Source organism: Thamnophis elegans, chromosome 5 (assembly GCF_009769535.1).
Source record: "Thamnophis elegans isolate rThaEle1 chromosome 5, rThaEle1.pri, whole genome shotgun sequence".
NCBI lineage: Eukaryota > Metazoa > Chordata > Lepidosauria > Squamata > Colubridae > Thamnophis > Thamnophis elegans.
Window position 1 is genome coordinate 62,034,576 of NC_045545.1, and position 72,089 is coordinate 62,106,664.

A 72,089-nucleotide genomic window follows, 5' to 3' on the forward strand; every position below is an offset into this window, starting at 1 on the left:
CCTTCTTCTTTGTGGCAACCCCTGAGATATTGGAACACTGCTATCATGTCTCCCCTAGTCCTTCTTTTCATTAAACTAGACATATCCAGGTCCTGCAACCGTTCTCATATGTTTAGTCTCCAGTCCCCTAATCATCTTTGTTGCTTTTCTCTGCACTCTTTCTAGAGTCTCCATATCTTTTCTACATTGTGGCGACCAAAACTGAATGCAGTATTCCAAGGCATTATAAAGTGGTATTAACACTTCACGTGATCTTGATTCTATCCCTCTGTTTATGCAGCGTAGAAATGTTTTGGCTTTTTTGGCAGCTGCTGTACACGGTTGGCTCATATTTAAATGGTTGTCCACTAGGACTCCAAGATCCCTTTCACAGTTACTACTGTTGAGCAATACTGTATCTATACTGTACCTGTGCATTTCATTTTTGTTGCCTAAATGTAGAACCTTACTCTTTTCACCACTGAATTTCATTTATTATATAGTGCCCAATGTTCAGGTTTGTCAAGATCCTTCTGTATCTTAAGCCTATCTTCTGGAATGTTGGCTATTCCTTGCAGCTTGGTGTTACCTGCAAATTTGATATGTTCCCCATTTATTCCCTCATCCAAATCATTGATGAAGATGTTGAAGAGTATTGGGCCTAAAACAAAGTCTTGGGGTACTCCACTGCATACTTCCCTCCGTGTAGATGCAGTTCCATTGAGGACTACACGTTGAGTGCGGTTGATCAGCCAGTTACGAATCCATCTGGTGGTGATACTATCTAACCCACAATCTTCTACTTTATCTAGTAGTAGGTTATGGTCTACCTTATCAAATGCCTTACTGAAGTCCAAGTAAACTATTTCGACGGCATTCCTCTGGTCCACTAATTTTGTCACTTTGTCAAAGAATGCAATGATTAGTCTGGCATGATCTGTTTTTGACAAACCCATGTTGGCTTCTGACTATTACTTTGTTTACTTCTATGTGTTTGCTAATTCGTTGCTTGATTATTTTTTCCAGAATCTTTCCTGGTATTGAGGTCAAGCTGATAGGTCTATAGTTTCCTGGATCTATTTTTTTCCTTTTTTGAAGATGGGAACCACATCAGTTCTTTTCCAGTCCTCTGGCAGTTCCCCGGTGCTCCAGAATCTCTGAAAGATATAGTTCAGTGGTTCTGAGATCTCATCTGCCAGTTCCTTCAGAACCCTGGGGTGTAATCCATCCGGTCCTGGTGATTTGAACTTGTCTAGGGTAGACAGGTGCTGACCTACCATTTTCTTCCCTATTTCAAATTGTGTTCCTAATCTGATTTTTGTGGTGCTGTTTTTGATAGGTTAGATCAGTAGTAGTCAACCTAGTCCCTACCGCCCACTAGTGGGTGTTCCAGCTTTCATGGTGGGTGGTAGGGGTTTGCTGTAACTGTGCTTTATAAATTTTATAAAGTTACTTCCCTACTTTATAAATCACCATTACTGTGGAACCGGTGGGCGGTTAGAAAATTTTACTACTAAAAGAGATACAAAAGTGGGCGGTAGGTATAAAAAGGTTGACTACCCCTGGGTTAGACTGTTTTATCCCTTTATGTAAAGACAGATGCAAAAAATGAGTTAAATAATTCTACCTTCTCCCTGTTGCTGATCACCTACTTGCAATGGACCAATTATTTCCTTAACTTTTTCTTGTTTTAAACATGTTTCAAGAAGCTTTTTTTTTTGTTATTTTTTACTTTGTGGCAAGCCTTTCTTCATTGTGAGCCTTAGCTTTCCTCATTTCATCTTTACAGGCTCAGGCTATTTGCTGACATTTTGCTTTAGTTATGTACCCCTCTTTTCACTTTTTATACTTATCTTTTTTGTCTTTCAATTTGTCAGAGAATTCTTTATGCAGCCATGCTGGTTTCTTTTGGAAGTTGTTATTTTTCTTCTTCATTGGTATTGTGTGAGACTGGGCTTTTGTAATCTCATTTTACAAAATTCCTAAGCTTCTGAATTGTTTTCCCCTTGAGTATTCTCATCCATGGAATTCTTCCCAAGCTCTCTCTAAGTTATTGAAATTAGCTCTCTTAAAGTCCAAGACTCTAGTTTGACTTTGTTCTACTACTTGTGTTTGCATAATGTTGAATTCCATATTGCATGGTCACTTGCCCCCAGGGTTTCTGTGGCTTCAACACCTATCATTTCCACTCTGTTAGTTAGAATTAAGTCCAATATGGCTGATCCATTGTTCCCCTCTGTACGTTTTGGGAAAACAAAGTTGTCTGCTAGGTTGTTAGGAACCTGTTGGATCTTCCACTTGGTGCAGAGTTTGTTTCCCAGTTGATGTCAGGGTAGTTAAAATCCTCCATTACTATTGTGGTGTGCTTCCTACATACCTTAGTTAGCTGAGTAGCAAAATGTTTATCTACTTCCTCTGCTTGGTTGGGTGGGCTGTAGTATAGACCTATGGCTATGTCACCCTCCCCCATCCTTTAATATTGACCCCAAATGCATTCAAGATAGTTCTTATCATTGTTGTGCTCTATTTCTGTAGAGATGTAATGCAACTCCACCTCCTCCTTTTGATGAATCTATCTATCTGGAACATTACATTTGATGCATTGTTGGGAGTTCCAGACCTATTGAAGCTACTATTATGACTAGTCTGAATATCACTAGGTCTTTTTTCCCCAGACAGATAGTTTCTAACGCTTCCAACCGAAAATCATCTATTCCGTCTTCAACAAGTTAATTTGATGAAAAGTTGTTTGAAAAGAAATAAGTAGAAGAAGAAATAAAAGAAGGATTAAAAGTGGGGATATTATTTTTGGAACTGTATAAAAGAAAAATACACCATACTAAATGATCTTGAAGATGTTTAAGTTTGATTTAAACGTGGTAAGTTAGTGTGTAGTGGGAAGTAGCCATCTGTGGCTTATAACCAAACCATGTTTAGCAAATATGTATAAGGCAAATCTATGAATGGGACAGACAATTATAAAAAGAGCATGGCAGGTATAAGTATTTTGTTATCTATTTATTACTTTTTAATCCTCTGTTCATTATTAACAAACGTATGGTCCTACCCACCTCCTTCAACTCTGAATGATAACAATAATTAGCCCAATGTTATCTGAGTAGAAGTCAGAATCCTGCCTTCTCTATTTCTAGTCTTAAATTCTGCTCACTACATTGCATTCTGCTTGCTGTTTGTCTTTCCATGAGAAGGTGCAGACAGTCTGTGCTGGTACATACTATGTTAACAGTGTGAAGCAATCAAAATGAGCATATGTCAAACTCTGAATCAGGACAACCAAAAAGTTGAGAGAGCTGGCTCCAGAGATTGCTGGGAAAATGTGACGTGTAGATCCTGATGGCCTCTGTCCCTGATGATTCAGTTATTGTTTGATTTATGTGATCTTGCAGCTGCCCTTGCTTTGACCCTGGGGATGGCTGTGTGGGAAGCTTGTGTCTCTAAGATAGAGTGAAGTGCCGCTCTGTAATGCATTTGGAGCCAAAGTGAGTGCAAAGAAACAGATAAATACAGAAAACCCTCTTTGCTCCAGATGGACTGAAAAGAAGAACTATAAGAGGACTGAAAAGAGGGCCTATAAGAGGACAGTTCCCTGGAACGAAGTGGTGTAAGTAATTTTATTCAATTTTGCCTGAAAATTGTCAAAATCTTTTTAAAAAATGCTATACTTTAGAGTCATTATGTAAAGTTTGTCATGTGACTTTCAAAATCCAGAACTTAGTTATAATGAAAGAGTCAGCTATTCATTCACTTTCTTTTCATTTTAATTATTTTCTTGGTTAGAAATAGTGTAGGAATGTGAGAATCTATGTCTGTCTGTCTGCCTAGCTGCCTGCCTGCCTGCCTGCCTGCCTGCCTGCCTGCCTGCCTGCCTACCTACCTACCTACCTACCTACCTACAGAATCAGAGCTTTCAACTTTACTTAATGGGCACATCATCTATGTTGTCTTTTAATGAAAAGACTGTTGGAACATATTTAATTCTCACCCACATATGAATTACTTGCCTTGAGTCCTATTATTTGAGAATTGGATATTGGGGTATATTACATTGATGCAATGAACATTCTAATCTTTTAAAGATAAGATATTCAGTTGCTTTTTAAGTTACTCTGCTTGTCCTGTTCCATTTTTTGGAACAGAGTGAAGTAATCATACTAATATTATGTTTAACAATAAATTCATTAAACGTAGTGAAAAGAAAAATGGTGCATCTTTCCATTCTAAACCAATAATGAAATACACAAAGTAATCTTGGTAAATAGAATTATTAGATACAAACATGGGACTACAACATGTAGACATTCATTTTGTGATATTAAATAAAATGGTAACAATATTTATATTTCTATTTTAAATAGAACTATATTTGCCTTTATAAAACATCAGAATCTGTTACAATGGGAATGTTTTTGTGATATTCTTCCTAATGTATATCTAAACTAAATTATGACTGGAATGTCCAAATATAATAACACCCATTTATTTTCACTGGAACATTTCACTTTCATTTGCTTACACTTTCCATCTCTAAAGGTAACTTTTGATAATTGTTTTCTCCACGGTGACAATGCTTAAAAAATATTTTAAAAAGTACCTATATGGAAATTTGTCATTATAATGATCATATTAATCGCTGTGGTTTTGATAGTATCAGTGAGCAGAAGATATATATATATATATATATATATATATATATATATATATATATATATATATATATATATATATATATATATATATATATATATATATATATAACATATATATATGTTATATTTATGCTGATAAATAAATAAAGGGTATATACTTTAAGTATATATATATATATATATATATATATATATAGATAGATAGATAGATAGATAGATAGATAGATAGATAGATAGATAGATAGATAGATATCCTATTGATTGCGGGAGTCAGAGAAATATATTTCTCAGCATGTTCAATACCAATAAAACCTTCTGCTGGGAAGCGTCCTTTCAGTATATAAAATGGATGCAATAATGTTTCTATTTTACTAAAACTACTGGGGAATTATTTAGATGGAGAGAAAGCAAGAGAAAACTCACATATGACATGTATTGCAGTACAGTCATGAATGCAAACAGTTGTGGATGTGTTCAGTTAATTTATTCCTTATTGTTAACATATTTACTTTAAAATAAAGCTTGCTGAAGGCTCTTAAACATATTCAAAAGTTTGAGAAAATGTGTATGCTGATGTTTGCATGTAAGCAATGTTTATAACTACAAACCATTACATACAATAAATATATGTGTGCGTATGTGTATGAGAAAAAAATTGCCATGCATGGCAGGTGATATAGATTTATTTTATTTCTACAGATAATTTTCTATGTAGATCTTCATTTCAAATGACTCAAATCTTCAGAGGAATTCATTTCCAAATATGCGTCTTTATAACAGCAGTCTTAATTTTAGTCATATTTTAAAGTTTTAAAAGTCTTAGTCACATGTAAAGGAAAATATAGCAAAGTAATTAAACAACACAAAATAATAACAAGTTTCTGAAACATTATTGATGACATATTTATCAATTCTTCATATTTCTATTGTCATTGTTAAGCATTAACGCTAAAGCACTGAAAAACTTTAAATTCCATTAGAAATAATCAAAGCTGCCTGTGTAAAATTAAAATTTTATATGCCAGCAATAGATTCAGTTATTTTTGTATAAGGGTGTGAAGAAAGAGTTAGGACAAGATCCAAATCAAGATTCGAAACTTTTGCCCAAATCTGATGGTTTTGCAACCTTATATATTTTTCCCAGGAAATAAGTGCACTACAAAAATTGCAGGAAGACTTTCAGCTTAAATTCCTAAAATTCTCTCTGGGCAAGAAATTTCCCTTTTGACACTACTGTCAAAATATTTACGATAGATGTTAATGTACTGTCAATTCAACATTCTGAAATGCTCCCTGGGGGTCTCCTGTGAGGCCTATGCTCTACATTGTGCAATAAAGCAAGCATTACATTTTTATTGCCATTTATAATAGTTAACAGCTGCACAGTATCTTTGCAAAAAATAAATAATTTTTGTCATGAGATTTTTAGTAACATTCGTTACTTTTGAAAGCTAAAATATTAGTATAGAATAAGCAGTTCTTTGTTTTGCCTCTTTTGTATGAAAACGAATTCTGCTATTTAACCTGTAGGAGACTTTAATTTGTAAGCTTCTTATATGAATATGGCCAATTGCACCCTTATTGCAACTATATCCACCTTTACCTAAAGCAAATTTAAAGCCATTGTTTTGTGAAGCTTTCTTCTATATACAGAAATCCCAATAAATGTTTCCTTTGATGACAGAGAGAGATAACTTTTCACAATTTTCGCCTTCCAACTTTAGTTTCCTATACCAGCTTCTCCATTCTGTTCTAGTATTGATTTCTGGAGCTTATATTACAGAGGAATAAAAGGTAGAATAGAAAGAGATATTCTGTGGCATTGTTCTCCTCAGAGGATTTAACAAAGAAAACTCCAGCATGAGATCTCTCCATCTAGTTCACTGGATTTGGTGGTAGCTTTCATTGCCTTTAAATCAAAAGTAAGATCTTTCATGTACGCCTCAGAAACATTGGAGGAAAGTTAGATGTGTTTATGAAAAGATTATGTGGAATGGAAATATTACTTGGAAAGTCAGCTTCCAAAAAAATAGCTATTTTTTGTTTGGGCAGCAGGAAGTGTCAGGTATGCAGTTCCTGCTTGTGTGATGGGTATAGTTCACAGAGCAACAATCAAGAATTATACAGGCTTTATAACACCATGGATCTAGTGGTCTCATGTATGACAGTTAGACTCATGAAAAAAGAAAAGCCCCCAACAGGCAGTTTGTACAGTAAGCAGTACTGTCTGAGGGAATTGTTCCTGAACATCAGATAACTTCTTTCCATTTCAGACAGTGCCATGGTGCCTTGCAATTTGCTTTCTTTCAGAGTGTTTTTCAAGATGACAGTTGAGTTTTTTTTTTTTTTTTTTTTTTTTTTTGCTTTCCTAGCTTTTTCCCCACTCTTTTCTCTTGCCTACTCCTTCCAGAACTTGAAACCATAATGGTAGAAAAAGAAGTGGGGGAAAAGTTGAATCTCCCCAGTCAGCAATTCCATGGTCCATGAGAGTTGGGTGACACAGATAACCCAGTGCTAATTACTGGGAAATTGTTTATCTCTTGATCCATTGGACTGAATAAATTGAAGTTGCCCAATACTCTAGACTCTTCAGGTGATGTATGGGGTAGGCAGTGGCTTTGGTAAAGAATTTGTCCTATTTGCCCTATCAATTCCATGGATCAGAAATTGACATCGAGTTAAAGCCATGAGTTGAACAATCTATCAAAACTCACCTCCTATCTCAGATTAAGCCCAGCATCAGAGACAGCTGTAGGGCAATGCTTTTTTCTACTGATAGGAAATAAACAAATTGCTCTGACTTGTTTTACTTTAAATTTGTAAGAGGATCATGCACCACTCATTGGCCTTGTTATTCAGCAAGATTAGAGCTCAGCTGTTGTAATAGAGTAAATTATTGTAGCGTACTTTTATGCTGCTTCATGGACCAAAAGAAACTATTTTAAAATAGTTGTTAATTTATACAGCCTCAAATATGCCAACTATTCAAATTGCCATTACAAACACAGCATAAATTTGTAAATTGGTAAAATATTGATCTAAAATTCTATATTTTTAAGGCTGCCCCTGCTACTTATGCAAACTATCTGGATTATGAAAGAATTACAAAGCCCATTGTGCTCATTACTTTCCACTGATCTATTCTGCTCCCAGGATATTCAGAAAAAGGATACTTATATTTACTTCAATTTTGCCACAAATGGATAGGCAAGACTGGTAATTAAACACAAATTTTAAAACAATAATCCCTGAATTTTAATAAAATGGCCAGTTTCCACTCACTGGAAACCGGCTCAAGCTGTTCATCTGCCTCACTGATGTCTGACTCTGAAGGCAGCTGATAACTGGCATACAGCTCTGGCCTCCTCTCTGCCTCTGACACAGAGCCCCTATCAGAACCTTCCCCAGACTCCAGGACTGGCCCATGTTCCTCCCCAATCTCCTCACTGTCCAAATCTGCTGCCAGCTCTGCTGGCTGCTGGCAGGCCACAACACACAATTTGTCCAGACTTGTATGTATGAAAGTTTGTTGATAATGAAAACAAGATTCTGGCCTTCTTTTTAATGTCATGATGAAGCAAGACAGAAAATTTCTGTCCACTCCTTTTTCCTCCCTTTTAGTCTGAAAATAAAAGTGGCCTTTGAGTAATATTTCAAGCTACACATTTCAAAAAATATATGGGCCCATTAAAATAAACTGAGCCAGGTTAAAACCTAAATCTGATTCTATTTATAAATAATTAAAAATCTAATTGCATTAATTAACTATGCCTACTCTGATTAATCTCTGCATATTTATGTATTTTCCTCCACTCACATTAAAGGTATAGTTTATGGCAGCTATTGGAGAGTCTTTGGCATTTGCACTGAAGATAGTGATCACATCTAATCTCTGAGTCACAATTCATGAATCCTACAGTAGAAAAATCTTACAGAGGAAAGAATTGATTGATTTGAAGACATAATTATTCCCTTTGTATCTCTGCATTAGTGAGATGAGTTGTTTAGAGAAAGCATAATTTTTTTCAGTTACTCTAATTTGAGACAAAAATCACACAATGTTAAAACAGGTTGACTGGTTCATGATCAGTTTATCTATGATAAAGTTTTCAGGATTCATCTAGTTGCCTCTATTTCAAACAAATATTTACAAATAGATAACAAGTCGCAGCATTCCAACCATGCCATGTCTTTTCACTTTTTGCTACCTTGTACTGGAAGAGGGGAATAGATGGCTGTGGAAGCAAGGCTTACAAATTAGAAATATCTTCCAAGAATCTGTAAACAAGTGTTTCAGGTGCCATGGAACTGTTTTTCAACCTTTTTAACTCTTAAGAAATCCAAAGTTAAACATGCCAATCCAATTGCAATTTTGTTAAAACTAAAAGCCTAGAAGCAAATAATTGCTTGGTTAATTCAAAGTCATTAAATGAAATTCAGCTTTAGGTATGTTTTTAATCAGGGTTTTTTTTGTTTTTGTTCACTAGAAATAAAGGAAGAAGCACAGCTATTACTGTGCTTCTGTGATTTGAATCTAACTTTTTGGAACTGATACAATATCATAAATGATTCATGTCTTTATTAAAATAAAAATCAGCCTAGTTAATTTTCATTCTTGTTTTCTCTATAAAGGGTTCATAAATAATGATTTAACAGTTTATTTATATATTTAAATTTGAGAATTAACAATTATTTATTTATCCCAATTATCTATGTACAGTCATTAGTGAAACCAAGCATCATCTCCTCCTCCTTCTCCTTTCAATTTACCTGTTGGTATATTTTTCAATATTCTAAAACTGCAGTTTGGTGTACTACTTGAATACCACCTAGCTTCTTCCTCTTTTCTATTTGCTTGAGGGAAAAAAGACTCAGGTAAAAAACTGATATTTTGTAAATTTTCAATTGAATCTTTGAAAAAAGATAGCCAAAGTAACATCATTTAATCTATTTTAAAGACAATTAAAATAAGATTTTGTGATCCAAAACAATAAAAATATACCAGCATTCATCTCCTTTTTCATAGCCTCTCCTGATTTAAGCTGTGAAGTTGTTCTTATTATTACCTAAGGGTCTCTTTTTTAAATCTCTATCTATTCCCAACTTTTACATTACTCTCTGCCCTTTGGGCCTTTTTTACCGTTTCCCTAAGATAAAAATTCCCAATTCTTCAGTTTTGTTCCTTTAATTTCCATCAAACATATAAGTCTTCCTTTCTTACAAAAACCCAGACTACAGTTTAGAATTATTTGAACAGTTATATTGAAATATATTATTTGTTCGCCCACATTAATTTAGCAAATCAGAGTCGCGTTAAGTCTTGATCATAGGTGCTGCAAGCTTTCCTGGACAGTGATGTACAAATACAGTAATCAATACTCTGTTAATGGCAAATTCAACTGCTGCAATTGCTTTATGTGGTTTGCCCTTGAAGACAACTTGAAATCTGATTCTGGTATAGCATGTCTACTTTCTGGAACATTGTAGACAGTGGTGGGTTTCAAATTTTTTTAGAACCTCTTCTGTAGGTGTGGCCTGCTTTGTGGGAGTGGCTTGCTGGCCATGTGACCGGGTGGGAGTGGCTTGCCAGTCATGTGGCTGAGTGGGAGTGGCTTGACAGTCATGTGACTGGGTAGAATGTGGTGAAACTCACTTAACAACGCTCTTGCTTAGCAACCAAAATGTTGACTCAGAAACTCTGGCATTTAAAGCATGCAAGTCTTAAAGCTGTCAAGTTACAAGACCCTTGCACCCCTAACCCTTTAGAACCCCCCCGGGGTGTTCAAACTTGACAGCTTTAAGACTTGTGACTTCAACTCCCAGAATTCCTCCTCCAATCATGTTGCTCAGGAACTCTGGCATTGAAGTGTGCAAGTCTTAAAGCTGTCAAGTTACAAGACCCTTGCACCCATAATCCTTTAGAAAAAAAACCCCAGGGATGTTCAAACTTGACAGTTTTAAGACTTTAAGGTTTAGATAGGACTCTTAGAGGCGGGTGGGGCGATTGGTGAGCCAGCCAATCAGTGAGCGGTGGGCAGGGCAAGCGTGGTATGGACAGGTGGCGGGAGGGAGCTGGAACCGGTTCTAAATGACACGGTAGATTTGTGGAACCTCTTCTATAGAAGAGGTTAGAACTGGCAGGAACCCACCCCTGATTGTAGAGGTCCTAAAATGTATATTGCTGTATGTATAATGATTATAGTTGCTTCAAACTTTTAAAGTGTTATTTATTTGTTTATTTTATTTGTTTTCTATGTATCTTGAACTGTAACCAATGATGAAATATTGTTGATAATGATCAAATCATAATATTTTAATAGAAAGAATTAGTAAGCAAATAAAGAATTATATGCTACATTTAAAATCATACCCTCTATTTCCTAATAATCAGCAGAGGTCATATACTGAAACAAAACAACCCATCTCCTTTAATTTCACATCCTAATTTGGTCAGTTGAAATCTAACATTGTAGACCTTAATTATTACTTGAATAAAAAAATACAAAAGAATAAAATCCAAACTTTTGCTATAATTATTAATAATTAGATGTGGCAGATATTATGTATCATGTGATATAGTAAGTTTTAAATTATTTAGGACTTGGTAGAGACATTTGGAGAATTTGAAAGTTTGAGAATTATCTTTCTTTGAAACAGAGAGAATCTACATTTAGTTATGCTGCCAGGAAATCTAATCTTCTACTCCTCAATCCTTCTCAACATTCCAAATTATTTTCAAGGAGTTCTGATCCTTTATCAGTTTTTTTCTATTCGGTATATATAATTAGCATTTTTGTTTGTTTCAGGCTTTATGTTGATATTTTTTCTAAGTATAGGAATGTTAATCAGGATATTTTTTGGATTTTCAGATTGGTTTTTTCCATTTCCTATGGCAGATTTAAAAACTATTGTGACCAGAGTGTTTAATTCTCTCTCTTTTTCTTTCTCTCTGGTAGCTAATATCAGGCAACTAAAGATAAGATAACATCACTAGAGTGGGAGGAGATAGAATTGTTCATCTGCTACTACTGTCATGGGTGGTCTGTTGTTTTTGTTTTTTTAAGGAAACAAGGCACATTACACTATAAAATATCAATTCCATTCGAGATCCTTATGACTCATGTCAGCATTAGTAAGAAGTTTATTACCAAATTTTAGCAGCAGAATCTCTGAGGCAGAGGTTTCCAAGAATCATAAAATACCAAACCCATAATCATAAAATACCAAGCTTATAAGCATGACTTGAGAAGAGAATTTATTAGAAAGGGATTGTGTGGAAAGGAGATCTTCTTTAGGAACAAAAATAAGTTACACTACATAATTTATATTTCCAACATACTTAGTTAAAACTTTTACAGACATTATATAACAAAACAACATGTGTTATCTATATGCTTTGCAATGAAATGATGGTGTCTTCATAGTTCATCTACACAAAACAAACCTACACAGAATAATAGTTTTCAATGGAAGCCTCATAAAGATTTTAACCAAATGAATTTGATTGATTAAATTATACTTTAGAGACCTTCATAGGATTTTTTTTCTATTTTTATTTTCAGCATTTTTGTCTTTATAAATTGCTTCTTAAAATCTTCCATTTTGGCAGCAAAACCTTGGCTCTTGAACTTTAAAATAATTAAATGCAATCCCTTTCTTCAGGTCTGATTTTTTTTTAAAGGACAACTATATCTGTATTGAATGAAGCAGTGGAACTGGAACAGAGCATGGCAAATACCTTTGTAACAGTATCTGATGGATATTGCCTTAGTGAGCCAATACAGTATTATGGTGAGTAAAACAGAGAAATTACCAATAAAATATGTTTGTTTGTAAAACAAGAATTTCTGGAATTGTTAAATACATGTTCTGGATCATATATGAAAAATATTGAAAGGTTATTTGGAATGCATTTTATATTTGAGGGAATCAAAAATAAGCCCCCCAACACCATTCAATTCAAAGAAAGATTCAAAGATAATGAAGATGAATTTTAAGGCATTAATCCTTCTTAAAATTTTATGAATGTCATTTTTTGTACTTAATAAAATGCTACATTGTTATTCAGATGTTTAGTCTTGATAGACAATGTTTAGGTCCTTCCTGGATTATATTTTTAAATCACTGGGGATTGAATCTCCTTCAAGTATAGGACACATTTAAACATAAGATTCTTCTCCCATAGGCCTTCAATAGAACAGTGTTCCTGGGAAAATTGATTACATGACCACAAGAACAGTTACTAAGGGGCAAATGTTTCAAAGTAAATACATTAATGGTTGTATTGTAAAATTCAGTGTAGTATAATTCTACAAAAACGAAGATGAATTCTTCAGAAAAGGATGTATTGTCTACAGGAATTCCTAAAAGCAGATTCCAAAACTGAAAATAATTCTAGCAATATGCTTAATTTCCAGTTGGTCATTATAAAATGACAATGTCATTCACTCTGTTTCTTACTTTTTTTTAACTTTCCTCTTGGGATGTTTTTATGTATTGTTAATCTCAACTATTAGAATCATTGGATACAAGATGGGTGGCAAATATGTAACTCGGATGTGGAGGTTGTTTTTTTAAAAAAATCAAGTAGCAAAGATTTAGTTAGATGTAGAAATATTAGTTTACAATTAAACTTGTCAAATTCTAAATTGTGATTTTTTCCCAAAACAATCCAGATATCTTACCAGAACATATCAGTTATCCGGTGCAAGACCTTGACTTCCAAGCTGCTCCTTACTGCCAATATTCAACTGTTCAGTTCCCTCCAGTATTACAGACACCATCTCCTCAGACTCATTACAATTCGTATAGCTTGGACTCTCAATTCAATGATGGTCAATACATCATCAATAATGTGAACTCAGTAAACCCACCTGCATGGGTGCCCATCATGATGGGGGAGCATACCTTGGACAGAAACGACCGAGGCTTAATCATTCTGCCTTACGAATAAAAGGGCAAGAAGAACTCTGTGTAGTCTGTGGAGACAAGGCTTCAGGATATCATTACAATGCGCTCACCTGTGAAGGCTGTAAAGGTAGTAAGAAAAGAATATTGTATCTTAAATGGGACTGGCATATGAAAGATTAGGAATGAAGTGCCAAATATTGATTATTCAAAATACCAGTAGAAGAGTTAAAAAGATAATGAGATTGGTGCTGGAAATTGTAGGATTGTAATGTCTAAGCAAGTTATAGGAAGCAAATTATGTTCTGTTCAATTGCAAATGACATTTAGTAAAAGTCAGTGGACTTTGGATAGTTTGATGGTATTAGAGTTGCAGGAGTAAAGATCAAAAGCAGGAAGTTCAGGGCTATTCATAAAATAATAATACTGAAGATGAACAAACTTAATCTGGAGATTGTCTGATATTTCCCCTCAATATAGTCTTCAGCAATCTGATCCCTGCCAATTGCGCTGATCAGGCAGAGCACTGATATGCAAGTGTTCAAATTTTCATTACCCTTGAATTTCAATAAACAAATTTTCTTATTGAACTTCAATGGGTTGTTTTTTTTTGAAAATTTCTATTGAGATAAAAATGTCAGATAATCTGCAGATTAAGTTTGTAATGAACATTCTCAGAAATTCAACCTAATCTACTCATGAGGTGATGGTGAGGGGAAAGGAAGGCCTTTTGAAACTGTTTAAAATGTCTAACTTCTTATAAATCATTGTAAGCTATAAAAATAATTGCAAATATTTACTTAATAACAATCTTATCTTATCTTATAACATCCATGTACTTCAGAAGTAAGAGCCCTTGAGTTCAATGGAGCTCATTTCCTTCTAAGAAATTCTATTTTAGATTTGTAATTTTTTTCTTATTTATTGACACCCTTTTTCTGAAATATATTACCTTAGTATATTGAACACTACAAATTAAAGTACAGTAAGTTGCTGATGTATAGTTTCTTTATTATTTGTCATAATCTGAAATAATCATTGCAAGGATTTTTTCGACGGAGCATCACCAAAAATGCAATATACAGATGCAAGAATGGAGGTCATTGTGAAATGGATATGTATATGAGAAGGAAGTGTCAGGAATGTCGCTTAAAGAAGTGTAAAGCTGTGGGAATGCTGGCTGAATGTGAGTGCCAAAACTACTTTTCTCTGGTTTCCGATGTGCAGTTTAGGAACATTTCTGATAAGTTTCATATCATGGAAGAATAATTAACCAAATATAGTAATTGTTAATACAATTTCAATTTCAACAATGCCACATATTTTACAATGTAAGTTAAATATCAACACAGTTCTTAAATATGCTTACGAATTTTGGTGTAAATTCTTATAGGTTTGTTAACTGAAGTCCAATGTAAATCAAAACGACTTAGAAAAAAAAGTAGTTTCCTTTGCAACATCAAAATGGAAGATGAAGGAATGGACAGCAAGCATGTATCGTCTACAACCAAACCTTTAAAAGTAGGGCCATCTTTCATGTTTTTATATTTTTTAATGTTTTATATTTTATATGTTTTAATTATATTTTATATGTATACAATGTAATATTACATATAATATAATATAATAATATAAATTATAAAAACATACTATAATTAAGTATTTGGCATTGAAGTAAAGTCTATCTTTTTTTCAAAGGTCCAGGAGAGAATGGAATTTACTCCTGCAGAACATGAACTCATTGATCATATTTTGGTTGCTCACCAAAAATGCACAATTCCAATCGAGGAAGCAAAAAAGTTTGTATGTACTCATACATTAATATTACCAAGATTTTTTTTTGAGAAGAGGCATTATAGCTCAGCAGTTAAAGAAACTGAGCTTGTCAGCTGGAAAGCTGACAGCCTGGTTCAAGACCCAAGTGCCATGCAGAATAGGGAACCCCAGCCCCAGCCCCAGCTCCTGTCTCCTTGCAGTTCGAAAGCATGCAAATGTAAGTCAATAAATAGGTACCATTTTGGTGGGAAAGTAAAGGTAACAGCGTTCCATGTGCCTTGGCCACATGACTATGCAAATGTCTTTTGACAATGCTGGCTCCCTCAGCTCTTAGTCAGACACTACTGGAAAGGGGAAACTTTTACCTTTATTTTTGAGAGATGTGCTATTTCAAGTTTCAAATGCCATATAGGCTCATTCTAAATATTTTTAATTAGTTACAGGAAAATACTAATCCTGAGGAGAATTTTCTACGTCTTTCGGAAACAGCAATGGTTCATGTGCATGTCCTAGTAGATTTTACAAGAACTCCCAGGTAATACTTTTTAATATAGTATTTACAAACTAGTTCTGATCAATCTTTTTAGCTGACTCAAAATATGTACTAACTTTGGGTATATGACTTTTAATTAATTTCCATGGCCCCAGCTGGCAGCACTTGGATAACTGGATTTGGAAGGTGAGCTATTACCAAAACATCCTAGAGCACAATGGCAAACTACAGGATTTCCTTGCCTCATGCAAAATTGTTTGGTTGTGTTTTCTGCCAGCATAAACAATTTGCATCAATTGGGAATATATAAAGACTTCTTTCCAAATCCACTTGAACATCTTCGTACCAAAACTCTTTCTCTCTCCTCACTTATGTGTTTATCATTGTTGATATTGATAAATATTCTAGCTGTTCATCCTATCTTCCATTTATTTCTGTTCCTGCAAATAGCCACTATTACTATGGAATTAAAATGTCTATCCACATCCTGTCTATTAGATCTTGAATTGACACTTATATCATCTACTGTAGTGGCATTCATAGTGGGTCAAAAAAGTCAAGATGCTTGTGGCAGTATAATCAAGGCCACACCCCTTTATATGTGTATGCAGTGTCAATGCTTTTTAAAAAGCTTCAGTTGTGCTGCTTTCTTAACTTATCTGCGCATGTGCGGGACCCGGATGGCTGCCTGGCTTCTCGTTCCACAGAAGCCGGTGCTAAATATTAAAGACTTCTAGAGCCTCCGGAGTCCACCAACAATACCAACAAAGCCCCCTGGAAGGGCTTGGTCCCAGGAATCCTGTAAGGGCCAGCATTCTATCAGCAGCTGCCTGTGGCCGTCCCTCGGAGCAGCGTAACTACGGCGGCTCGGATCAGCGATTTTCGGCGTGAGAGAGAAGATGGCGGTGCCACGCTGCCGATCTCAGCGTTTTGCAACTTTGTAACTTTTCGGCGCTCCCTCTCTCTGCCGGCTGTGACGGACTCGGAGTGGTGCGGTGAGCTCGGGGGGCTCAGTTTTTTCATCTGAACGGCAGGGGTTATTAGAACTTGTCGGAAATCATTTGGGAGCTGTGGGTTGGGCGGCTGGCTGTATTTGCCACCGCCGTAGCCCCCCCGGACATTTCCCACCCACCCCCCGTCCTACTCTGTTGCTCTATTGCCAGCTGCCTGCTTATCCTGTGGTCCTGTGGTCCTCCGGGCCGTTTGTCTGTTCGGCTGGGGACTGAATGGAGGATGGAAAACGGAGCCCTGAGTAGCTCTATATTATTCTATGCTTTCGATCTGAAGAGAAAAGGCTTGAACGCTCCTCCTCTCCCCCTCCTCTGGCCCCTTTATCATCACAGCTGCCTCAGACATTGCTCCTTTGTCGCTCCCCCGGTCATTGGGGAGCTTTTTTTGTCTTTCTACCATCTCATCGATTGCCTATTAGGAACAATAGATGATGGCAGCTATGGGGACAAGGCCTTGGCACCAAGAAAATTGGTGCTCTCTCCCCCTCTGCCTTGAGCAGCTGGGGCCAGCTTCAGACTTTGGCCCACTGGACTATGGACCTTATATAACCTCAGGAAAGAGACTGTCTTCTACGTGGTCTGCTGATCTCCTCTGGGACCTTAAGAGGAACAAGACTGGACAGACCCTGTTTACAAACATCAGGCATTTTTGCCTTGCCCCCCCCCACATGCGACTGCCTTGTATATCATTGACTTCTGGCCTTCCAGCTGTGGACTTTCCTCTGGGACATAGAAGAGGGAGAAGAGCGGAGCAGCTCCCTCCTCATTTTTTACATCACCGCCTGATAGCGCACTGTTGCAGTGCTCCGTAATTTTTTAATTTTTAATTTTTCACTGGTATGGTGAGTGCATGGGATTGCTAGTGATAGAATGAATGATCCCACTTTTATTATTCCATTTTGATGTATTTATGTGTTTTAATTACCACGTGGGGACTGACTGAGTGAGTACATGAGTGTGACTGATTCGGAGGGCCTGCCGGGGAATGCGGGAGCCATAGGGGGGTTGAGGGAACCACGGCCACGGGAGTGGGTCGGAGCATTACGGTCGTAACAGGGAGGGGCAGATATGGCGGGGACTTTAGGGCTGGCCATTACCGGGGAAGGAGGGTTCGCTACGTCACAGAGATCCCTCCTTCCGGCCCTATGAGTCCCACTCCGAGGCCAGATGGCGCGGGTAATCAGGACCCTGGTCTCAGGCTGTTGTCGCTAAATGCCAGTCTGTTGTTCACAAGGCTCCTGTCAGCTTCTGCTTTGCTGTTGCTTCAGCTGCCATGAAACGGGGAGGGGGGGCGTGTATGTGGGGGAGGTTTAATTGATGTGCTGGAGGAATGTTCTAGGATGTACCAGTCGTTGGGATTACGCATGCGTACGTGTTTCCCGCCTGCATCAACGGCCTACACATTCCATCTTCGGCCTGTCTTTTTGAAGTTATCTCACACCTGACATTTGAAGGACTTATGATTGGACTGGAGCTTTGATCCTAAGGGGGGGGAACGGGTTTTCCTATATATCAATTGCTTTCGCGCCATATTATTCAGATCTTGCTTCACTACTGCTCGCTTACCATTTATAATTAGTAAAAGTACTTTGGATTTCCAACCCATGGAGTCTCTTAGTCTTCTTTCCTAATTATGGAGTGGAGTGGGGCGTGACAAGAAGCAAGATCTGAATATATCCCTTTCCAGGAGATTTACGTCTACCGAGAAGGGAAAGAATGTCTTCTCCGACCAGAGAGGAGGAGGGCGCAGCTGGAGGGGATTCCAGTGAACTAGGACCTCCCGACCTTTCTTTACACCAGCCCAGCCCGTCTGACCGACCTTTGCACGAAGATTTATTTCAACTGCAAATTTCCAGTCAGCCTGAACCTTCCCCCCCACCCCGTTGGTCAATTTCAGCGGGGCAAAGAGAGATAGAGACAAGCTGGAATGCTGGGCTCACCCAAAGACCACCTCCACAAACTTCGCTGGAGCCAGGTGCTGTGAGAAAACTTCAGGCGAGTGAAGTCCCTGACTATTGGAGCCAAAGGTACTGTGGGGAAAGCAGAGGGGGCGATGAAGGAGAATGGAGAGGCTATCAGCACCGGGGCCCGATGAGAAAACCCCAGCGGAGTGAATTACCTGATTATTGGGGTCAAACATTTTTGGAAGAAGAAGGGGGGAGGAGGCAAGAGACTGGGGAAACTGGCAACGTTACCCACGCCAGGATTCTCCCCCACCCCCCCTTCGGCCCGTGTCTCCCCCTGCGGCTAGAGGTTTCGCTGATCAAAGGGACCTCCCCCCCAGCCTCCCCCAAGACATCGAATGGCTAAAATCCCTCCCTTGCCTGTACGTTTTAAGGGGGATTCTACTAGCCTTCCCTCCTTTCTTATGCAGGTATTTAACTACATGGAAATTTATGGCCGGGACTTTGAATCTGACACTTTAAGGGTCAGAATGATTCTTTTATCTTTGGATGGTGAGGCGGCTACATGGTCGACTGCTTTGCACATGTCTGGCTCTCCCCTCTTGGGGAATTTCAACCGTTTTATGGAGGCTTTCCGCCAACGTTTTGATGACCCATTAACTGAGAAGCGGAACAAATTGAAGTTTTTAACCTTCGACCAAGACGATAGACCTGTCGCCCAATACATCCAGGAATTTCAGTGTCTCTCACAATACATGAGAGGATGGGGGGAGGACGCCCTTCTGGACAGATTTGCTGAAGGGTTGAACGCAGACATTTATCAACAATGTGTCAATCGTAACCTGCCAAGACGCTTAATCACGTGGTTTGAGCATGCTGCAGACGCCGAGCTTGACTTAATCCGTCTGCGTTATGCCACAGAAGAAAGAAGGAAGCGGAAAGAGAGGGCTGCCAGGTCCCTCCCCCTCCTACTACGCAATCGTTTTCCAAACGACGAGGCGACGCGAGAGGGCCCCCTTCTGGCTCCTCCAGACCGTTAACATGCTTTCGTTGTGGCAAGCTTGGGCACACCGCCCCCGAATGTCGGGCTAAACTGCCTCTCTCTGCCCAACCCCCTCCCAGACGTGATGACAAGCCTGCCAGAGGCTCTGAAAAGAAGAAGGAGACAGCGTTCGCTGGGGAAACCAACCCCCCTCCTTTTGCCCAGCCATTAAAGGATGACGCAGATGCTAACTCCTCTTCTTCTGAGGACTCTGATGACGACACATCGCCTCACTGGGTGAGTTCAAACAAGGGGCCCCTTCTCATCCCTATTGAATTAAAAGTTCCTCCTGAGGGGACCCCTGCCACCCTCCTAGCTTACTTGATTCCGGCTGTTCCCGATCCATGATCAATCCCGCCATGGTAGAAAAATTGGGCATCAAATTGCGCACTTTGAAAACCCCGATTGTGTTTTGCCAAATAGATGGATCGATTGCGGGGGGGGGGCCGCCCATTTTTTTACTGAGCCTTTGGAAATGAGGATGGGTACGCATACTGAATTAATCTCTTTTGTGTCGCGCCTGGCATGGACAGGCCACTCATTTTGGGCATCCCATGGCTCCGAAAGTGGAACCCTCACATAAATTGGCGGACAGGCCGCTTGCGTGTTCGCTCGAAGGTGCCTCCAGTGGGGGAGGGCTCTCCGGACCGACCTGACGTCACTAACGTTCCTGAAGTAGCCGCTAGAGGGCAGGAGAGGATTGCAGGAGAGGACAAAATCCCGAAAGAATATTTGGATCTTAAGGATGTCTTCAGCGAGCAATCTTCGGACATTCTACCCCCCCACAGGCCTACTGATTGCTCCATTGACATTTTACCCGGGGTCAAACTCCCAAAACCCCGCATTTACTCCATGTCACCCAGGGAAATGGAGGAGATGCGTTCTTTCATTGACAAAAATTTGAAACGTGGGTTCATTGAACCGGCTCGACCCAAAGTGGCTGCCCCTGTACTATTTCGTGAAAAGAAAGATGGGTCTCTTCGTTTATGCTGGACTTTCGCAACCTTAACGCGATCTGTACTCAAAACCTCTACCCACTGCCATTGATGAAGGACTTGTTAGCGCAACTGGGGAAGGGCCGCATCTTCACAAAATTGGACCTGCGAGAAGCTTACTATAGAGTACGCATTAAGGAAGGGGACGAATGGAAGACCGCATTCAACTGCCCTCTTGGTTGTTTCCAGTTCCGAGTTATGCCTTTTGGCCTACAGGGGGCTCCTGCTGTGTTCATGCAATTTATTAATGAGATCCTGCACGATCATCTCTATAAGGGCGTTATCGTATATCTGGACGATATCCATTTATACTCGCTCTTACGACCACCACGTCAATCTGGTGCGCACTGTTTTGAAAAAACTCCGTGCTGCCAACCTGTATGCCAAATTGTCTAAGTGCGAGTTTCACCAAACGACTATTGACTATCTGGGCTACCGTATCTCCTCTGATGGCGTTGAAATGGACCCTGAAAAAGTGAAGGCGGTCACTGAGTGGGACGCACCCAAAACTCGTAAACAGTTACAAAATTTTTGGGTTTTGCTAATTTCTACCGTCAATTTATTCCCTCTTTTGCCAACATTGCTCTCCCTATTACTAATTTACTCAAGACTAAAGGCGACCCGAAGCCTAAACCCAATAAGCCTTTGGACTGGACCATGGAATGCCAGGCGGCCTTCGAAAAACTTAAACGCCTTTTGCCGCTGAACCGGTTCTTAAACATCCTGATCTCGACCAGCCTTTCGTCGTGCAGGCGGATGCCAGTGATGTCGCCATTGGGGCGTTCTGCTACAAGCCAATGACCAAGGTAAATTACAGCCTTGCGCGTACACCTCACGTAAAACTCACTGCCAAGAGCGGCGCTGGGCGGTTTGGGAGAAAGAGGCTTTTTGCGGTCCGTGGGCCCGCGCTACTTGGCGCCATTTCCTCGAAGGCTCTAAACACCCATTTGAGGGTGTGGACTGACCACAAGAACTTGGAAGCGTACGCACACCTCGTCGTCTCTCCCCCCAAACAGATGCGTTGGGCCCAATAATTTTAACCGTTCAATTCACTCTAAAGTATATCCCGGCGGAAAGAACTTCATGGCCGATGCTTTGTCCCGATTACCTCAGTATAATTGTTCCAAGCTGAGTATCGTCCAACCGCTCTTGGCAGCTCCGGTACTCACACGTCAACAGACCAAAGCTCAGGAGGCAGTGCCTCACGATTACTTTCTGCCTCAAAGCGGCTCTTCCTCAGACGACTGGTTCCTGACCCATCGGGACGAGTGCACATGAGGGACGATCTACCGTGGATAGGTGCTAAATTATACGTCCCCGCTTCCCTACGACTTGTCGTCCTTCGTCGCGCTCATGACTCCTGGATGGCGGGTCATTTTGGGTTCGTCAAGACTTTGCACCTCGTGAAGAGACAATTCTGGTGGCCTTCTTAAACAAGGACATTGAACTTTATGTGGCCAGTTGCCCAGTTGCGCTGCCGCCAAAAAGCCGCCGGGGGAAACCGCAGGGACTTCTACAGTCTGTCGCCCGCCCGGTTGCACCTTGGAAGGAGATTTCTATGGACTTTATTGTTGAGCTACCCGAGAGCCAGGGGCACACCGTCATCTGGGTGGTCACTGATTTGTTTTCCAAGCAAGTTCATTTCGTGCCTTGCCACAAAATTCCTTCCGCCAAGGCGTTGGCTAAATTATTTCTTTCCCACATCTACCGGTTACATGGGGTTCCCGACCGTATTATCTCCGATCGTGGAGTCCAATTCACATCTAAATTTTGGAAGGAGTCCTCGCACGCATTGGTTCCGCCCAAGGCCTTAGCTCCGCCTACCATCCTCAGACTAATGGCGGCTGTGAACGTACTAATTCCGTCCTTGAACAATATTTACGTTGTTTTATCAATTATCAACAGGACGATTGGGTTGACTTGTTACCACATGTGAAGTGGCCTATAACAATTCGGTTCACTCCAGTACGGGCTTCACCCCGTTCGGGTCGTTACGGCCAGGATTTTGTTCCTATTCCCGAACTGCCTACGGCCCAGCCTCAGGTTCCTTCCGTTGCAGACTGGAGGAACGTCTCAGTCGCCTTTGGGACACTGACTCTTTCCCTTGGACGCTGCCCATAAGGCTCATAAGAAGCAGGCTGATAAGAAACGCTCTCAGCCCTATGAGTACACGTTGGAGATTTAGTGTATTTGTCCACGAAATCTTGCATACTACACAAAATCGAAGAAATTGGGTCCCAAGTATGTTGGCCCTGTCCCAATTGTGAAAGTTATCAATCCTGTTTCTGTTCGTTTGCAATTGCCCAAGCATCTCAACGTATCCACCCAGTGTTCCACATTAACCTCATCAAACCAGTTCGGGTGTCCAACCTAAGGCCCACAGATGACCCTCCGCCTGCTCCGTTACTTGTGATGGGGAACATCATTTTGAAATTCGTGACATTCTTGATTCCGTCGGCACCGTAATCGCATCCAATACCTTGTGGCTTGGAAACATTTTCCCCCCTCCCACACGGAATGGGTTGATAAGTCCCACGTTCGTGCGCCCCGCTTACTCCAGAAATTTTATGCTTCTATCCCGACAAGCCTTGACTTCTCTCCCCTCCCTTTTCATTTGTTTTGTTATTTGTCTGTTTTGTTTGTTTTTTCTTCCAGGCCTGACAGCCTTTTTCCGGGGGACGGCCGGATGTCAGCTTCTGCTTTGCTGTTGCTTCAGCTGCCATGAAACGGGGAGGGGGGGCGTGTATGTGGGAGGGATTTAATTGATGTGCTGGAGGAATGTTCTAGGATGTACCAGTCGTTGGGATTACGCATGCGTACGTGTTTCCCGCCTGCATCAACGGCCTACACATTCCATCTTCGGCCTGTCTTTTTGAAGTTATCTCACACCTGACATTTGAAGGACTTATGATTGGACTGGAGCTTTGATCCTAAGGGGGGGGAACGGGTTTTCCTATATATCAATTGCTTTCACGCCATATTATTCAGATCTTGCTTCACTACTGCTCGCTTACCATTTATAATTAGTAAAGTACTTTGGATTTCCAACCCATGGAGTCTCTTAGTCTTCTTTCCTAATTATGGAGTGGAGTGGGGCGTGACAGCTCCCCTCGTCCGGGACTTAATTTTAGACGAGAGGGCAGACCTGGCATGTATTACTGAAACCTGTCTGGGCCGGAGGGAGAAGTCCCCCTCGTAGAGATGTGCCCAGACGGATTTCAGGTGCTTCATCAGCCTGAGAGCACAGGGAAGGGGTGGAGGTGTGGCTGTTGTTATCCGGGAGTCTTTAGCACCTCGTAGGATCCCTGCTCCGGAGCTTGTCGGGTGTGAGTCCCTGCTGGTAAAGTTGGACCTCAAGGGGTGAAGTGGGTTTGCTGTTAACGTACCTGCCTCCCAACAGCATTGCAGCAGCCCTCCCCTCGCTCCTCGAGTCGGTAGCCGAGCTGGCAATTGAGTTCCCCAGACTTATGATCTTGGGGGACTTCAATTGCCTTCGCTCGGTGAACACTCTGATGGGGCGCAGGAGTTCATGGCTTCCATGACGGCCATGGGCTTGACCCAGGTAATTCGGGGCCCAACCCATTCAGCGGGTCACATGCTCGACCTCGTATTCCTCTCGGAGCAGTGGACTTGTGATCTTGGTCTGAGGGGTAATGAGATCATACCCCTGTCGTGGGTCAGACCATGCCTACTGAGGCTTGACTTTCGGAGGCCAAACCCCCACCGTAGGGAGGAGGAACTGACCAGGTGGTTCTGCCCCAGGCGACTTATGGACCCTTTGAGGTTCCAGACGGAGCTTGGGGTTATTCCTGATACCCTTGCCCACAGTCCGGCGGAGACTCTGGTTGCTGCCTGGCACTTGGCAGCATCGGAGACCCTTGACCGGATTGCGCCACTGCGGCCCCTCCGAGGCGGCGGATCCCGGAGGCCCCCTTGGTTTACCGAGGAGCTCCGGGAGAGGAAGCGCCGGAGGAGACGCCTAGAGCACCTGTGGAGGTCCGATAAATCTGAATCGAAACCGAGCACTCTTAACAACTTAACAAGTTGTTAACAAGACCGAGTGGCTGTTGTGTTTCCCTCCCAAAAATTTGACCACCATACCATCACTCAGGCTGGGGGGACAAAATTTAAACCCCTCAGAAAGGGCCCGCAACTTGGGAGTCCTCCTGGATTCACAGCTAACTTTTGACCACCATCTCTCAGCTGTGACCAGGGGGGCATTTGCCCAGGTTCGCCTGGTGCGCCAGTTGCGGCCCTACCTGAATCGGGAGGCCCTCACAACAGTCACTCGAGCCCTTGTGATCTCTAGGCTGGAATACTGTAATGTGCTCTACATGGGGCTGCCCTTGAAGAGCATCCGAAGACTTCAGCTAGTCCAGAATGCGGCCGCGCGAGTGATCGTGGGCGCACCACGGTTCGCCCACATAACACCGATCCTCCGTGAGCTGCACTGGCTACCTGTTGGTCCCCGGGTGCACTTCAAGGTCTTACTCACCACCTATAAAGCGCTCCATGGTAGTGGATCTGGCTATTTGAGAGACCGCCTTCTGCCAATTACCTCCCTGCGTCCCATCTGATCGCATAGAGTTGGCCTCCTCCGTATTCCATCCGCCAGTCAGTGCCGACTGGCGACTACTCGGAGGAGAGCCTTCTCTGTTGCGGCTCCGACACTATGGAACAATCTCCCCGTGGAGATTCGTACCCTCACCACCGTCCAGGCCTTCCGTACAGCCCTCAAGAACTGGCTAACCCGTCAGGCCTGGGGATAATCTTATTTCGCCCCTCCCGAATGCTGAGTGAATGTTGAGTTTTATTGTCTAATTTACTTTGTGCACATTTCTTTTTTTGTATTGTCCTACACTCCCCTTCCTTTTTTGATTGTAAGCCGCCCTGAGTCCCCTCAGGGAAAAGGGCGGCCTATAAATAAACTACAAACTACAAACTACAAACTTGCACCAAGGATACATCAGGGCACTTAGGGCAGCAAAAAGATCATATATTGCCACCTTGGTTGCGTCCGCTGAGTCCCGCCCAGCCATCCTGTTTAGGATAACCCGTTCCCTCCTAAATAGGAGAGATACGGGGGACCCCTTGCAGGGTAGGGCTGAGGATTATGTCCAATTCTTAGCGGACAAAGTTGCTCGGTTTCGGTCGGATTTGGACTCCACCTTTGCAGATCCAGCCGAGGCAACAAGAGGATGAATTGGTAGATCACCCCTGGGTTGAGTTTCAGGATGTTGCCCCCGGGGATGTGGACAAGGCCATGAGGACTGTGAGTGCTTCCACCTGTGTACTGGACCCGTGTCCCTCCTGGCTGGTTACTAACAGCAGTGAGGTGACACGAGGCTGGATCCAGGCGGTTGTTGCCACCTCCCTTCGGGAGGGGCACTTCCCCGCCGCACTTAAAGCGGCGGTGGTGAGACCCCTCCTGAAGAAACCATCCTTGGATCCAGCTGTACTCAACAACTATCGTCCAGTCTCCAACCTCCCCTTCGTAGGGAAGGTTGTTGAGAAGGTGGTGGCCTTCCAGCTTCAACGGTCCTTGGAGGAAGCAAGTTACCTTGACCCCTTCCAGTCCGGCTTCAGACCTGGTTACAGCACAGAAACCGCTTTGATCGCATTGACTGATGATCTCTGGAGAGCCAGGGATGGAGGCCATGCCTCCATCCTGGTTCTCCTTGATCTCTCAGCGGCTTTTGATACCATCGACCATGGTATGCTTCTGCGACGACTGCGGGAGGTGGGGGTGGGAGGCACTGTCTTACGGTGGTTCTCCTCCTACCTCTCGGACAAATCGCAGTCGGTGTTAGTGGGGGGCAGAGATCGACCCCTAGGCCCCTAACATATGGGGTGCCGCAGGGTTCGGTCTTATCCCCCCTACTATTCACATCTACATGAAACCGCTGGGCGAGGTCATTCGGAGGCACGGGATAAGATACCACAATATGCGGACGATACGCAGCTGTATCTGTCCGCCCCGTGCCAACTCAATGAAGCGGTGGACGTGATGAACCGGGGTCTTGAAGCGTTAGGGACTGGATGAGGGCTAACAAGCTTGTACTCAACCCGGAGAAGACCGAGTGGTTGTTGTGTTTCCCTCCCAATAATTTGGTTAGTGTTCCATCACTCAGGCTGGGGGGTCAAATTTTATACCCCTCAGACAGGGTTCGCAACTTGGGAGTCCTCCTGGACCCACAGCTGACTTTCGACCACCATCTGACGGCTGTGACCAGGGGGGCATTTGCCCAGGTTCGCCTGGTGCGCCAGTTGCGACCCTACCTGAACCGGGAGGCTCTCACAACAGTCACTCGGGCCCTTGTGACCTCTAGGCTGGAATACTGCAACGTGCTCTACATGGGGCTGCCCTTGAAGAGCATCCGGCGACTTCAGCTAGTACAGAATGCGGCCGCGCAAGTGATCGTGGGCGCACCTTGGTTCGCCCACATAACACCCATGCTCCGCGAGCTGCGCTGGCTACCTGTTGATCTCCGGGTGCGCTTCAAGGTCTTACTTAACACCCATAAAGCCCTTCATGGCAGTGGATCTGCGTACTTGAGAAACCACCTCCTGCCAATTACCTCCCTGCGACCTATTCGATCGCACAGATTAGGCCTCCTCCGAGTTCCATCTGCCAGTCAGTGCCGACTGGCAACTACGCGGAGGAGAGCCTTTTCAGTAGTAGCTCCGACCCTCTGGAACGATCTCCCCGTGGAGATTCGTACCCTCACCACCCTCCAGACCTTCCGCACAGCCCTCAAGACCTGGCTATCCCGTCAGGCCTGGGGATAAAGATCGTAACCTGCCCCCACCCGAATGATGAATGTTGTGTTTTATTTTTACTTGCACTGTTTTCATGTTTATTGTTTTATTGTCTTGTACCCCCCTTTCCCTATAAATTGTAAGCCGCCCTGAGTCCCTCAGGGAAAAGGGCGGCCTATAAATAATAACTCATAAACTCATAAACTCATAATCAACATCTCCTCTGGACACTGCTGCTCTAGTTCAAGTATAAATAAGTTTGGACTCAAAGGAAAACTGCTATTAATGGATCTAGTTAACATTTCCATTTTTTGATATTTTGGTTATGCTTTTTTATAATTCTTGACACTGGATACATTGCAAAGCAATAATTGTAGTCTAAGATATTTGATGGGACCTAAATTAGACAAAGATATCAAAATCAGTTTAAATATGTGCTGTCCCTGTCCATTTCAATGAGCTTGATGAATTTTAACCATTCCACTGCTGGATCTGGGATGTTCTTTTGGTGCTCTTATCATGGCACTGATACTATCTATTTTTCTACTTTCTGAAAATCAGCAGCCCCTGGTGTATTCATAAACTTCTTCAGTATTTGGAATTCCTTTCAACTCTACATTTAAAGTTTTGCATTTTCACAATGCACAATAATTTAAAAAAATATTTCAAATATCTGCAATGGTTCTATTTAGATTCACAATTTTCTTTGTCACAGTATTCAGTATCAGAATGTCTACGATTACACAGCCATGGATGTTTCCTGTTGGCTAAATGGGAGTAAAAAGTAATTTCTATCCTTCTTTCCTTCTCTTAAAATTAGAAGTGGAAAAATGTTGCTGGGCTAGCAAAGTTTAGAAGCTAACCTCTTTTAGCTCTCTCCCTGGAAAGTTCATGAACCTCCCCTCCACCCCCCTTGGGTCTCTCCAACATAGAACTTTTATGATGGAAATCAGAACATTTCCAGCAACAATTTTCATATCTGAGGCTGTAAAATCTTAAGAGATGGAATCTAAAAAATTACAATTTTCAAATCTGATTATTAAAAAAAAACTTTTCAGAAAAGATAAGTAAAAGAGAAATTTTCCTTAGTGTAATTTTACCTATTTGTTTACACTATAGGATTTGAAAGTAAAAGGAAATTTTCCTTAGTGTAATTTTACCTATTTGTTTACACTATAGGATTTGAAAGCTTAGCCAATGATGATCAGATTGCACTACTAAAAGGTTCTACAATTGAAGTCATGTTTTTACGCTCAGCACAATTATACAATGAACAAGGAACTGAATATCAGACACCATTTCATGAAAGTAAGTTTTAATAACAACATTTTTATTTTATGTATATAATGAAGTGGCCCAATGCTTACTATAAAACTTGTCCCATCAGCGGCCTTTCTTTGAATGACCCTTTCTTCTATCAATCTTGCTAACAAGCATATTTTTGTAGTCTGACTTATTCTGTTAAAATATTTGAAAAAGAATATTAGGGTTTTTTGTTCTTTATTGTAGATCATATAAAATTTTCTGATCATACTATATGTGGCCAAAATAAAAGTGCTTATTCCACAAAGATGTCTCATACAGAAGAAAGTCCAACATCTACTAGTACAACAGGTAACGGGGCATTGTTATATGTTTAATAAATAGCTAAATAAATATTTAATTTAAATATATCTAGTTTCAGAAAAGGAAATAAAATATCTTGAAAATTCTTCTACTGAATTTTTAATAATGAAGTATCTCCCTGTCATATTTTTGATTTCATTCAATTCACTATTTGATTTAGCATCTTGATACTGCCATCATGTACATTTTTTACTTTTTTGAATTCTGGAATCATCTTTGGCCACTTAAACCATTATTTACCTTTTTCTAGTGTCTACTTTACTTTGTTAAATGTTTCCTCTTAATTTCACACCCTTGTTTCTTACATACTTCATCATCTCAATTGTTAATATGTTCCATGATCTACTTTTTTCCCCTGACTCCTTAATATTATCATTATACAATTAATAAACTATTGTTTAGCAGTTTTTTCTTGTTCTTCCCACACTAGTGGATGAAATGGTAGTGTGGGTGTTATTATTTTATGTTTATATAACTTTGAAGGACTTCCATTACTTTTCTCAAGTTTAATTTTGGAAAAGTTTTCCTTTTACTATCTTTGTACCATTGTGTTTGTACCATTGTGTTTGAAACAAGAGTTCTTCATTTTTCATTTAAGCTTTTTTTGTTGAGTTTTAAAAGTCTTCCCTTTTGCTTTTTTCTCTGAACATACTAATTTTCACTGATTTTTTAATTAATTTTAACACAATTATTTATTTTTAATATATCTGCTACCATTAACTTATTTAAATGCCAACAAACCTTCTCACAAAAATGTTTCTGAATGAATTTTATTTAGCCTAATATTTGTGTTAAGAATGACTCCATATATTATTTAGCTGTCATCTGATATTTTCTGTTATTTTTATAGGTATAACTGAGGAGTTTATCACCGCATTATTTTATTTCTACAGAAGCATGGGAGAACTTAATGTGACCGCAACAGAATATGCATTACTTGTTGCAACTACTGTGTATTTTTCAGGTAGCTTTAGCAATTACTTAAAACAGTGATGGGCAACCTTTTTGGCGTGGTGTGTCAAAAATCGGCAAAAAATCGAGCATAACTCGCGTTGTGTGTCACTTCGACAAAAACATAATTTTGCGCAATTTATAGTTTAAACTACAAAAATGTATAATTGCAATATATAATTGTATTTAATAAACCAAAAACAAATTATTTAACATACCTGCTTAGTAACTTCTTTGTTAAGCGCTTTTGCATGCTGAGCTATGGAGTGAGCAATGCTCAAACTTGCAGAGTTTAAATTTGTAGAGCCTTTCATAAATTTAAGGATGGAGTTAGATTGGCTCTTATAAAGGTGTAGCTTCCTGGAAATGTATTCCCTCCTTTCATCCTCACTTTTTTCCAAGAGCTGGGAATGATTAGTTTCAAAATGTCTATTTATATTCCACGTTCTGCTTACTACCGTTTCAGTACATAGAACGCAAAATGATCTGCCATTTTTTTCTATAATGCCATACATCTCGCTCCATGTCTCTTGAAAGGGTCGGCCACTGCCACTACCACTCCCTTTACTTAACCTTTGTTTTTTATTTTTTGGGTGCTCCATCAGTGGGCCAGTGACAGCAGATAGAATTATAGATAGCCAATTAGGGGTTAACTAGCCTAACAAGCTAACACAACCTCCCCCTCACTTATCTCAGTTATTGTGGCAATTACAAGTCCATGGCACCCCAATAGTTGCTGCTAATGGCGCTCACAGTTCCCGTTGGCACTCCGCTGTTCCCTGCTGTGGTGCGGTCGTAACCGACAGTCCCAGGAGTAGACTCTCTGTGCCGGCCTGACTGGAGAGAGGCGCGCACTGTTCCCGCGCTCCTCTCCTGCGGGTCCTCCCTTGCCGCGCTGATGACGTGTGTGCGCACGGCACGCACGCCTTACCAGCAGCCCCTGCACTCAGAAAGGGGCAGCGGCGATACAGTACGTGAGTGTGGGCGGGGGAGATCACACGTCCCGCCCCCCCTGTTCCTCCAGCACAGATTCTTTCATCCTCGGCGGCCGTGCAGGAGCCGAGGATGAATCGCATGAAATCCTGTGCGTGTCACCCCAAATGGCTATGCGTGTCAGCACTGACACGCGTGTCATAGGTTCGCCATCACTGACTTAAAACAAAGTTCAAATTTTAAGAATGAAAACAAAAATTTTATTTTTCTCTTCTAGGACTACCATAATTTTCTACATTTTAATAAATCTTTAATAATTTTTTTTCTAAATTAAGTATTTATTTCTTAAAAGATACAATACCATATTATCCCTATTCTGCTGAAATGAATGGGCATAAGAGATTTCAGGAAAATCTGTAGCCAATAGCACATGAATATATACAGTAGTATTCTCATACCAAACATGATTTCTACTTAAGAATCCAATGCTGTCTTTTTGATATTGCCTGAGAGTTGACATAAGAACACAAATACAGGATATTTCATAAGGATAGATAAGCTGGTTGAGGTTCAGTTGCTCTGTAATTTTGAAATATCCTAACAGTTCAAGTTGTAAATGAGTTACTTTGTTTTACACAAAATCATGTATACTTGTATATAAAAAATCATTTTTCAAATATTTTTCAGATCGACCACTCCTAAAAAACAAGCAACATGTAGAACAACTCCAGGAACCTTTTTTAGGAATTCTGTACAAATATTCAAAAATCTATCACCCTGAAGAACCGCAACATTTTGCCCGTCTCATAGGGCGGCTCACTGAACTCAGAACACTTAATCACAACCACTCAGAAGTACTAGTAACTTGGAGAACAAGGGATCCTAAACTGTCTTCTTTACTTTGTGAAATGTGGGACTTGCATTGAAAAATTGCTACTTATATGAATTGTTACAAAGGACTGCTTTCTCAAACATGCTGTTCCTTAATTCTTAAACTTTTATTTTAGAGTTTAGAGTTTTTAGAGTTTTATTGGGATTTATATGCCGCTCTTTTCCCTGAGGGGACTCAGGGCGGCTTACAACCACAAGGGAGGGGGGTGCAGTGTCAAAAACAAAACAGTATGTGAACAAAGAAAACATAGTAAAAACACAACTTTCATTCAGCAATCAAACACTCGGGCGGGTAAATTGGGTAAATTGGTAAATTGGGAACCTATCCCCAGGCCTGCTGGGAGAGCCAGATCTTGAGGGCTGCGCGGAAGGTCTGGATAGTGGTGAGGGTACGGATCTCAACGGGGAGGTCGTTCCACAAATGATTTTAAGAAATCATTTATGTTAAATGGCTTATATCTCATAAATCTGTTATTATAACTATTCAGGATATTAGCTTGTGTTGTAAAAGCACCCATATACATTTTGGGTAAGCAAAAATATGAGAATGTGTACAATTTATTGACAAAATGTTATTGTCGCATTTTAAAAGATATATGTAAAATTTGTTTAAACTGTTGGATATTGTAATGTATTCAGTTCTTTATATGAACCATTCAGACCTCTAGTAAAAGGTGGGTTGATTTTCCATTTGGATATATATTGGATCTTAAATTAATACTTACATTATTCCATTTAATGAATAAAGGAAAAAAAACATGGTTATAGGAAGAATGTTTTATACTGTAGCCCATACATACACGAACATTGCAAAGGTACTGACCTTGCAAATATTACAATCTGCAACATATTTGGGTATAATGCATAAATGTTGATTAAATTTACACACACATACACACACACCCATGTCCCCCATGTCATTTACATCATATTATAATTCATCTTGTTGCCAAAGCTGAATACTTACAATAATTAAATATTAACATTTACTAACATTATTTCACATCTATATGAAGTCATGTTGTAGATGGACTATTTTAGAAGTATATTTTAAAATTTACTCACACCAACTTTTAATTTAAACTGAAGTTTAAATTAATACAACTTCGTTGTGAATACAACTAAGATTTCCAGTACATTTGAAAGGTATATACTGTATATAAAATAAAAACAATTGAGTTGAACTTAGCTTCTGGACACTGCTATGGACAATATCCTTCTCAGCAATAATTGAAGTGTGTTGTCACTATTCCTTTGGGATTTGTTTTCAGTCACTGCATTCTTCTGGCACGTTATTTTCACTAGGAATTTTCTGGTCTCCCATCCAAGAACCAAGCAGGTTGCATCCTGATTACTCTTTTATTAACATCAGTCATACATTGCCATCTGTTTGGATTTTATGGTTTAGTACTAGAGGCTAATTTAGATTGGTATTAATGATTTACATTAATATAGTGATAATCCCCATCTTATCTTTTGATATAATTTCTCAATTAAAAAAGCTTCCTGTTAATTTCTATTATTGTAACTTTGAAGATATATATATATATATATATATGTTCTGCTGTTTTTATATTGGAGATATTATCTATGCATTTAAGAATTATTATTCATATGTAAAATAATATTGTGTAAATGACATCTGAATATAAAGCTAATATTTTTTAATTTTGTTTAGTGCAATATTTTTCAGGTATATATTTAAGTCTAATAAATGCACTATCAATTTGATTTTCTGCAGAAAATTAATTGATTTTATATGCTTAATGGGTCAGAAATCTTTATTTCTAAAATACATTTATACACGTTTAAAATGGTAGTTCTCTAAAAAGTCATATTGCATTATTTCAAAATTTGGAATAAAACAGACCAAGTAGCACAGATTGCTGCTGCTGGATGGTACATTGTTTTTCCGTTAGTTCCTAGTTCAAATGTCTGCGAAAAACACCACTTAATCGCTCTTTTTGTGGGTAGAAAAAACATTCACCACATATCCTCGTCTGATATTGCTGCGCGCAGATTCTCTAACGCTTCCCAATTCGGCGTCAATCAAATCGGCTTGCTCCATTTCTAGATGCAAAGGATGGCGAGACGTTGATTGATTTCCTGACACCATTACTCATCTGAAAGCTTGTTTACTCTGATCAGCTATCCGCGGCTCTTCAAAACTGAATCCGGGACGGCCATCTGTTTGAGAAGCCACAGTTCTTTGTCATGTGTTAACATATCCCGCCCCCCGCTCCCCCAGTTCTTATCATAGTGTTCAGTCCAATTCGCTACGCTTTCAGTTTAGGTTTTGTGAACACAACGTGAAAGGAGGTCTAACTGTCTGAAAATTCTGTCATCCACGTTTTTCTTTGAAGACGTTTCGCTTCTCTATTCTTGAATGAGAAGCGAAAGGACCAAACTGAGTCCAAATCTTCGGAAAGGATCGCGGGAGAGCAGTGTACCTGCGAGGCGGGCAGGTGAACCTCTGATTAACGCGATACCGCTCATTCATTATCTTTGGGCAGACGCCCTTCCCCCTCCCCGAATGAACTTGCAGCAAAAGGCGTTAAACCGGCGATCCGCGGCTCGCGCTTTTGCACACGGCTCTGGATCGATTTATTTCCCGCCCTTTTCTTCTTTATTTGTTCCAATGCTTGGTGTCGTTACGCTCAGTGCTGCCGTTTGAGGTAAAGATTCATTCACGCACGGGTCTCCTGGTCTAAGCACTGTATTTTCATTCCGCTTTCCCAGTGCCTCGCAACCACCTCTGGTCATTTGTCTTAACGTGTGATGTGTCCGAAAGTAACATTTTGTCGAGGCTGAGAACTGGATCCTATTCCTGTGATCTTTATGCATGATTCTAGAAGTTCTTTTTTTTAGAGCATTTCAGTTATAGATGCTATTGCACTACAAAAGAAATGTTTAACAATAAAAATGTTCGATCGCTATTGTAACTTAAATATGCCAATTAATAGCGAAATGCATAAACTTCAAGTTAAAAACAATCCCTGCCAGTAATAATACATGTTACTAATGAGCTTTTTGGCATTTGCATTCATTGTCATTGGAGTGTAAAACTTAACTTTATGATGATGGGCTTTTCAAAATGCTGAGAGATTGACAATTGATCTAGAAACCCATGTCCTAGAAATAGTAAAGCAAGAGGAGAGAATTATAGACAAGTGGAAAAGTACATTTGTTTACATATTCCTAAACATATTGGTACAAAAAATTCTGAATTGATTGGGAGTCATTTACAGGTAAATAGCTGTAACTTTATTTACAGTTCTGTTATACTTTAAATAAATAAACACTTTATAAGTTCATCATTATTTCTTGACAGTTCAGTCAAAGGTAGTTTTATTATTATATGTTGATTTAAATAAGTTTTTGTACTTGCTTCTTCCCCTCGAGATAATGTTTAGACTTTCTGGTCTTACGCATATCCTTTCTCTTTGCTTTACCATAAGTCAGTCTTGCTAAATTTGAAAGCCCTCCTTTTCTGATAGGGCCTTGAATTTCTACCCCTACTTTTCTATTTTATTGGCACCATAATATTCTTCACTAAAATATCCAGAAAAAAAGAGCAATTATATGGAGAATTTTCATATATTCTAATGAAACCTATGCAAAATTAAATCACAAATACTTTATCCAGAAAAGTATTCTAAATAGCTTTAATACCAGCTAAACATTTTATCATTTATTTCTATGTTTATTAATTATTCCATTTGTATGCTTCTAAATCTGCCAGAGACTCCAATGGTTTACAAAAATAAATCAACGATGAAAACATCCATGGTAAACAACAATTTTATTAACATGATTATAATAATAAAAATTCATTATAATAAAACACTAGATTAGAAATAAAAATGTTTCATATTAAGAAATTAAAATAACATATTTAGGCAATTTAAAAGCTGTCTAAACTGAGGAAATAGTCATTTATAGCTAAATGTATGTATCTCATAGAAAAACAGCTTACTATGATTTTATGTTCTAGGATTCCTATGTATATGTTTAATCCCAGTATGCCATTGCCTCATGAATAATGATTTATTTAATTGAAATTGTCTTTTTTCCTGTTAAATATAAGCCATATATATTTTCTTAATTTTTTTATCCCAACTGTTAGAGTAGTAATACTGCTAGCCTACTATGTAGTATTAGCCTACTATGGTATCAAGTAGTATATTGATCTGCAGAGTATGAAAAAGTGCAAAGAGAAGCAACTTGATAAAATCAATATTTGCAATAAAGCATGAAATATTGGTAAATGTTATTCTGAGATTTGAGCCTGGTATCTTTTTAGAGTGAGAAAGAAGAAGAGAAATCTTTTAAATATAAACTATTTGTACCACCAAGACTGAGTAACACCCAGGTGTCTGCAGTCAAACCACAATCAAGTACAAGGGATGAGGGTTTTTTTCAGGTAAATATGAATATATCCTTTTTTTCTAAGTAAATTCAAAAAAATGTTTGTTTATCTTGTAAAAACTGGAATATATTTGAATATAATTTTTTAATTTAAAAAAATAATAATTTCAACATTTATTAAATATTTAGGGTATGAAAATTTTGGAAATGAAATAAAACATTTCAGATTTTAAAATTGGCATATTCAATTACTAAATGTTTGGTCTTCAAATGAAGATCTATATCAGTTCCCAAAAGTTTTCCTTCATAACCCAAAACTGCTTATCAGAAAGACCCAGCACACTGGATTGGAAAAAGGAAGCTTGGATCCCAAAGATCTCCAACCCAGTATGCCAGTCTTTTTCCCCTCTGAGCTAAGTCTTTGTAGCCTTTAGAAACACTGCTTTTGCTAGCTTTCTGGCAATCTTTCTGAAAGCTGGAAAGGCTGGAAAGTCTTTTTACGCTTCTGAAAGATCCTGCTTGCTGATCTTTGTTGATCAATTGAGAGTTGTGTATAAGAGACCAGCGGTGTGGAAAAGTAAGTCTGCTATTTCAATGAACTTAAATGCACTTAATATTAGATTGGAGCCCAATCTGTTATTACATTTTCTAAGACTTTAATAGTTCTAAAGTTGCCCTGTGAATGAATAATTAAACTGATTTTTGATTATGAATCATAATTTAATATCATCTTTATACATTATCAAAGCGCTATATCTGTGAATTAATATGTTATAATATATTACTATTTTCCAAATTTTTTTCAGAATTTTAGTAATGGAACAGAAGAATTTTATAACTCATCTTATGGGATGAAAAATATTTCAAATCATATAGAAGTCATTGGTACGTTAAAAGATGGTTTAAAATTGCATTGTTTTATATATGTAATTGATAGCTTTTCTATTGCATTTCTATTTTCTATATTTCATTTTATTTTTCATTTTTGTTATGGTAACCAGAAAAACATGTATCCAGAAAGAAATGTATACTAAAGTATATAGTGTATACTGCAGTACTATATACACATACTATAATATAATTAATATCCTCATTCAGTAGTATTTTACTACACTAATTCATTAACTACACTATATACATATATTGTTCTTTTATCATGATTCCAAGTGTTTACAAACATAAAATTGATAAAATTCATGAAATAGAATATTTAAAAAATCCACTATATTAAACCTGACAAATATTGACAAATAGAATTCCAAATAAAAATGTTATCCCTACATTAATACTAAAATTCACATTTTATCTTAAATAAGAAATTTGAAGGGTTCAACAGAGAGGATCTGCCTTCAGGTACACATCCCCTAATTTTTAGTGGGACCATGATTTTAAGCATCTCTTCTTTAATAATTATAAAAGACAAACATAATCTATCTGGATAAGAAGTTCCTAAAGTAACCCAAGGCTGAGCCATATAAGACTTTAATATATTTGAAACCAGCATTTTGAATTGGATTTGATAAGCTATTGACAATCAATACAGTGATGGGAATATAGGTCTTACGTTGCAATAGTGTCTCTCCCACGTAAGTGTCTTAAAACACTTGGTAGTGTTTTATACCAACAGTGATTTTCATATGATTTGTAATGTAAATATATGTAGTTAAGGATAAGAGTCACTGTTGCCAGGATTTTCTGGCTCGGAAACCTACACCTACATAGGAGCTGTAGTGGCACAGTGGTTAGAATGCAATATAGCCAGGAATTTGATATTGACCGGTTCAAGGTTGACTCAATCTTCCATCCTTCTGAGGCCAGTAAATGAGGAACCAGATTGTTAGAAGCAATATGTTGATATTTGTAAACTGTTCAGCAAGTGCTGTAAAACATTGTGGAGTGGTATATACCGTGTTTTCCCGAAAATACGACAGGGTCTTACATTTTTTTGACCCACAAAATATGGCCTTGGGCTTATTAAAGGGGAGGGCTTATTGTTTTTGGGTTGCCGGGTGGCTGCTCCCTTGCGACTGGCCTCCCGAAGAGCCAGGCACAGCCTCCAGGGTCGAATGGCTGTGTTGCGCTGTCGCAGCAGCAACACAGCAGCCATGAAGTGATCACGCTCGTGAGCAGCCGCTTGGCAACCCCCTTTCCAGCCGGGCACAGAGCTGCTGACCCACCTAGCGGTACCCGGAAGGCACCAAACAATGTGAGCGCCTGTTTGCCGCCCTCCACCTCCCGCGGCTCGGCACCTTCGGAATGCCCCTAGATGAGTGAATGGGGCTCTGCATGGCTGGAGAGGGGGGTTGTGCGAGCAGCTTTTCCGTTCCCCGCTCGCGCGACTCGCAGGCTCATGATGCCCTTGGCTAACTCTACAGTACCTGCAGAGCTAGGGCATTTCCGCTGCTGGCGCTGCCTGCCGCCTGGGTTTTTTTTTTTCCAGCTTTCAAAGCACAGACGGATACTATTAGGAATGTAGTCTTAACAGTTGGGTTAGCAAAATATAAGCCATGATAGTGGTACTGTATCTTTAAGTACTGCTGTAAATGTGATTGGTTGCTGTTACCTCATGCGGCCATAAGATGGAGTCAGAATGACTGTTATCTCTCTGTTAGATGCTGATTGTTGGATGATGGTTGTAGATGTGTCGCGTATTGCTCAGCGTGAATTACTGTGAGTTTTGCTACTGTTAGTGACTTTGTGTGCTGAACTGATTATATGATACTGGGCTGTGTTTGATGGATCACTCCTTAACTGAGAACGTTGATGACTGACTGACTTAACTGTGTATGAATTGGACTCTCCATACCTCTATTTTCCACAGAAGTAAAATACTATCTGTTTTACTATTCAGTGTCTCTGTATGCTGGTTTATCCTTTCTTCTACACCACTCTCACTACGCTTCTCTGCACGCACTCGTTCTCCTAACAGGGAGCTTACCTAACACTGGTTATGGCCCCAGGTTATACCAGATGTAGCTAAAGGAGAGTTGGTGTTGATACGCAATACCGTATACAGACAGCTGTTTAGTTTGTGATTGTTACTATCGTGGAGAAGATGGCACACGACCCATCAAGAAGTCTATCACTGATAACCCGGTTGGATGGAACAAACTATGTTTCCTGGTCTATGAAGTGCAGTCTACTCCTGCGTAGTGAGGGATTATGGGATGCTGTACAGAATCCACCAGATGTAACTTCTTGGGATCCAGATGATGAAGACGATGCCAAGAAGATAGCAGATTTTCAATGATGCAACAAGCGTTGTGTATAATTGGTCTCACACTGACTGACCAACAGTTAGTACATATTCGTGGAGAAAATTCTGCTGCAAGATGTTGGGAAAATTTGAAGAGAATTTATGTGCGTGACACTGTAGGTAGCTACATGAAAAAGAACTGATTTTTTTTCAGAGCTACATCAAATTTACATCATTTTGTCCTCACTGGATGAGAGTTTCCCCCCCCCCCCCAGGGGGAACTTGTGGTACCCAAAACTAGAACCCCTGATTTCTAGATTTAAACCTTAACTATTGAAATGCCCATTTCTTCCTGACTTCCAATGTAACCATTCCATTTATTGTCATGCAAATCTCCCTTGCGGGTACGACGAATTTCTCCCCCCCATGTATTTCCCACCCGCCCCCTCAGCTTCCCTGCTGTATTTATGATTGGCAGGGCACTCTTCTCTCTGGGGCCAGGGAGCAGCCTGAGCACCGGCAGCAGGAAGGGCAGCAGCAGAAAAATCTGGGCCAGAGGTTTTGGGGGAGGCGGGGCAGAGGGAGGGAAGATGTGGTTTTGGAGGAGAATAAAGCTCTGTCACCATGCAGGAAGGCCTCTGCCGTTGCATCACTAGGTCTCCCTGCAGCCCCCTTTGCATGCTCGCCTTCCTCACCTTTGGCCTGCTCTGCGCTTAATGCAATCGGCGGGGCCTGGGCCGAAGCAGCCGGAGGGACGCTGCAGGCTTGATATGTGGTGGGTGGAGGCGGGTGGGTGGGTGGGAGAGAAACAGAGGCTCTAATGGCGGGATGGGTGGCACCCTCCTGTGCTGCGGGCTGGTCCAGTGCAGACTGGCAGAGAAAGAGAGGCAGCCCGTCCTCTGCCTCCTCTTGCAAAGAGACTCAGTAGCTCTCCAGGACTCTCTTCTCTCTCTGTCTCTCTGTCTCTCTCTCTCCCTCTCCCTCCCTCCCGGGCTTAGGAACCCACCTCTCTGCTCTCCCACTTCCGGGCTGCAAAGCAGACGGGAGGCCGATACACTCGGGCTTTGGTGCCTCAACTCGCTGAAGGAAGCTCGACTCCTACAGCGACCTTGGATTGCTTTTTTCAATCCGGGTTTTTAAAAAATAAATAAATCAGGGAGGAGGGGCACAAAACGGAATAGCCAGGCAAAGCCCTTGCTATGTGGGTAAGGATTTCGAGAGGAGCTCCCAAGCGGGGAGAAGGAGCCTTGGGAAAGAAACGAGTTGGCTTCTCTGCTTTGCTTTTAAATGCACCCACAGGTGTGCGTATCTCCGTTTTCTTCCCTATCGCTGGTATTAGGCTCTCGCTGGAGGCTGGATGGCCTTTCTGGGGCTTGTTTACACACAACACACTATATCCCCTTCTATGGCCCTGTCATTCCAAGTAGAGTCTTGCGCCCTGTGAGGGGGCCACCTCTAGCACTCCTCTGCCACCTTCCTTGCCTCTTAGCGCCCCCTGCCGTCCCCCTTGCTTCTTAGCACCCCCCTAAGTCATCCCACCGCCCCCAGGGGGCGGTTCTGCCCACTTTGGGAACCACTGTTGTATATGAAGCCAACCAAGCAGTGATTGAGATGGCATCCAATCTTGCTGTAAAGACAAGGACAAAGCACACTGACTTAAGTTATCTAAACGTAAGACAAAGTGTTAGTAATAAACTGATTACATTAAGAGTATTGTATGTCTGAAAATAACTAAAGCCCAAGGTACTATGAAACATAAACATTGTTGTGATGAATATGGACTCAGACTGTAAGGTTATATATATATTGCCTACCCAAAGGGGAGAACGTTAAGAATGTAGTCTAACAGTTGGGTTATCAATATATAAGCTATGATAGTAGTACTGTATCTTTAAGTATTGCTGTAAATGTGATTGGTTGCTGTTACCTCAAGCAGCCATAAGATGGAGCCAGAATGACTGTTAGCTCTCTGTTAGATGCTCATTGTTGGATGATGGTTGTAGATGTGTCGTGTATTGCTCAGCGTGAATGAGTTTTGCTACTGTTAGAGACTTTGTGTGCTGAACTGATTATATGATACTGGACTGTGTTTGGGATCACCCCTTAACACCCCTTAACTGAGACTGTCTTAACTGTGTATGAATTGGACTCTCCATACCTCTATTTTCCACAGAAGTAAAATACTATCTGTTTTACTATTCAGTGTCTCCGTATGCTGGTTTATCCGTTCTTCCACACCACTCTCACTACACTTCTCTGCACGCACTCGTTCTCCTAACGGGGAGCTTACCTAACAGATGCCGCTTTGGGAGTAGGCTCTATGGTTGTGGGCTGCAGAGCGTACAACCTTAGAGCTTACTCCCAGAGTGGCATCCGTCCTCTGTTGCGGCTTCCAAAGCACGGAGGTAGGATATTGCTCTGGGAGTACGCTCTATGGTTGTATGCTACCATAGAACGTACTCCCAGAGCGGAATCTGTCCTCCATGCATTGAAATCTGCAAAAAAAAAAAAACCAAGTGGTGGGCGGTGCCAGCAGTGGAGATGCCCTGGCTCTGCAGGTACTGTAGAGTTAGCCAAGAGCATTGTGAGCCTGCGAGTCGTATGAGTGGGGAGCGGAAAAGCCGCTCGTGCAACCCCCCCTCCAGGCATGCAGAGCCCCTTTCATTCACCTAGGGGCATTCCGAAGGCACCAAGCTGCGGGAGGTGGAGTGCCGCAAACAGGCACTTGCATTGCTTGGTGCCTTCTGGGTACCGCTAGGTTGGTCAGCAGCACTTTGCCCGGCTGGAAAGGGGGGTTGCCGGATGGCTGCTCGTGAGCATGGTCACTTCATGGCTGCTGTGTTGCTGCTGCGACAGCGCAACAGCCATTCGACCCTGAGGCTGTGCCCAGCTCTTCGAGATCCCAGTCGCAAGGGAGCAGCTGCCCAGCAACCCCCCCTCTTCAGCTGGGCACAGCGCCGCTGAGCGACCTAATGGTTCCCCAAAAGCACCAAGCAACGCGAGTTCCGTTGCCCCCCCTCGTTCCCGCGGCTTGGTGCCTTCGGGATACTGCTAGGTCGGCGAGGGGAGGATTGTCCAGGTGGCTTATTTTTGGGGGGGGGCTAATATTTTTGCCCACCCGAAATATGTGGCAAGGCTTTAGTTTCAGGACAGGTCGTATTTTCTGGGAAACACGGTAATTCTAAGAGCTATTGCTATTGCTATCTCGAGCATCCGTCTAAATTGGGAAAAGACTTCCTTGGCTGTTGCTTTCATTTGCTGTTCTAGCAGGAGGAACTCCCAATGGAAACTCGAAAATCACGAACCTGGTCTTTCACACCATGGACCATTTAGAGCAATAAACAGAACAAAATTGGCAGTCAAGATGAATAATGAATAATTTTCATGGATTCATTCCATGCAGTCCCTCACATCTTCTAGATACTTGACAAAATTTTCATTCCAGCTTGAGATGGAGATCTAAATCTCATTATCATGCCCACACTGATGGGTCTCAATTCAAACCAGTTGTTTCATGTAAGTGTTCGATAGTATAGGAAAGAGCTAAGTGTTGTGACAATCATGGGCTCAGTTGCAATTCCCCCATGACTATCAGTGGGAACCATCAATTTAGGAAAGAACAGAATTACCTTAAAATGATATTCCCTATCCCATACATATGTAGGTGTTCTAGATGACTAGAATGCTGCTAAAACTGAAACTACAAGGAGGAGCATATTAGCTCCATTCAAATCTCAACAACGGCCATCTATCAGAATAAGCAGTACTGTTTTCAAGTCATGTTCAGATTCGATACAGGAATCCAGATAATCTCCTTTATCTAACATCTTCTATTCCACTACTTTTTCTAAAGCTTACTACAAAAAGGAAAATTGGAATATGGACAAAAATTGTCTAATAGTGTTGAATGTTGGAATCTTGGAACAGCTGCTTCAGGAAAGGGCTAGATCATTGCCTTCTTGAAGATTGGTGGCACTCCTTTTCTCAAAGAGTGCTCAAAAGAGTAAGCTACCCAAATACGATCTAGATAATCTGCTTTATCTAGCATCCTCTATTCCACTATTTTCTCAAAGCTTTACCACAAAAAAGAAGATTGAAATATGGACAGAAATGCTCAAAAGAGTAAGATTGATAATGGATCCAGGTCAGAAATATTGGAACTTATACAAATGATTTTATCTAGTCCCTAAAACTCCAAAGATCAAAACAATACCAGATAACATGGCAGATATTACTGTATTTACTTTACAAAACTCCAAGAGCTATTCTACTTTGAGTTAATACTTGTGAAGAATTGTAGACCTGACCTTGGGAATAAGGAAAAAAATGAATAAATGGGGGTTGGGAGAGTTTCAGATGAGATTATACAGTCCTACAAAACTCAACACCTTGCCACTTTTGCTCAATATGAGATGGAATAGAAACTGAACTGCTTTCAGGAATATGTTATTTTACTCTATAATAATAAAGATCTTTTCTTCAACCCCTGCTGTATTTAATTTTTGACTTTACCTGTATCTCTTGTAAGAAGTGACAATACCAACCAATCCAGCTTAAAATCAATGTATGGCACTATTCTCACTTGTGGCTAAATTGAGGTGAGGGGTCTACTCACATACCTTCACAATTCAGAGGGTCTCTTCTCTCACCTCATTTAGGTGAGAGAAGCCAATTCCAATATTCCTACTTTCTTCTTTTTTGGATACCATACCATAAAAGTCTACTCTTATTTTGAAGGCTTCAAAACATATCACCAACAGCAGCTTTTGAATGATTTTTCATGCAGTTCCAGGTCCCATCCAGCACCATCAGTTTTTCAATGTAGAAGGAGGGCTCTCTTATTTTTTTTCCCAAATTATAGATTAATAGATACAAATTATAGATTATCCATCCATTTCTAGTGTTTCTTCATTCCTACTCTCACCCACACTTATGTAGTCAGTCAAGTTTCATCTATTATTTGTTGTGCTTTGAAGAATCACTGGTTTTTCCTGTCTATATTTGTTCAGTGAGAGTTGTACTTCATGCTACTTTTTCCTGGAATTGGAATAAAAAAAATTGGGAATAAGCAGCAAAAAAGGTGATTAGAACATTGATTTTGCAAAGTTATAAATGTGTTAAGGGGTCACTTGGATTTGGAACTAACTATAAGAATCTTTCCTTTGAAAAAAGTTGTTAGAATTTTATTTTAAAATGATTTTGAAATAAGTATAAGAAATTATCTTGTGGACCAAGAAAGAAACCTTTAGATATGATGGCACTTTGAAGACTAATGCTAGAGGAAATCAGGAAAAACTAAAAGTATAAGTAAAGAAGAAGAGACCCACTAATACAGAATGGAGCAAATTATTCTACATAAATATTTGGGAACAATGCACTCTGAAGTTACTCTTAAAATTGCTATCATAAAATTGGATTTAAAAGAGGTTTTAGAAGTGGAGCATGCTTTACTGGATAAGACAGGCTGATTTAAATATGGTTTTAAAAATAACAGGTTACAAGAATGTTATGAGTAAAAAAGTTACACTGGATATATGTACACATGAATCTGACAAATGATTTACTAATTAACATTGATATACAAATAACAAAAAAGAATAACTTAGATTATTTCATTTTGGATTTACAAAAGTTTTGAAAGACTTTCTGAGGAGTCAGGAAAAATAGAATTCTGGGACACAGTTTAAAGCAATTAAAAATAAGATTTTAAAAGCAAGGGAAGTAAAATAAAGTTGATTTATTTGATCAAGGTTAAAATATATACTTTGTTGTTTCTGGTAAAATCTTAATTGATTTTTGCTGACCAGGACCAAATGACAAGGCTTTAAATATTTATTTATATATTTATTTATAGATAAAAGATCAGATGGGAAAGAGATCTGCTGTATTTTTAGAGCAAGTGATAAGTTACTTTTATTTATAAGTCGCCTTGAGTCTTCCGAGAGTGGGCGGCATACAAGTTAATAAAATAAATAAATAAATAAAATAAATAAATACTGAGCTACAAGTAAAAGAATATAACATAAGCTCATTTGATTAAGGTTAAAATAGTTGTTATATCAGGCAATTTTTATATATTTGTAAAATTTGTAAAAAAAATCTTAATGGGCTATGTTGATTAGGATTAAATGAGTTTTTAAGAATGATTGAAAGATTGAATTATTTCTAGATAAGAGAGATATGGGAGGAAGGGGGCTTTTGTTGTATTAGAGTGATGTTAATGAAATTGTACTTGTTATGATAAAGGGGGAAGGTATTTTCTTATACATATTTTTTACTATACATTATGTTCTCTTTACACTTTTTATTCTTTGTATTTTTCTTAGTTTGTAATTTTTATCTTTGTAAGTATAAACTTTAATAAAATTATTACAAAAAAGAAATATTTATATTGAATGGTCAAAATAAAATCTTTCATTTTACAGACCCTTCTCCACAGAAAGTAAAGCTTGTGCCTGACATAGAGCAAGAGGTCAGTTAATTTTATAATTTAAAAGTTGATCTGAGTACTTGAGAGACCGCCTTCTGCCGATTACCTCCCTTCGTCCCATCAGATCGCACAGAGTGGGCCTCCTCCGAGTTCCATCCGCCAGTCAGTGCCGACTGGCGACTACGTGGAGGAGAGCCTTCTCAGTAGCAGCCCCGACCCTCTGGAACGATCTCCCCGTAGAGATTCGCACCCTCACCACAGTCCAGAGCTTCCGCACAGCCCTTAAGATCTGGCTATCCCGTCAGGCCTGGGGATAAGACCTTCATACACCACACCCGAATGTTGAATGAATGTTGTGTTTTATTGCTATCATTATTTGTATTCACATATTATTTTTACGTTTTGTCTTGCACCCCCTTCCCGTGAGTTGTAAGCTGCCCTGAGTCCCCTCAGGGAAAAAGGCGGCCTATAAGTGACAATAAAATACCAAATACCAAAGTATTAAAATTTGGATTGCATTAATTAAGTTTTGTTATGTTGATTACTGCTTTTTTGTGAGTTAATAAAAGGGTAACTATTGTAGATCAGCAGGTTATACTCCATAACAAAATGAAAATAATATTCCTATCAAAATACAGAATCCTATTTACTCGTGTATAAAATAGCTCTTCAGTGTGTTTATTACTTATCTGGTAATGTATTGGCAAGATGCAATCTTTAGTACAGTTTTATATGTACTTCTATGATCTTATTAAAGTGTTTTTCACTCAATATGAAATAGCTCACATTTTTTAATATAACAGTTCTTTGTGCAGCATTATTGTTTAAGGTGTTAATACACGGTTTAGATGTGCCAAGTTTATTATATTCTTTATCACTTCAAGCATTTTTCTCTTTCTAGAGAAAATAATGAACTTTTAATATTTGGCTAATTCTTACATGCAGATAATGTAGATATTACTGATTTTGTCCATTGTACAGCAATACTTTTGAAACTGAATAAGAAAAAAAACTTTTTTTGAGGGATATGTAACTATTCATATTGAAAAATATGGATGAGAACAAAGGCTGTATACCATTTATCTTGCTTCTCTAATCTAAATTTATCCTTTAATAATTTTTTAAATTTTAAATAGTTATCCATGACAACATAGGACAGTTTCATGGATTATGAAATTTAGCCATCCTTAAAGAAAGCTGCTCATAGCATCAGGCTTGTATTTTTGATAAAAACTTCAGACTTAGTTTAGACTAAAAATTAAACTGCTTTAGATCAGTGATATTTTTTTGATACACACATGTAAGTAGATTTTTTTAAAAATCAACTTTTTATACAGTTATGAAATAAATACAATTTCCTGAAGGGTACTATTAAGAAATAGTCACCTACAAGAAAAAATAATTAGCTATAGAAAATTACTGACATCTCATTTTTTTCATGTTACTAGTGCATTGTTCTTAATAATTTAAATAGTTGTGGATAACTTTTTCTGAGATGAGAAAACTATTTTATTGACAATTTTATAGTTTCTTCTTTTTATGTTGCATATTTTGACTATATCCAAGCCTAAGTTTAATGGCAAATGTGAATACTGAAATGAGATAACATGTATTAATTAATTACATTGAAACCTATTTTTGTAGAATGTGGAGACAATGAATGAGCTTTATTCAAGGCTTTACAAAGAAGCAGAAAAGATCAAGAAATGGAAAGTCAGTATACAATATGAATTAATGGAAAAAGAGAAAAAATTGCAAGAAAATAGAAAGATTACTGAAGCATTGCGTAAAGCCATTCAAGAATTACAGGCAAGTGTTTATTGTATTTTGAAATGGACTTCAAAATAAAGCAATAAAGTAAAATATTTTTTTAAAAAACTGAACATTTAAGGTATTATGCAATTTTAAGATGAGTTCTGTGAATGTTTTATTATTTTTCCATTGAATGTTAGGGTAATTGTAAACAATAATCTTTCTGTTTCCCAACTCATCTCATTCAAAAGTTCAGAGATTTGTCAAAGCTGTTTTTACTGATTGCACACGTCAAGACACTATGATCATGAATATGTTTATATATTTTTGATTCTTTAAAATTCATAGAAAAATGACAGTAAGACTTATCCTTCACTACCAAGAGTGAACATAGAAAATTGTTAAATAATCCATTTGCCGGGCATTGATAACTGCCTTATCCTGCTATCTCAGTTTTACAAAAATATACATGATTTCTCTTTCTCTCCCCCCCTCCACACTTTAAAAAAAAGATAGTATTTCTAACTTCACCATGGTAGTATGACTTCATATTATGTATGATATATTAAGATGTTATGTTATCATGCCATTGCGGTGGGATCCTAGGAGCTGGTAAGTGAAATGGCCACTCCTCATCTGTAATTATCTTTGTTTTTATGGTAATTGCAGCTTGAAATATAATTTTGTTGCTGATGAATAAGACAATAGTGATTCAAGAATTTGAAAATAATGATAAGACTATTGATACATAACAATACCACTGATTATATGATGAGTATACAGTTATGATATCATAAAGTCAGTTAGAGTGTTCATTACACTTCGTTCTTGGAATTTTCAATATTTTTTATACAATCTGGAAGAACTTTTAGAGTTGTTGAAAAGGAATGTGAATATTTTTTATTATATTCACCCAGAATATTTGCTAAAATAGAATTAAATTTAGAATCAGAATAACCTGAAGAAGTCAATCATAGGATAATAGTTTTCAGATACTGATTAACCCCCAAAATAACTAATGAATGCATTTAATATTAAATATTAGAACTGTATTTAAAACAAGATTAATACTGGATTCTAAGATCTAAGTTCTGCCAGATATGTATTGCTGGTTCTTCCCCAAAAGAATACTTTACAGGTTTTTCTTTGTTTCTCCCTATGAGGGTTATACACATTCAGGTTTTCTACTGATTGGAAAAAAGGAGTGCTGTTTGTATATCTCAAAGTAATTTCTGTTTTTAAAGGGTACTTTCAGTACTGACAACCATAGCTATTCATGGCCAGTAGTCTCTTTCACTACTGTAACAACACTTACAGTTTTCGAATATTTGGGAACCGGAATAAAAATAGTAACAGTCTGCCATTTCTATTTACAGCCTGATTGACAAGTCATAGGCATAGTTCAAGTAGGGAATGTTCTATTGTTTCTTGGAACTTCTTCATGATGCCTGTAACTAGACACAGTGCAATAGAGCTGTATTCAGAAATAGTCCAAGTGATAGTTACTTAGTGGCATGCAACAACACCAAGCCAGCAACTGTTACTAAGGCAACTTGTAAGCTGTCTAAAGTTTTTGCACTTTGCCCATATAACAAAATCTGGCCTACTAATTATTAAGGAGAGTAACTGGTGGTAGTTTTGGATGTTATGTTGGAAGAAAAAATAAAGACTTTCTTCACAGCATCACAAATTGTACTAGCATACTTTTCTGTCAAACCCAGGACAAAAAATACACGTTAATAAAGTCATGAAGAAAAGTCCATGTTTTTATATTTGGGAGTCACAATTTACTCAGACTAAAGCATATCATTTGCATCTTTATGAATTTAGTTTGAAAACGAAAAATTAAGCCTAAAACTTGAAGATGAAATACATGAAAACAATGAACTTCTAAAAGAGTAAGTAATAGTAGTAAAACATTACTAAAATAAATTATGGAACTTAAATTATTGATTATAGCAAGCAGCAATACCTTTCTGACATTGGCTGATTTTAAACAAGCTAAGTAATATATTCATAGCCCAGATAATCCTCGACTTAAAATCACAATAGGGACTGGAATTTTTGTCCTAAGTCATTGTGGTTGTAAGTTGAATCTGATCCAATTTTAGTACAATTTTTATGATGATTATTAAGTGAATTACTGTGGTAAAGGAACACTATAGTTGTAAGTGTGAACTCATTCTTCCAAATGTTGCAAATCATGATCACATTACTGCAGGACATTGCAGGAGATTATAAATGCGAACCAGTTGCCAAAAGTCCAAGTTGCAATCACATTAACCTGGACATGGTTCAATAATCATAAGTACGACTCATAAGTATAAGGACTATGGATATTTCAGCACCTTCATAACTTCAAATGATTGCTAAATAAATGGTCATAAATGGGAAATGATTAGGAAATCCTAGGGCTATGGGATGGTTGAAATGGTGAGAAAAATGAAAGGACACCATTGTTAAATTGTTATCAAGAAAAGAGATGGATATGTCCAGATGATATCAGAAGTCAACCAAAAGTCAACCTTGCAGTAAGTATTGACATATATCAATGCAATTTTATTTATTCATTCATTCTTTCAAACTTGTATGCTGCCATCTCGCCAAAGGCAACCCACTGTTTTGAAGTGGGTTAAATCTTCAAACTTGACCAACATCTACATCACCCATCTCATTCAGTTTTTTTTAAATAAATAATTTTTATTGCTAAGCAAACCAATTAAAAGTTTTCTCTACTTTCATCAAACTATGGCATCAAATCCATAGTTTGGTAGCATATCCACAGGTAGCATATTTTCTGATGCATCCCAATAATAATCTCAGCATAGCCCATGAGTAAGGTAATTTTTAGCTAATCTTAACTATTTTGGTGATAAAGTAGCATTTTCTCTTTATTCTGACATTACCAGGGATAGCTGGAAGTTACACCTTATCACCCTTTATTACACTTGTATCACCCTTCAATTGGATAGGAGTGAGAAAACTTACAGTGATTGGGAAAAGAGGCAATAGACCAGAGGTGTCAAACTCATGTTATCATGGCATCACGTGACATATTGGGACTGTTCTCCACTTCACTAAACAGCATGGGCGTGGCCAGTGTATGACATGTCCGACCCGCAGGCCAGGAGTTTGACAGCCCTGCAATAGGGGGTTGGCTACAATTTGGTAAAGAGAATAGCAAATTTAATGTCAATAGTGTTTTCTGCTGGTTCAGGGATTGGTGAAGAGCGTGTGTATTTCTTCTCAGCCATAGAGAAAGGTTGTATGACAGTTACATTATGAATAAGCAAGCTTCCTTCCACAACAAAGCATTTTGTTAAAACAATCAAGTAAGCTCTTAAAAATCTGTGCCCAGCAGCACAAATCTTTCCCTCTCCTTTGTTAGGCCCTAGCCTAGGTCATTTACTTTAATTGGAATCAGGTGAAGAATTTTTAAATTGCTCTGTGAAGAAATTTCTTTGTAAAGCAAGGAACTATGGTAGCACTATAATGTTAATGTTATCTTTCCTCTTCAGAAATAATGCTACAAGACATTTGTGCAACTTACTCAAAGAAAAATGTATGCAATCAGTAGAGAAGTGCAACAAATGTAAATATTCTTTTCAGCATTTATCTTTTCCACACTAAATTGTAACAAAAAAACCTATATGTTAAAAATATTAAATTAATTAATTAATTTTCTAAATTTCTAAATAAAATATGACGTGGTTCTTCACAAAATGTTTTATTACATATACTATAAGGTCATCCTTATATTCAGAACTACTACTTGGCTGGTCAGTTTTTCAAGAACTAACATGCCTAAATAGGATTTTACCTATAAAATAAAAAAGGTGTCTTAAATTAAAATTGTTTACTTGGTTCAGCATAGAATGGATAGATGGATGGATGGATAAATTATGTGTTTTTAAGTCAATGTCAATTCTTAGTTCTCACATAGGTAGATTTTCTCTAAGAGGATCTGTTCCCAATCTCATAAGTCCGCCAGCGTAGTTGAGTGTTCCCATATTGCTGCTAGTAGTCTTTCTTGTCTTCTCTTCCACTTTTCCCAGAATTATAGACTTTTCAAGAGATTAGGCCTTACAATGTGTCTTAAGTATGGTAATTTGAACTGGATCATTTGTGCCTCAAATCTGGTTGATTTGTTTGAAGAATCATTTGCTTGTTTACATGTCTAACCATGACGATCTCAAAAGTATTTGTCAACACCAAAATTCAAAAATGTCAAGAAGATAGCTAGGAAAGCATTTTTTAAAATAAAATTTATAGATGAAATGATAGGACAATCAGAAAAGCTTGCTTTATTATGACAGATTATAAAATACTCTGTCCTAAACACCTAACATTTAATCCTAATTTAATTCTAACTTGAATTATGTATTATTATTATTGATACCTTTTATTTGACACGCTAACATTTTTTACTCTACCATATCATTAATTTTGTTAAAGATGAATGTGAACGAGAAGAAACCAGACAAATGTATGTGGATCTTAACAATAACATTGAGGTAATACACTGAAAATACTTAAAATAATTAAATGTTTAGACCTGTAGTTTAGTGATGTACCTATAGGTGGACCCTGAGGACATTAGATGATCTTTTAACTAGGGATCAAAGAAATAGTACCTCAAAAAGCAGAAAGTGATTGTGGTGATGCATCAATACCTAAATTGCTGTGGCATTTCCCCCTTATTTGTTTTTTAAACGATAGTTACAAAAAACAAGTGAAAATATAATTGACTGTATTGACCAGCAAACTATGGTGTCATAGTGGTAAAAAGGCAGTATTGCAGGATAATTCTCCTGACTGCCAACAGTTTGATTTTCACTGGCACAAGGTTGATTCAGCCTTCCATTCTTCTGAGATCACTAAAACGAGGACCTGGATTGTTGGGAGCAATATGCTGACTCTGTAAACCGCTTAGAAAGGGCTGTAAAACACTGTGAAGTGCTATATAAGTCTCAAGTGCTATTGCTATATTTGACTAATGTTTATTTATTTATTTATTTATTAAATCGATTTATAGGCCGCCCAATCCCGGAGGATTGTTCCATTTTAATGTTTTGGAAAGAGTTTATTGACTTATTTCTTTTATATCCCACCTAACAACCTGGTCCAAAGTCACCCATAGACTGATTCTGGATGAGCATGGAATTTTAATTATCAATCGTATCTATCATTACTACCATACCACACTAATTCTCAATAAATAGTATGCCATCATACCATATATAGAAACTTTATTATTGCTTGAACAAATGAAATCTAAGAAAAGTAATGATTTAAAAAAATGAAGATGAACAGTGACTAAATATTAATATTAAATCTGAATATCTTTATAAAGTATGAATATATTAATTTCTTCTGGAACATTTGTTTTTACCCAATTTTATTTACATTTTTAGAGAATGATAAAGGCTTTTGAAGAACTTCGTTTACAAGCAGAGAACATCAGACTGGAAAACTATTACAAAAGTAAGAATATTGTATCTGGCATATGTATGATGCATAATAAACTACCAAACTAAAATAGTCACTAAGATTTGGAGAATTATGTAATATTATTTCTTGTTTTCTTATTTTATCCTGTATGAATGTAAGTCATCTACCTAAATCATCTTGAACAATTAAAAGAGAGTTGCAAAAGTGTAATTTTGGTTGAGGTTTTGAATTTCTGTCTCCTATTTTGTTAGGTTCTCTTTAATATAAAAACATGAAGCATATAGTGGGCTTTCTTTGTTGAGACATTAATTGATATTCTAAATGTATAATGTATTGCAAGTATTGCAGAGGTTTCTATTGGATTGTGTTCCTTGAGACAAGGAATCTAATCTAAGTACGAACTAGTGAAATAGCTTTTTACAACTTTAATACAAAGAGGTATAGTAGTCTTTGACAACAATCACAATTGGGACCAGAATCTTGAGCAAAGTAGTCATTATGCAAAATGCCCATATGGCCATTTCATTCAACAACTACAATCCAGTTTCTCCCAGTATTGATTGTTAAGCAGTCACCCAGATTGTTCAGAGATGGTGTGGGGATGCCTCAGGGAGTGGAGCACGTCCTTGGAAGGCTCAGCACCACTGATTCATGGAAAACTGCTGCAGACTATCAGGCTTTGCCTGGGGATAGACTCACCGGCATACTTGCCACGAGCCAGGAAGCCTGGGTCCTCTCCCCTCTCATCATGCCTTGGAGGCCTGGGCCATCTCCCTATACATCACATCTGGCAGCCTAATTTCTCTGTCCTACCACACTTGGAACACCCTGGCCTTTTCCCCACTCCTTAATGCCTGGGTCTACTGAATCTTCCTGTCTTTTACTGCAGCTCCTGAAAGAGCCTTTCCAGCCTTCAGAACAATTGCCTTCACTGCAAATATTATTGTTTGGAAGAATAGAAAGGATGGGAATCACAGCACCCTTGAAATCATAAGGGCATGTGCACTGCGAAGTGCATGGATTTTGACCATGTGACTAGGTGCTGCAATGACTGTAACTACAGGCATATAACTCTTCAGCAGCATCATAAATTTAAAACAGTCACTGAATAAATGGTTGTAAAGGACTCCTGCATTACAAATAATATATAGCGGTAGGGAGAGAGGGTAGAATATATAGAACAAATCCAGCTCCTAGTTATATTTTGGGCAGAGAATTAGAAAGCATTGGAATCTAACCTAAACAAAATTAATGAAGCATGTTTTTTAACTTTAACCAAAAGGAGTTTATTTACAGGAAGTATATTGTCAAGATAGTCAAAGTCAAGCACCTGCTCCTACCAGGAGAATCCAAGAGTTGTGTTCTGTATATGTATGCCCAGAAAAACGCAGAAGGAAGTGACATAGATGAAGGCCATACATACACACACTTCCTGTTAAATATGTTCTTATCATGTACTCATGTTGGTTTGTTTCTAAAATGGCTTAAGAAAATTCTACCCAAAGTGAGACATTTTGGCAATAGTTTGGATTATCTCATCCAGCATAAGCATCCTGTCTTGGTCTTGACATTAATTTTTTTTATCTTTAAATAGTATTTGCTATCATTCCAAGGCCTGGTGGCACATTTTGGAGCAGGTTACTTATTTTAGGTTGCAGTGAAATCGGTATAAGATATGATTAGCATACAAAAATATGGCTATTATCTTCTCATTTTAAATGAAGGACTTTTCTATAGAGATAAATAACATACTTTACTTTCTTTACTAATTTAAATGTTAATGTAAATTATTGTTATTTTGGAAGTAAAAGAAGCAGCTGATAAAATAGAACAGCTTGAAAAAGGACACAAGAGAGAGATAAATTCCATGGAAAAAGAGGTTTGTTTATGATTACTTATTTTTGTTAGATTAGTTATAAGTAATGTATATAAATCAACATTTAAATTATTTTTTAAATAAATCTTTTAGGGACATTTTGTTTTTATAAGAATAATATATAGTTTGGAAATACTTAACAGAAAGTTGGAGCTTTCTCCTGAAGGTAGTCACAATCAGTTGTAATAAGAACATAGTAAAGAGATGAATTAATGTATTTGACAGAAAAAAAGGGAGAAACAAAAGGTGGTTTTTAAAATTATTGAAATCTCCATTCTACATTGGATGGAAGACTAGCAGAATTTTAAAAATATGTTTTGTTAAAAATCATGGATATCACAAAATCCCTGATAAACCCAAGGGAAGTGCTTCAAGCCCACGGTAAACAGGCAGTCCCTAGGCTGATGAAATCGGGACGCTCCGGAAGAAAGGAAGTGAAAAGAGAAAGTGAGTCCATCTGGTGAGGTATTTTTTCTATTTTGCTAAAGACTGCCCAAAGAAATGTTTCTTTAAAGCCAAATTAGATCCTTAAACAAAAGAACTAAGCAGGGAAAATAATCTTAATGGGATCGCTGTGGAAAGTTTTTTTCCTTGTCTTTCTAACTATTTTTTGTGGATTGAAATGCTGGTAACGTTCTTCATCTCTCCTCTTAAAGTGAATGGATTGATTTTTTTTCTTCTGCTTCTTGTTGCTTTATTTTTTGACTTCTGGATTAAAGCCTTCCTTTTTATTTTAACAATTCTTCCTACTACTTGTTATTAAACCACTCTAAAAGAAATATAAAGAACCTTGTTTCTTACAGAAGGTGAAAATTAACTGCGATTCGGTGTTTTTTTTAAAACAACGTATCTCTTCTTACCTGACTTCACTAACTTTGCAGCTGAAGGGTTTGCAACTTGTTTACAGAAACTGATAAAGAACCAAGGGCATGAACTGTTTTCACAAGTGCCTCTGAGAATTATTTTGGCAGGGAAAGAAAGAAAGAAAGAAAGAAAGAAAGAAAGAAAGAAAGAAAGAAAAGGGGGAGGACAGAACCCTTCCCCTTTGAAGAGTATAAAGGAACTTGTGTTCAAGTCAATTTAAAATAAAAGTAAGAGAGGCCTGGAAGACTAGAGTCGCAGTCATTATTAGTTTTTTTTTCTTTTTCTTTCTCTCTTCTGTTTTGGAAACATGAGTCAATACTTAGATGAGGAAACCTTAAAATTCCAAAATATCTTGGCTGGAATTCAAAATCTATAGGATGAATATGGGAGAATTGAGAAGAAGCTGGAAAGACTAGTCTTCCTCACAGCAAAAGATGATGGGGTTGGAGCCCCAAAAATTAAAGGGGAGAATGAAGATATAGAAAATAAAAATAAGACAATAAATGAATTTATTAATGGAGCAAATGTAGGTGAAAATGGAAAGAAGGGAATGTAGAAAAGGGAATTCCATGAATTAGAGCTACACCCCAGATTCCAGGACACAGAAGAGAAAAAAATACTAATGCTGATAGACATAAGAAGAGAATTTTTTTCAGAAGCAAGATTGACAAAGACAAGTTAAATTTAGTAGCAACTGGTGGGCAAGGAGATTATCTGAGAGACCCTTCAAGCAACAAAGTGCGGAGAGAAGCCTATAAAAACCTTATAAAGGAGATAAAAAGAAGACTGACTCCACAATTGGCAAGAGAGATAAGACTGTTTTATTACTGGAAAGATACAGGTTGACAATGAAAGTTGATAATAAAAAATAGTTTTTTTATTATTGGTGATTAATAAGTAGGAATTTTGTAACTCCTAGATTGTTTTAGATTATTAAATGTTTACTCGCTAACAATTAATTAACTATAAATAATAATAATGAAATGATAATGGATACAGCATAATGATATATACATGTATTGACAATTTAGTAAAAGAAATTTGGATATAAATTATAAATTGTGACTTGGGAAAAAGACCTATAAATTTTATTAACAAATTTTCATTTAGATCTTGTTATAAAGGTGTAAGTTTTTTTTTGGGGGGGGGGCTGATGAGAGGAGATGGGACATAAATAGCAAATGATTTTCAGCCAATTATAATAACAACAAGGAAATGTTAATGGACATTGTTTAACAATATATACATGCTATGGTATTGGCTAAAGTAACTTGGATATAAATTTTAGTCAGTGAGTTGGAAAAAAGGAGGAAAAGACTTAGAAACTTTATTAATTGACTTTTACTTAAAAGATGCTATAAAGGTGTAATGTTATTGGAGGATTTTTTGAAATAGCTAATGAATGCCATTATGTGGTTGTTTCTTTAAGTATGAATGATTTGAGGTAAAAGCATGTTCAAATAATTGTAGTCAAATGAGAATTATGGTACATTGATAGAAAGATATACAAAGATTTTTGACTTAAAGTGTATAATATAATATGAACTATAAGTAATGACTGTGGAAGAAATGCACGAAAGTTATCTTTTAATGATTGACATGCTTTCTACAAGATGTAATGAAGGATGATTCTTTTTTTGAGTTTTTGTTCAATTAAAATAAAAAAAATTCAAAAAAAAATCTAGTTAACTAATAGTCAATACTAAATTGGTGCTAGACAGGAATTAACTGAATTCAGGGTGGGGGGATGGCAAAGTAATGATTCCAGACTACTCCCTTAATTCCACCTTCTGGCTTTGCCTCTTCTCCTATATCTTGTCATATAAAAAACTCTGTGTAACACAAGAATATGAAACTCAAATGAAATTTTGCAACCATGACTTGTCAATTATTTATTTGATTAGATTTCTATACTGAAAGAAGAAAATGGTAAAAAAGATAACAAAATAAAACAAACAGATAGTCAATTACAGGAATCAAGACTGTTAATACTTGAATGCGAAGAAGTAAGAAGTAAGTATTTTTATTGTTATCCTAGTTATCCTCCTTTTTTGTTTCTCTGTATAAGTGTGTATGTATATATGTGTATGTGTGTATTCATTTGATTTATCTCATCCATTTCCCTTTTTTCTATTTCTTTTTCATTCTGCTGCTTCCTCCTTCACCTCATTTCTCAGCCAATGTATAATTATGTTTTCTCCAAGCACTGGGACAAATAAACACATTTTCAGAGTATTGCACCATTTCCCCTGTATTAGAACCTAAGAAAAATTCCAAGGATGAAAATCCAAAAGGGGGAAAAGCATGGGAAACTCTGAAAAATATGATCATAAAATCCCAGTCCAGCACAATACCACTGAAAAAGAAAAACAAGAAATCCAAGAAGAAACCCGCATGGTTTCACAAAGATCTCTGAGAATCGAAAAGGCAAAAAGGATAAGTACAAAGAATGGAAAGAGGGACATATAATTAAGGCAGAGTATCGTGACAGACTTAAACAATGAGCCCTATCCAATAAAATGAAATTTAATATGGAGAAAAATGAGGTTTTACACTTAGGCAGGGAAAACCAAAGGTACAAGAACAGATTTGTGAAACCTGGTTCAAAAACAATAACTGTGAGAAGGACTTTGGAGTCTTAGTGGATGATCACTTAAATATGTACTAGCAGGGTGTGGCGGCAGCCACAAAAGCTAATATAATCCTTGGTTGTATAAACAGGTACAGAATCAAAATCATGTGAGGTATTTCTCCTGCTTTATAAAGCCTTAGTAAGGCCACACTTGGCTTTACTAAGTTTTGGTCACCACATTACAAAAAAGATGTTGAGACTGGAAAAAGTGCAAACAAGAACAATTAACATGATTAAAGGCCTGGAAACGGGGGAGAAATGCTACTGGTTTGGACTGGTTCACCCCTGCCCCCCCCAAAATAGTAAAAAAAATGCTCGGCTATGACGCACGATTTATATTAGCTAGAATCGTCGGATTTCCGGCTTTCTAGCTAATCTAAATCACATGGCACAGCAGATTCCCACCCCTCCTGTTTTACTTACCTTGGCAGGCGCACTAGATAGCAACTCCGCCCACCTAGCAGGACCTTCTGTTTTTGATGCTCTGCGCATGCATGGAAGATCCTCATGCATGGAGGTGGTGCATGCTCACATTTGCAAAGCGGTAGTGAAGATAAGTTGATTTCACCCCTGCCTGGAGACAAACATGAAGAATGGTTGCAGGATTTGGATTTGGCTAGTTTAGAGAAAAGAAGAAATGGCATTGGTATCTTACCTGATACACCTCTTCGAATAAGGGGGAGATAGCATCCGTGCATAGGTTGACACTATCTGTGCTCTGATTGGACTGAGTCTGATTACTAATTAATTAACCACTGTATAACCCACCTCCATGAGTGGTACCACCCAGTTTTCCAGCGAAGATAAAAAAAGACAGACTCCTCATGTTATTCCAACAAATTCAAGTTTAGTGATTCCAAGAAGAAAAAAATAAATAAATCAAAGGCTCAGTACAAACATCTGAAATGAGAACAAGAATAAAACTAGTCCCGGAAAGACAAAGAACAATCAAAGGAAGGATCGGGGCTGGATGCTATCTCCCCCTTATTAGAAGAGGCGTATCAGGTAAGATACCAACGCCCTTTCTCAATAAGGGTGGAGATAGCATCCATGCATGGGACATACCCAAGCCATACATTCTCAAGGGTGGGCAATAGACTGTTCCGAGACTGACACAACTGACCGAACGGCCTGCAGTACTCTCCTTCCAAAAGCAGCATCGGCCGAAGCAAACTTGTCAAGTTTGTAATTATGAACGAAGGGGGATGGGAAAGCCCACATAGCCACCCTACAAATCTCTTCCAGAGAGCCCTGTGTCATCCATGCCGTTGTGGCCACACTCCTCATAGAGTGGGCCGTCACCCCTCCTGGCTGTGGTTCCTGGTGCGAGTCTTACGCTGCTGTAATGCAACACCTGACCCACCTCCCAGTTGTCTCTATTGAGGCCCTCTGCCCCAGGGAAGATGTCTGGAATGAAAGAAAAAGAGCCTCAGAACGCCTGTGACCTGCCGTGCGATCAATGTAAATCCTTAGCACCCGGCGCACATCCAACTTGTGCCAGCGATGCTCCAACTCTTGACTGGGAGAGGGGCAAAAATTTGGTAGCACCACTTCCTTCGTACGGTGAAACCAGGACCCCACCTTTGGTATAAAGGAAGGGTCCAGTCTGAGGACCACCCTATCCTCATGGAACCTGCAGAGGTCCTCCTGCACAGATAAGGCATGTAGCTCAGATATATGTCGTGCAGAGGTCACAGCCACCAGTAAGGCTACCTTCCAGGTAAGCATTTGTAAGGACACTTCCCTAAGTGGTTCAAATAGCGAATCAATCAAGGCCTCCAGGACCTTGATCAGATCCCCTAGTTCGGGTATCTATGCACCGCTGGGGACTTGAGATTGACCGCCCTGTTCAAAAAAACCCTTAGGTTGGGATGATGTGTTAACGACTGACCCCGCATCCCAGGTAAATACACTACCAAGGACAGCTACCTGTCTCCTAAGAGTGTTGGGGGACAGCCCCTTTTTCAAGCTGTCCTGTAGAAATTCCAGGACCTGAGGAATGATAGACTGGACTGGTGAGACACGCTTGGCCACACACCAACAGGAATTTTTTTTCCAGGTGGCATTATAAATGCGGACTGTAGATTGTCTCCTTGAGGCCTCTATGGTGGAAATGACCCTATCCGAGATATTGTCCTTCCCCAGCGCGAGCCGTTCAATTGCCATACAGTCAGTTGGAACCATTGAGGATCTGGGTGTTCCAAGGACCCCTGGGTGAGGACAACCCTATCTGGTGGGATCTTCCAAGGCTTCTTTATTGACAGTGACTGCAGATCCGCGAACCAAGGGCGGCGTGGCCAGTGAGGCGCCAGAAGGATGACCTCCGCTCCCACGCCGATGATCCTGCGGATGACTCTGGGGAGAAGAGGAATCAGGGGGGAAAGCATAAAGTAGACCCCTGGGCCAGGAGCAGCGAAGGGCATCCACTGCTTCCGCTCCTGGTGTGTTGAACCGTGAGAAAAACCTCAGCAGCTGGGCGTTGTCTGCGGTGGCAAAGAAGTTGATGATTGGGAAACCGAAACGTTGCACTATCTCCTGAAAAAGACGGGTGCAGGCGCCATTCGGCTTGGTCAACCCTAGTTCTACTTAGCCAATTAGCAGTGACATTAGTGATGCCCATATATGCTCTGCGGAGATGGACCAGAGATTCTTCTCCGCCTAGGAAAATAAGAGATTCGCTTCTGCCATGAGGTCGCCTGATCTAGTACCCCCTCTCCACCCGGCCTGTTAATGTGGGCCTTGGCCGCCATATTATCAGTAAGAACAAGTACGTGCTGCCCGGAGATGGATTCCTGAAAACTCAACAGGGCTAGTCTTATAGCCCGTAGCTCCAACCAGTTAATGCTTTTCTCCGCCTCTTCCCCTGACCATTGACCTTGAGCCGTTCGCGTCCCCATATGGGCCCACCAACTGTACAAACTGGCATCAGTAGTGACTGTCACCCTATTGACCGCCCTAAAATGGCATCCCTTCTCTACAGGCGGAGACCTCCACCAGCGGAGAGACTGGCGAACCCCCTTGGGTAATGTTACCCTGGCTAAGGAGACACTGCGGTTAACTTTTTGGTAGGGGAGGAGGAACCATTGCAACTCCCTTGTGTGCAACCTAGCCCAGGGCACTACGGAAATAGTAGAAACCATTTTTCCCCAACAACTTGGATAGAGAAGCCAGGGACACCCTGTGACTATGTAGCACCTCTGTCACAATATGCCTAAGGCTGTTGAGCTGGTCCTCAGAAAGGAAAACCTGACCCGCCACTGTGTCTATCCAAGCACCCAAATGTAAAATACGAGTAGTGGGTGTAAAATGGCTTTTGGCTTCATTGAGGGAGAACCCATGCTCCCTCAAGACACCCAATGTGAGGTGAAGGTCTGCCACAGTCCTGTCCCTGGAACTTGATTGAAGTACTATATCATCCAGATAGAGTTGCATCCTGATAGGGATCGAACGTAGATGGGCCACCAAAACTGCCAGAACCTTGGTGAAAACCCAGGATGCACAGGAAAGGCTGAAGGGCAACACCCTGAACTGGTGGTGATGTGACATGTAACAGAAATGCAAGAACTGTCGATATTCCCTCTGGATAGGCACGTGTAGGTAAGCCTCCATGAGGTCAGTCAAGGTCAGAAAATTGCTTTCACGAATACCCGCCAGGATAGTGACCAAGGAATGAATCTTAAAACATCTGTATTTGACAAACTTGTTTAATCGTTTCAAATCAAGGATGGCCCTCCACCCTCCAGAAGCCTTAGATATAGAACAGAACAGAATAGAAACCACAGCCACTTGAGCAGCTGGCACATCCTGTATAGCCCTAATCTCAAGCAAATGCTGTATAGCGGACTGCATAAGGGATCTCCTCTGGGGTTTGTTAGAAATTGGGCAACAAAGAAAAACCTTTGGGGGTGTGGAAACAAACTCCAAGGCCAGACCGAACCTGACCGTGGCCCTAACCCAGGCATCAGTAGTTGTGGTCTCCCATTGGTCAGCGAAAAAAACGCAACCTGCCTCCAATGGGGAACTGTTCTTGAGAAGGATTAAGGTTTGCATAGTATCAGTTACTGCCTCCCCGAAAGGGGCGCTTAGACTGGTTACCCCTCTGCTGCTGATACTGTTGTTGTTGAGACCGCTGAAAGAACCCCCCTGTGGGCGATATCCCAAGGGAGAGTACTCCTGCTGCCTGTTGGGACCCCCATACTCTTGATTACGAAAGGGTTGCCTTCTAGGGTAAGGGGCTGGTCGCATGAACCCTTTCTTTGGATTAGAGGGGAGGATTTTATGTTTATCCTTACCCTCAATCAACAGGGGAGTGAGTGACTCCCCAAACAGCATGCCCCCCGTATAAGGCTCAAAAGTCAAGCGCCACTTATGTTTGACCTCTGTCTGCCACTGTCGCAGCCACAAAAGCCTGCGTGATGCCACTGATGATCCCATTGCCCTGGAGGCGAACCGGGTGTTGTCCACAGTGAACTGTACAGCAGCTATAATTTTATTCAAGTCTTGATAGGCCCTTAAATCCCTGACCGGGATCCACGCATGCAACTGCTGTAGCCAGCTAAGGCTGGAACGGGAGAAGGATGCCGCTGTCGAGGCCTGGACCGCCCAGGCATTTGCCTGGTGGCCCCGCTGGATGACCTGGTCAGCCCATCTATCCTGCGGTTTGAGGATGTCCTCCTGCGTCCCTGGCATTGTGGTGTTGGTATATAGGGCTGCGATGGGTGGGTCATCGCCGGCCATGACAGCGCCTTCTTGAGGTCGTCAGCCACATTATAGAAATGTTTGTCGTTGGTCGACAGGCCGGCCCTGATGTAGGCTTGGACCACTGACGTTGAACATTGTTGACAAACAGTTGCGGTGCTAGAATGGCGTTGGCTTCCAATTTGTGTTCCGTGAACCAAACACTGGTTGACTGAGGCTGAGATGTTGTCTCCTTCACAGCTTTGGCTCCCCGTTCTGAGGTCTCCTTGGCCTTGCAAAGTAAAGGCATGAATAGGTTAGACGGAAAAAGGCCTGTGTAGGAGGGCTTATCGGTAGTGGTCTCCTCCTCGTCTGACAGATCGACATCCCTGATCTCGCCCTCTTCCGAGGTGGAGGGGCAGCAGTCGGGTTCAGGTGGCAGAGAAGAGTAAGTACTGGGAGCAGCGCCCGGGCAGCGCCCCAAGGGCCTGCAGTTTGTGAGGCCAAAGCCTTCTCCTTTAAGGCAGTTGCAATCCCCTGTTTTATAGCCTCCGCTATAATGTCCTGACAATTAAGAGGCATGGCATGCATGGCCGGGGGGGGCACACAGGAGGGGCATGGGAGGCTCCCCCGGATGGAGCCCAGCAGCAATTGGGGTGAAGGTAGCGTCCGTGTTCCTGCTCTGGCCATGAGAACCAGAAGTGCCCCAAAACCCCGATGTGTTAATTGGTAACATTGGACTAAATGGGCCCTGAGCCAGCTCAAGTTGCAGTGGGGGCAATGGGCTTGGCTGTGTTGGTGCCCGTGGTTTCTTGTCAGCGGTGTTGAGAGGAACCCAATGAATCCAAGTTTTGGAAGAGGTCTTAGATGCCTTTTTTGTCTTTGAACTTTTGCTGTCAGAAGAGGAGCCTTTGTGGGAGGGTTTAGCCTGTGATGAGGCTGGCCCAGTGGGGGGGGGGGAAGAGGAGTCCCTGCCACAGTCAGGAATCCAGGTTCTGTCTTTGCTACCTCCCTGCCAGTGCTGGAGGATGATTCGGGCATGCTGCTGTCGGCCATGTCACCAGGGCGAGGTAATATGGCTCCGACAGTCTCAGATAACACCCGGGCTTCACCCTCTTCCAAAATGGCATTTGCACCTTTTTCTGGTTAGGCCTAGACCCTCCGGCACGGCACTAGCCCCTTGAGAGGCCCCACACTCCTCCCTGCAATCCATGGCTTGCCAAGCCTTCCCGCAAGCTCCATGGCTCCTGCCTTCATCGCACTGCCGCGTTAAACAGAAGCCGGTCTTGTGCGTATCTCTGGAGTTGATCTGGCAATTTGTGCGCCGCCCAGCCACTGCGTGTCTCAGGCTCTCCCCCTGCTCACGTGGCTATCAAGGGCACGAGGAATCAAGAGGCTGAAAGTCCGCACTATTTGCCCCATCCGTTGCTCCGCGCATCTCTTTTAGAAATCACAGGTGAGGCAAGCACACTCTGAGGTGTGCAGGGGGCAGGCGTGAGGCCTGCAGGCCGCAGCCCTTTAGCTGAAGGGTCAGAAGGCCTGGCGGAGGAGCAGGGAAGTACTCACAGCAATTTCAGAGGTATGAATCAATATAGCTGAAATTATGATAATAGTGACCAAATCAGGTAGAAGATACGAAGCATAACACGACTGTCCCAGAGTGGACTGAGTCGGAAAACTGGATGATACTCAGAGGTGGGTTGTATAGTGGTTAATTAATTAGTAATCAGACTCAGTCCAATCAGAGCACGGATAGTGTGAACCCATGCATGCATGCTATTATTGAGAACTAGGGGGGACATGATAGCAGTATTCTAGTATTCAAGAGGTTGTCACAGTGAGGAGGGGGTCAATTTATTTTCCAAAGCACCAGAGAGTAGGACAAGAAACAATGCATAGAAACTAATCAAGGGAAAAAGGAACCTAAAATTAAGGAGAAGTTCCTAACAGAACAATTAACTAGTGGAACAGCTTGCCTTCAGAACTAGGTGCTTTATCACTGGAGGTTTTAAAAAAGAGACTGGACAGTAGGGGGTTGGACTAAAAGACCTCCAAGGTCCCGTCCAGCTCTGTTCTGATTGATTGATTGGTTATATCTGAATCGCTTAATACGTTTTAGTAAAAGCAGTTTCTTTGCACTGCAAATCTAGCACTCTATAATGATAACAGAAATCTTAGTAATGATAGCAGTTTTAGAGCAGTATAAGTATTTTTTCCTGACTTGTTTTTTAAGCTCAGATGAGGAAGAATCTGGAATAAAACAATGTTTATTTTTAAACCTACTTTTCTGCAGAGCTACATATGTACTTCCCAAAGTTTTAAATAAATTCTTGAATTCATTAGATTCCTGCACTTAATAACTATTGTATAGATCAGAAGCCATTTTGTATCTTTTTCTTCTTTCATGCTCCTCTATACATCTCTATTAGTTTGTATGTGTATGTATAATTAATTTATTAGATTCTTATTAGATTCTTTTCACTTCTAAAATAGTCAGTGGATTTTACTGGTGTTTCAACTACCAGTGTAAAACAATACATATTGGACATCTGCAAAAATACAGAATTATATTTATTAATTATAAGAAAGTAAAAGGCAGCTTGAAATATGCACATAATCAAAAAGGGTTATAATATGTGTGTTTGTGTTTTATTTTTATAATTATATTGTACACTGAAGATGGCACTTAATTTCATTGTACGAGGTGCCATCACAATAAACTAAAGAAAATTAACCTAAAGAATGTAATGTTTTGTTTTATTTTTCTCACTCTACTTGGTTTTTCTAGTTTTTCTTTTTGTTGATACTTCTATTTTATCTTTAGCTTGGAATAATCAGTTGGGTGGAATAAGAAAGCAGTTGTCATTGACAACTAAATCTAATGGTGCTGACTCTTCATCATTCATGATCTACTGTCCACAAGGGGGCAGTAAGGTGTAGAGAAAGAATTAAAGATTTATTCTGTATGTTCCCTTTGTCTTTAACATAGTTCTAAAAGATTACTCTGAAATAACTTTGTTCCCTGGCACAAATGCATAGAACTTAAACCCTGCCTCATTTATTTTAAGTTATATTCCTGCTTACATGCGCATATAGTTCAGCTTCCAAAAGTCACTTCAGTGGCTTTATCAACCTCTATTTTCAATTACTTTTCTCACTTTCGTTGCTACCTACACATCACAATATTTCTTTGCATTATAATGATATAACCTCCTCCTCTCCTTCCCCTCCCCATTCCACCTCTCCCCTCCTAAGTCCAAGCAGCAGTATCCTAGACTGCATATATCCTTTGTTTAAAGAATGCTGTAAATCTTTAAATTTTGCCAAGGAAGCAACAAAAAGCTACAGACTGAACATTGCTTACCACTGATCAAAACAGTTTAAAAATATCATTTAAAAAAAAGTTTTTAAAAATGGGTAGGATAGACACACTGTAGTTGGTATTTAAGGAAGGTTTAGCAGAGATCCATGAGGAATAGATTTTGGTTATTATGAATGTTGACTAATATTGCTTATTTAATTAAAAACTTACATTTTATGTACACATGATAGTATAATTCTGTGCCTGTAAACTTTCCTGAAAATATTTTATTTTATATTTTTTTTAATATTTAAAATTCAGAACAACAAGATGAGATAATAAAAAAAGCAGAAAGCAAACAACAATTTTTTTTGGCAGAACTGGAAAATGCTACACATTCTTTGGAAGATACAAAGGTAGGACTTCACAATAGTTTAAGTCCAATAATACTGAATATAAATGAGAAATCCAGGATACAATTTAAATTATTATGTTATTTCCATTTAGCAGAATCTTAATTATAAAAACATATCACTACATATAAGTTGGAAAAAATATTTTTTTATTCTCTTTAGAATACTTGTAAGAATTTGGAAACTGAGTTGCAAATTACAGTAAAAACATTAGCAGAAGTCACTGAACAAAAGGAATTGATTATAAGAGAATTTGAAGAAACTAGAGTTCTTCATGCATCGGTTACTGATGGGTTCCAGATTGAAGTTTCTAATTTGAAGGAGATGCTATTGAAAGAAGAAAATAGGTAAAATGGTTTGTTGCATACATTTTAAAAAATAGTTGTGACAAAGGGAAAATATCAACATCCCTGTAAATAGGACACAGCTGAATTATCCTTAATAGGCCTGTAGATACAATGTCCACCACCTTTCTACACTTTCTGGCCTTGACTGAATTCATTATCCAGCAGAGCTAGCTGGAAACTCTTTCTCAGCAGGAAAGAAAAGACATCAAAGACAACATGAATAAAGGCTGCTTATATTCTACCCCTCCCCCCCAAAGGCTGTCTTCTTTTTTTAAAGAAACTATTACAGATCAGTTATCACCCTTACAGGAAACTAGGCCAGCAGTATCAACACTCTCAGACAACCTTTACTACTTCTGGTGGTAGATAGGCCTTGTAGAAAGGAACTGAACCAATGCAATATTGTGCAACCCAGCCTCAAGCCCTATAACCAGCCCAAAAAGATAGAATTATCAATCGTATTGAAAGCCTCTGAGAGGTTAAGGAAAATAAGGATGGATACACTACCTTCCATCCTGCTTTCACGAGAGTCATTCAGAAGTGTGATTGATGTTGGTTTTTTTCCCCATAATCTGGCCTGAAACCTGACTGAAAAGGGTCCAGATAATATCATATTTAATATATTAAATCCTGAACTCTGAAGATCTTCAAAAGGTAAATGAGTTATCAGTGATAGGGGGCCCAACAGGACAGGATGGGGGAGAAATAGACAGGAGGGGCATGCTTCAGAGTGCAGTCATTCATAAATGCAAATGGGATGCATTTGCATTTTGCAGGGATGCTGCAATGTTTATAACTTCGGGATCGAGTTGTAAGTATTTTTGGAGGGTCTATTGTAACTTTTAACTATTGCTAAGTGACCTGTCATAACTTGAGAACTACCTGCTCTTTAGATTGTTATATGAAAAACAGTTTGCTAAATATAGAATTGGAAAGGTCACTTAACCTCTGTATCTCAGCTTTATAGCCATATTTATTTCTGCCATTGAATCAGTTTTCAGTGGTTATATAATGTGTGCTCAAGTTCTTCAGTCAGACATAATTCTTTTTTCTTAAACCATTTATTGAACATTTAAAATTATTTTTATAGGCAAAAGGAATTGAGAGATGCCTCAGATGCATTAGTTTTGGAACTCCAAAATAAATCAACTGAACTAGGTATGTTGAAGAACTGAAAACAGAGGTATTGTTCTTCAAAACTATTTAAATTGTAACAATGTTAATTTTGTATATATCATTTATTGTTCATCTTGTGTCATGGTCACTTATTGTTCATCTTGTATCATGGTGCATTTATTATTCATTAAATCAATTTATATAACCAGCCGTTTCACAAACAAACAACTCTGGGTGACATATAACAGCTAAAAACAATAAATACATTAAAATATTTTTAAAAGTATTAGAAAAACTACATAAAATAATAGATGAAGTTCAACAGTGGCAAGGTCAACCTCATTTTAGGGTGGAAAAGATTCCACCAATGAAAGACTACAGCAGAAAAGGCCTGCTTCCTAGAGCTACTTATGGGACAAATTCTGTATCTCTGCTGCATCTGGTAGGACAGGCAGATGAAACAAGGGGAGGCAAACAGATAGACTTCAAGCCACAATGACAGTTGGGAACAGATTTTCTGTTGCTAATAATAGTTGTAAAGTGATACCACTTTGCTTAGTAGCAGCAATCTCTACAATCCTTGTCATTAACCAAGTACCATAGTTATTAGGCAACTTCCTGCCAACTTTTCACAATCAAAAATTGGCAGGAAGTTGTAAGTCTCAGACAGGCAGGTTAGCAGGCAGTTGAGTGGCTGTTGAGTGGAGGAGGATCATGGAGCTGCAGGGATGGTGTAAGGTGTGAGGAAGAGTTGGGGAGAGTTAGTGGCTACGTGAGAGATGTGGCATGGGTCAGGGAAAGTGTATAAATGTGTGAGGGGATGCACAAAAGGCATAGTGTAAAGAAGTGTGCCAAGAGGCTTGGGGAGGGTGTGCAACCCTGCTAGCTTCTCCATTGATTTTTGCTGTTTAGCCTTCTTTTTGTTGTTTTCTGAGCATGTTAATGCAGTCATGAAAACATTCATCTATACATCCCCACCCCAAATTTTAAAGGAAGAATATGACAAAATGTAGGAGAATGTACCATTGGATTAAGGATTTTTGAAAGCTCTGACTTATTCTGATTTTCTTGGAAATATCTGACTCTTTAGATTTCTCTTATTGCTTCAGATCTATGTATACATTTGTCCATCTGTCCAGCCAGCCTTTTGTTTTGATCCTGCTGACATTTTGTCTTGGATATACCCAGTTTTTATGTGAGATCCCCAGCACATTATATTTGTCTGAATATGGTCGTTGACCAAAAAGAAACAAATGGTTATACATCTATATAAGAATGAATAAAAATTAAAAAATAATTATGTGTAATTTCATAATTGAAAATATTACATTATATTCTTAATGTTTGATTTAATTGCAGAAATGATGACCAAACTGAAAAATGATAAAGAAAACCAAATTGAAGAATTGAAACCAGTCTTAGTAAGGGATTTCTAATGTTTTTCTATTCTACTAGTTGATATTCTTACAGCTTTCATTTATTGAGGATAATGTCTTAAAACCTTCAATTCAATTTTTTAAAATCACAAACTGTTGAGGGCTGATACTAAAGAGTTCTGATATGAAATTAGATGCTCAGGCAATTCCTATAGGTAGAAAGGATTATCTAGAAAGAGACTTGCCATCTCCTTTGAATGAAATAAAACATCATGGTGACAATTTCCAGTCCCAGTCCAGTCCAGTTGCTTTTTATGACAGAGATATTTCAATAATTAAATTAAGCACATAGCTTGCCAGAGCATTTATTTATGGTGTTGGCAATGCTAAAGGTTCCCCAGCTGGCTTTCCTGGTTCCTGGAACACCCTTGGATTGGCAGCAAACAGGGTAGGAAGTGACATATTGCTCCACCTACTTCTGGATATATGATTACCAAAAATCTCAACTCATCAAATGCAGAGTGCTCCACCAATGGGCTATCAAGGCACATCTCTCAGGGCTGTATCCTGCAAAGGCTACTGCAAAGGGAATGTAATATCAGCCTTGATAGAGTAAGAGGTCTTGTTTCAATGTCCAATGTTGCGTGGGTTTAGTGGGTGTTTCTTCAATTTTCCTCTGATGAGCCTATGCATATTAGTTTAGACATTGCTGTTCCTTTAGTTCTTCCAGTAGATTTATTGGAATATTGGTACCATATACATTTTCTGGAAGCATGAAAATGGAAGTTTGGGGACTTCTGGCTGGTGACGTCACTGTGCTTAGAGCGAGGTAAGGGAGCTCTCCTAACCCCTAACTCTAATTTCTTCGTTTGGGCTCATTTTTGGAGCACTGTTGCTCCCGAAGAGACCAGCAGATCAAAGGGGATACTCTGTAGACGCCGGGGTGATAAGGCAAATCCCTCTGCGGATAGGAGAAACCCCCCTAAACGGACGAAGAAATATCCTACCATTCGGTTAGGACCTGAGCAATGGCGGCCGCGTAGAAGGAAGAAACAGAGATAGAAGCAGTTGAAATCGGATGCTTGTTATTATTGCTGACAATCCAAAGAGGAGAGCAATGCGAAACTGGCAGAGAGGGTGAGCTGGAAGAAGAAGAAGCCGGGAGAGAGGCTGTTTTTACAGTTCAATTTTGCCAAAAAGAAGCGGAGCAGAGTCGCTGAGTTAGAAGGGACAGGAAGGGACAGCCGGAAGAACCTAAAGAAGTAAGAATGAAAACATGGACTTCAGGAGATAAAATTTGCCGAAAAGATTTGGAAGGTTTAAAGAAGAGGCTGCTTAATAGTCGGGTTGGTAAACGGAGTTCCCTTTTTTTTCTGCTCACCAGTCCTTCTACTGCTGTGTTGAACTTTTAAGTATTTGATATTTATCTGACTAGGAGCTTGGAACAGTGCCAGAGACAATAAATAGAGGTCTGTCTGGAAGGAGGCTTTTGCTTCGTGGATATTAACAGTGACACTAAGGAGAGAGTGACACCTAGTGGACTGTAAATCTGAATGGTGAAGCTGGATGTAAGACAACTATTATTGACCTAAACTTATATATATATATATATATATATATATATATATATATATATATATATATATATATATATATACATACATACATACATACATACATACATACATACATACATACATACATACACATATACATACATATATATACATATATATACATACATACATATATATATATATATATATATATATATATATATATATATATATATACACACACATACACACACACATATATATATATACATATATACATATACATATACATACATACACATAGAGATACTAATTATTAGAATTGAATACTTGTATAACTGATAAAATTGAGAAACATTTATTGATATAAGATAAGAGTGTGATATATAAATCTATGATATATATTAATCAAATTAATTAAATAGAATACTATATAGGAATGTTTAAGTATTGAAAGGTGATATCAAGGAAGGTTAATTGTTGAATTGTTGTTGAATATTAGATTATACAATTATTTATATCATTGATATTATTGATAAAGTATAATTAAGGTAAAAGGTATAGCCAATCGTGGGCAAGGACAAATAGGGGGTTAAAAATGGCAACCTCAGTAAAATTAGGAAAAAAAACCATGCCCAATGTGAGTTCAGCAATACCCCCCTCCTCAAATCAAAGATCAATTGAGAGTGCGTGGGGATTGGAGAAAGGTGAAAAGATGGCAGAATCAGTGGGACCAGCACCAACGATGCAGACTATGCAATCGATGCTCCAGATGATACAGGAGACTTTGGCAAAAAGCCA

At 39.2% G+C, this 72,089-nt stretch overlaps 2 protein-coding genes across 2 annotated transcripts; both read left to right on the forward strand.

Annotated features, from left to right (window-relative positions):
* The first annotated feature begins 3,124 nt into the window (after positions 1-3,124).
* LOC116508823 (bile acid receptor-like) lies at positions 3,125-32,042 on the forward strand. The gene is given in 13 exon segments (XM_032217568.1): positions 3,125-3,601; positions 12,309-12,437; positions 13,322-13,495; positions 13,498-13,683; positions 14,599-14,739; positions 14,947-15,074; positions 15,252-15,356; positions 15,767-15,864; positions 19,681-19,691; positions 28,712-28,840; positions 29,042-29,146; positions 30,009-30,122; positions 31,730-32,042. Coding segments are annotated over 12 exon segments (1,494 nt in total). The 5' UTR covers positions 3,125-3,601; positions 12,309-12,373; the 3' UTR covers positions 31,969-32,042.
* A 317-nt stretch (positions 32,043-32,359) lies between these two features.
* On the forward strand, positions 32,360-50,691 carry SYCP1 (synaptonemal complex protein 1). The gene is made up of 8 exons (XM_032218586.1): positions 32,360-34,608; positions 35,676-35,722; positions 36,237-36,356; positions 37,108-37,186; positions 45,923-45,969; positions 47,572-47,736; positions 49,510-49,577; positions 50,589-50,691. Exons 2-8 carry the CDS (start codon positions 35,684-35,686, stop codon positions 50,689-50,691), a joined length of 621 nt encoding a protein of 206 aa, XP_032074477.1. The 5' UTR covers positions 32,360-34,608; positions 35,676-35,683.
* Positions 50,692-72,089: the final 21,398 nt, after the last annotated feature.

Bases quoted from the DNA above. Each gene is read 5' to 3' on its own strand.
- SYCP1 (XM_032218586.1), top strand. From the start codon at position 35,684: ATGGTTTACAAAAATAAATCAACGATGAAAACATCCATG. The intron at 35,723-36,236 runs GTAAACAACAAT...GTATCTTTTTAG, and splicing joins CAACGATGAAAACATCCATG to AGTGAGAAAGAAGAAGAGAA. The intron at 45,970-47,571 runs GTCAGTTAATTT...CTATTTTTGTAG, and splicing joins TGCCTGACATAGAGCAAGAG to AATGTGGAGACAATGAATGA.